This window comes from Dipodomys merriami, unplaced genomic scaffold (genome assembly GCF_024711535.1).
Source record: "Dipodomys merriami isolate MVZ:Mamm:240054 unplaced genomic scaffold, mDipMer1.0.p SCAF_128, whole genome shotgun sequence".
Classification (NCBI taxonomy): Eukaryota; Metazoa; Chordata; class Mammalia; order Rodentia; family Heteromyidae; genus Dipodomys; species Dipodomys merriami.
The window spans coordinates 1,954,861-2,023,162 of NW_027202582.1; the positions used below are offsets into that span (position 1 = coordinate 1,954,861).

At 51.6% G+C, this 68,302-nt stretch overlaps 3 protein-coding genes, 1 long non-coding RNA gene and 1 other non-coding gene across 7 annotated transcripts; 3 read left to right on the forward strand and 2 right to left on the reverse strand.

Annotated features, from left to right (window-relative positions):
* Positions 1–850: 850 nt before the first annotated feature.
* Positions 851–3,427, forward strand: LOC138824209 (tigger transposable element-derived protein 3-like). The gene is made up of 2 exons (XM_070017872.1): positions 851–902; positions 1,675–3,427. The coding sequence occupies exon 2, from the start codon at positions 1,691–1,693 to the stop codon at positions 3,104–3,106; it is 1,416 nt and encodes a 471-aa protein (XP_069873973.1). The 5' UTR covers positions 851–902; positions 1,675–1,690; the 3' UTR covers positions 3,107–3,427.
* A 3,019-nt stretch (positions 3,428–6,446) lies between these two features.
* On the reverse strand, positions 6,447–13,818 carry LOC138824300 (solute carrier family 25 member 45). 3 transcript variants are annotated; one of them, XM_070018087.1, is made up of 6 exons: positions 13,427–13,818; positions 11,738–11,781; positions 11,483–11,554; positions 11,013–11,198; positions 8,277–8,535; positions 6,447–8,153 (listed from the first exon to the last, which is right to left on the reverse strand). In XM_070018087.1, the coding sequence occupies exons 3-6, from the start codon at positions 11,507–11,509 to the stop codon at positions 7,885–7,887; spliced, it is 741 nt and encodes a 246-aa protein (XP_069874188.1). In that variant the 5' UTR covers positions 11,510–11,554; positions 11,738–11,781; positions 13,427–13,818; the 3' UTR covers positions 6,447–7,884. The 3 variants fall into 3 exon arrangements, with proteins under 3 accessions (XP_069874188.1, XP_069874187.1, XP_069874186.1); XM_070018086.1 differs by having other exon boundaries at positions 6,447–8,096; positions 12,857–13,818; XM_070018085.1 differs by having other exon boundaries at positions 12,857–13,818.
* A 4,903-nt stretch (positions 13,819–18,721) lies between these two features.
* LOC138824308 (FERM domain-containing protein 8-like) lies at positions 18,722–38,284 on the forward strand. Its single transcript, XM_070018112.1, has 11 exons — positions 18,722–18,843; positions 19,108–19,192; positions 21,766–21,933; positions 26,487–26,588; positions 26,790–26,848; positions 26,983–27,149; positions 28,117–28,341; positions 29,443–29,566; positions 30,684–30,827; positions 35,716–35,920; positions 36,912–38,284. Exons 2-11 carry the CDS (start codon positions 19,108–19,110, stop codon positions 37,034–37,036), a joined length of 1,404 nt encoding a protein of 467 aa, XP_069874213.1. The 5' UTR covers positions 18,722–18,843; the 3' UTR covers positions 37,037–38,284.
* Positions 25,291–25,411, reverse strand: LOC138824380 (small nucleolar RNA SNORA40). The gene has a single exon (XR_011371071.1). It is a non-coding gene; the product is annotated as a small nucleolar RNA SNORA40 (small nucleolar RNA).
* An 8,030-nt stretch (positions 38,285–46,314) lies between the features above and the next one.
* Positions 46,315–65,655, forward strand: LOC138824312 (uncharacterized). Its single transcript, XR_011371057.1, has 3 exons — positions 46,315–63,171; positions 63,860–63,930; positions 64,476–65,655. It is a non-coding gene; the product is annotated as an uncharacterized lncRNA (long non-coding RNA).
* The last annotated feature ends 2,647 nt before the right edge of the window (positions 65,656–68,302 follow it).

Here is a 68,302-nt window from a genome sequence, read left to right on the forward strand (position 1 = left end):
AGCTCAAGTGGTAGAGCGCTCGCCTTGAGCTGAAGAGCTGAGGGACAGCGCTGAGGCCCAGAGTTCAAGCCCCACGACCGACAAAAAAAAAAAGAGTTTCACAGACTTTCAAGCCTGGGCTGGCTTGCAACTCAGATCTCAAATCTCAGCCTCAGGGGTGGCTAGAATTACATAGGTAGGCCATCGGCACCAAGTTTTGCAGCTTGAATCTTGTCAAAGATTTGGCGCCTTGTCAAAAGTAGCCTGGGTGACAGACTCGAGGCCACCAGCGCTGTCCATGGTAACTAGCTTTTGTATGGCTTGAAGCTTGCATCCATTTTATCTTTTCAGAACAATTCCGTGACGGCCTTTAGCCCTGTTTGGTAGATGAAGGATGACAGTCAGGAAGGCCTTGCGGCGCTGAGCCACCTCCGCTGCCCGCACGCCACTTCTCGGGCTAGCCAGCGCCAGGTCCCGGTCCCCGAGTCCAGCCGCGCCTAGGGGCTCCCGCTGATCCTGGCTCCGCCTCTTCCCCCCCCCCACGCCAGAGGCTCCGCCTCCAGCACGCCTGAGGAACCGCCACTTTCACGGGATCCAATGAGACGTAGCCGGGGGCGGGACGAGTCGCCTCTGAGAGCCAATCTGGTTTATCTGGGGCGGGGCTACAGCCGGTCGAGGGCCCGCACCGCAGTCCTCCCCAGCCCGGAGCGATTCTGGCGCGGGCGGCCCGCACCGGGCCTTGCTGTGCGCGCTCCCGCGGCCCACTGCCCGCAACCTACCGCCCGCTGCCCGCGCGGTTCCTTGATCCGCTCCGCCCTGGGGGTCGTGGCGCCCGTCCCTCCCTGCTCTGCCATCGCCTCCCGAACAGGGATTCAGGAGCCGGGCTGGGGGCAGGGGCGGGAGCCACGGGACGAGCGCCTGAGGTGGGTGCGGAGCGGGAGGCTGGGCGGGCGGGTCGGCGCCTGGGCCCCGCCCACGGGCTTCAGGTCCCGGTGGGGCGAGGCGGGCCAGGGCGCAGCGCCCGTGTCCTGGCCTGCCTGGGTCCGGGGCGCTCGGCCCTGGGTCCGGGTACCCCTTCCAGGCCCCCACCCTTCCTACTGGGGACACTCCACCCTTTCGCCGCCCGCAGCCTCCACCCCGGTCGCCCTTTGTCGCCTGTGCACCTGCACTCTCGCCCTGCCTTCCCACTTCCCCCAGGCTGCACCCCGGCCCAGCCTGAGCCACCCCGGCCCCCAGCACCAACAGACTCCATTCTCACGGCTTTGTCGGCTGTACACCTGTTCACCTCAACTCTGTTCATTTGGTCCACCCCAACATTTTCATCGAAATACAGTCCAGACCATCATCCCCATCTTGTCCTGATTGTCCCCTGTATCTGCACCGCCCCCCCCCCAGGCCCAGGCCCAGGCCCAGACCCTTTCTAGCCATATTCCTTTGTTCCTTCAGCTGTCCCCTGCATTCACTCATCCTGCTGAACCCCAGCCCGCACTCCCCTCCTCAGACCAGACACCCCTCGCTCTGCTAGCACTTCTGAGGCTCGTTTCCAGCCCTAGCCATATCCCTTGCTCTTTCAGCTGGTCCAGTATCTGGCAGCTGCCCACAGTCCAACCACTGCCCTGTCCTCACGGGCTCCACTTTCTCCCATCCCTCCTGGCTTCAGCGCCCGCGAGATCCTCTCCTCTCCTGTCTCCACAGGTGCCCTGCAGGAGCCATGGAGCTGAGTAGCAAGAAGAAACTCCATGCCTTGTCCCTGGCGGAAAAGATTCAGGTGTTGGAACTCCTGGATGAATCCAAAATGTCCCAGTCGGAGGTAGCCCGGCGCTTCCAAGTCTCCCAGCCCCAAATCTCCCGCATCTGCAAGAATAAGGAGAAGCTGTTGGCAGACTGGTGTAGCGGCACTGCCAACCGAGAGCGCAAGCGCAAGCGGGAGTCCAAATATAGCGGGATCGATGAAGCTCTGCTCTGCTGGTACCACATTGCCCGCGCCAAGGCCTGGGATGTGACGGGCCCCATGTTACTCCACAAAGCCAAGGAGTTGGCTGATATCATGGGCCAGGATTTTGTGCCCAGCATTGGCTGGCTGGTCCGCTGGAAACGCCGAAACAATGTAGGCTTCGGGGCTCGCCATGTCCTTCCTCCTCCATTCCCTCCTGAACCACCTCCCTTAGGCCTCACGTCCCAGGCCCAGCCCCCTCTCTCCCTTAAAGACTTCTCTCCAGAGGATGTTTTTGGCTGTGCTGAAGTGCCCTTGCTGTATCGGGCAGTGCCTGGCAGAGCATTTGCGTGTGATCGGATGAAAGTACTCCTGTGTGCCAACAGCAGGGGCACAGAGAAGCGGCGAGTGCTGGTCGGTGGGCTCCAGGCTGCGCCTATGTGCTTCTTTGGGGTGAGCAGTGAGGCACTGCTTGCTTCCTACCACCCGGACCCAAGCATCCCCTGGGCAGAGTGGTTGGCACAGTTTGACCAGGACATGGGGCAGCAGGGTCGACAGGTAGCCTTGCTGTTGGCTGCCCAAGTGGTAGAGGAGTTGGCAGGCCTGCCCGGGCTCCACCACGTGAGACTCTTACCTCTGTCTGCCTCCAGCACGACACCTTCCTTGCCTGGCTCTGTGGTCTGGGCCTTTAAAGCTCATTACCGGCACCGTTTGCTGGGCAAATTGGCCGCTGTGCAGAGCAGGAGAGAGGGTACCTCACTGCCGGAAGCTGGGGAAGGCATCACGGGGTTGGATGCCTTGCACATGGCCTCGGCAGCCTGGACCAAGGTGCCTTCTCAGCTCATTTGGAGCAGCTTCATTCAGGAAGGGTTAGCTCCAGGCAAAACGCCCCTGGCCCTGGACAAAGCCTCTGAGATGCCGCCCGTTGCTGGTGGACTGAGCCAGGAGGAGTTTTCCCACTTCGTGGACTTGGAGGACGAGGAACCAGGCCCCGGAATGTGCAAGGAGGAGACGGGCACTGACGCTAAGGAAGGGTATAGAGAAGATGGCTTGGAGCCCCTGCCTACCAAAGCCGACGCCCTACAGGCCCTGGGCACCTTGAGGAGGTGGCTGGAGGTCAATAGCACCTCCCCAGAGCTCTTTGAGAAGTTCTATGAGTGTGAGGCCGAGGTGGAGCGGCTGTGCTGCCTGTGAGGACCCGTGGCAGCGGCCAGGGCCCCGCCCCTGTTTCCCATGGAAACGCCTCTCCAGACGGGGAGCAGCTCTTTCCTGTGGAAATACCACCTAGGAAAGGTGTAGAAGGGAGGGAAGTTGGCACACCAAGTCTAAGCTTGGAGTCAAAACTTTCCAAGCTTGAGAAGAAGCTCTGAAGATGGAGCCTCAGGCTAGAACTTTAGGAGAGAGGGCTGGAAGCATGGCTCAAGTGGTAGAACATCAGTCTGTGAGTGAAAGCATCAGACCCTGAGTTCAAGTTCCAGTCCCAGAATTAAAAAATAAAACAGAGGGAGTTCATTTGGGAAGGTGGAACTTCGGTTTTCTAGACATTGTTTCCATTGTTTAAATTTCATGTCAAAAGCAGTTCTGCTTCTGGAAATAAAGTTTTGTACTGTTTTATTTTATTTCTGTGGTACTGAGTAATCAGAACTCAGAGCCTCATGCATGGTAGGCAAGCACTCTACCACTAAGCCACATTCCCAGCCCTGGAAATAAAGGTTTAAACAGCAAAGAGACCAGGATGTGATTTTCATGACAGTAGAGGAAATCTTTCCATTCAGATTTGAAAAATCGATTTGTGTGCCTTTGGTAATGACCAGTAGAGACCCTCCTTCAGAGGAGGATCAATGGCCTGGACACTGAAGGGTGGAGGCCCCCGGGGGTCACCTTTGTCAGAAGTAATGCTGGGAGGGGCCAGTGGCTCATACCCATAATCCTAGCTACTCAGGAGGCTGAGTTCTGAGGATCACAGTTCAGAGCCAGCCCAGGCAGGAAAGTCTCTGAGACTCTTTATCTCCACTAAACTATATATATATATATATATATATATATATATATATATATATATATATATATATATATATATTAAAGCCAGAAGTAAAGCTGTGGCTCAAGTGGTAGAGCACTGTCCTCAAGCAAAAGAAGTCCAGGCCCTGAGCCAGCAAAAAGTAAAATTATATATATAGGCTAATTGACCTCAGTCCTTGTGTCCAGCAGAAGAATTCAGACAAGACTTGAACATAGTAAAAGGAATAGAGAAGTTCATTAGGAAAGGAATACATTTGCAATGCTAGAAGTAGGTCATCTTTAGGGAAAGAATGGCCTTTTATTCTTTGTAGCCCAGGCTGGCTTGAAACCCCATCTTCCTGCCGCAAACCCCTACTGCTGGGATTACAGGTATGTGCCACCATGCCTAGCCAACAACTATTTTTTAAGCACCCTGATATGCCAGCTAGAATTTTGACATGAGGGGGAAAAAAAAAGAGTACCTGCTCCATGGAGTTCCTTATTTAAAGGACAGACAGATATGATCGGAGTCACAGAGAGGAGGAGAGTATGTGATTATGGACTGAGGAGGAGATAACGGGAAAGCGTATGCGGGTGGCTGTGCAGTGCCTGCACCTGTAGCATCAGCGCCTCCTGGGAACTTAGTGAAATGCACACCTGCTGAATCAGAAACTTATGGATGGGACTCCGCAATCTGTACTTTTTTTTTTTTTTTTTTTTTTTTTTTGGTCGTGGGGCTTGAACTCTGGGCCTGGGCGCTGTCCCTCAGCTCTTCAGCTCAAGGTGAGCGCTCTACCACTTGAGCTACAGCGCCACTTCCGGTTTTCTGGTGGTTTATTGGAGATAGGAGTCTCACGGTCTTTCCTGCCTGGGCTGGCTTTGAACCGTGATCCTCAGATCTCAGCCTCCTGAGTAGCTAGGATTACAAGCGTGAGCCACCAGCGCCCGGCTTTGCAATCTGTATTTTAGTACACCCTCCTGGTGATTCTGAACCTCAGGAACCTGACCTAGACAGATACTAAGGAAGTTTTCGCTAAGGAAGCAATATAGAACTGAGACTTGAAAGGTAAATGGGAGGCATAAAAGCAACAAGAAGAGCATATGCAAATGTCCTTCTGTAGGAGAGTATTAGATACTTTGTTTGTGTTTGTTTTTGTCCATCTTGGTGCTTGAACTCAGGGCCTGGCTCTGATCCAGCTCAGATATCTTGAAGGAACTAAGAGCAAGTAAAATGCAGGGTAAGGGAAGGAGCTTGCCTTGATCCCTCAGAGTAATGGAAAGTCATTCACTAGGGTGACCTGGTCAGACTTGAGATTCAAGGAGGTAGCCCAGTGGTAGAGTGGTTGCCTAACATGTGCCAGGCATTGGGTTCAATCCTCAGCACTGAAAAAAATTGCCAGGTGCTGGTGGTTCATACCTGTCATCCTAGTGACAGGAGGCTGAACTCTGAGGATCATGGTTCAAAGCCAGATAGGACAGGAACGTCTGTGAGACTCTTATCTCCAATTAACCACCAGAAAACAGGAAGTGGAGCTGTGGCTCAAAGTGGTAGTATGCTAGTGTTCAGCACAAAAGCTCAAACAAATTAACTTATATTTCTATTATTTATAAGTATTCATTTATATTAAATTATATTCCTATTAAAATGAAATTATATTTCCAGATTCAGGATAGGACCCTGGTTATGGTATTAGAATTGGAAAGGAGAGGTAAGATTCCATGAAACCTTGAGAAGGAGGATGAACACAAGTTAGGGGCTCTCATGTAAGAGGAAGGGAGAGAGAGGCGCTCTGAACATCTGGCCTGAGCCAGAGGCTGGGGTGGGGCACCTGTGACTGTCAGCCCTGTGCAGGGCTGCAGCGCTAGGGGGCGCAGGGCTCGGGCTCTGGAGCTGGAACATCAGGCAGCCAGGCAAGTTGTATGACTTCGCACCTATGTGATCTAGGACAAGTTACATAATGCGTCTGAGCCGAAGTCACCTTCCTGTAAACTGATAGACTGCTCTGGGGTCGGGTCTAGGAGAAGCCCCCGGTAAGTTGACAGGGAGTCTAGGTCACCCTGAGGTGAGCTCAGGGTAATGTCAGGACATGGGGCTTGAACTCTTGGCCTGGGCGCTGTCCCTCAGCTCTTCAGCTCAAGGTGAGTGCACTACCACTTAAGCCACAGCACCACTTCCAGTTTTCTGGTGGTTTATTGGAGATAAGAGTCTCACAGATTTCCTGCCCGGGCTGGCCTGGAACCATGACCCTCACATCTCAGCCTCCTGAGTAGCTAGGATTACAGGTGTGAGCCACCGTGCCTGGCTCAAGTCTCACTTAGGATCTGAGATGGGGTGGGGGGGAGAAGAAAAGTGCTATAGGCAGGCACTCCCAACTTCTATCTCCACCAGAGAGGACCTGGAGATGGCTCAGGCGGCAAACAGAGGTTAGGTGCTCAGCAGACAGCTGTAGTGGCTGGAGGGGGGGGGGGGGAGAGGAGGGGGCAGGGAGAAGGACCAGCAATGTACTCAGGATCTCAATAAGTGTTTATTGGAGATGCATGTCCCATCCAGCATTGGGCTTGCGCTGAGACAGATATACAACCTGGAGCACAAAGTGCTCCCAAACGAAAGGGAAAGGCAAGAAACAAGAGTGAGTCAACACAGCAACTCAGAAGCAGCAGAAGCCAAACACAGGGTTCCTGCTTGTCATCCTAGCTACTCAGAAGGCTGAGGTCTGAGAATTGCCATTGCAACGCAGCCCAGGCAGAAAAGTCCGAGAGATTCTTTTTTTTTTTTTTTTTTTTTTTTTGTCGGTCGTGGGGCTTGAACTCTGGGCCTCAGCGCTGTCCCTCAGCTCTTCAGCTCAAGGCGAGCGCTCTACCACTTGAGCTACAGCGCCACTTCCAGTTTTCTGGTGGTTTATTGGAGATAGGAGTCTCACAGTCTTTCCTGCCCGGGCTGGCTTTGAACCGCGATCCTCAGATCTCAGCCTCCTGAGTAGCTAGGATTACAGGCGTGAGCCACCAGCGCCCGGCTAGTCCGAGAGATTCTTATCTCCAATTAACCAGAAAAAAGCTGGAAGTGGAGATGTGGCTCAAATGGTATAACACCAGCCTTGAGGAAAAAAAAAAAAACTAAGGAAGAGTGCCTTAGCTCTGAGTTCAAGGCCTAGTACTAGTGTGTGTGTGTGTGGGGGGGGGGCTCACACACAAAGCAGCCGAGGCAAGGGCTAGCATCAAGGTATGCAGGTTGACCAGAGAGCCTAGGATCCCCAAAGTCAGCCCCAGTGGTCTGGAGATAGTGCTCTGCCTGAGTCTCAAAGAATCATGTGAGCAGCTAGAGGGATGGTAGAGACCTTGCTTTGATTAACCAGGGGCCAAGGACACCCGGCCTGGGCCTTGTGGTACAGCTTGTTTGTTTCAGGATCACAAAGCCACGAAGGGAGAGGAAAAAAAAAAAACCTACGGGGAAAGACCTTGGGGGTAGGGGAGGCTCCTGAAGGTAATGGAAGAGCCTGGAAGACTCTGGATTCTGGACAGGAGGAAGACAAGGGGACTCCCCTGGAGAGGTTTTTTTTTTTTTTTTTTTTTTTTTTTTTTAATTTTTTTATTGTAGAGATACTACCCTGGAGAGGTTTGAAAGGCCAGGTGAGATGATCCAAATGCACTGTCACCGGAAGTGGGAAGGGCGCAGAGGCTGTGGCCAGTGGAGTCCAGCAGCTCCATCAGAGCGGCGGTGCTTGGGCTCTTGCTTCTGGGAAGCCGAAGCGCTTGAGGTGCGAGTCTCGCTGGAGGCTGAGCGCTACCTTGGAGTGTGGGCTGGGCCTCGAGCGCTGGCTCCTCTGCAGATGACTCCCTGCCTGGCTGGACCTTGGGAGGCGCCTGGCCTAGGAAGGGCCGAGCCGCTCGTCTTTGACCTGCAAACAGGTTGGTGGGGCTCGGCCTCCAGTTACTTAGTCAGCAGGGGTCCAGCTGCGGGGTCCCCGCCGGGCTCACTCCCATGCATGCAGGAGATACTCATAGCTGAGGAAGGTGACGGCGTTGACTGGAAAGGCCCGGGCACTGTTGATGGTCAGGCCCCGGAAGAAGACTCCTATCCCCTCCTGCCGGAAGCTGCTGCTCACGCAGTCCAGGATTCCTTTGTACTTTCGCTGCCTCAGCCCATCCATCTGCATCCGGGACTTGATCACGTCAAAGGGCGTGGCTGTAATCCAAGAGGCGATGCCGGCGAAGCCCCCAGCCACCAGCACTGTGGCTGAGCCTGGGGTAGAGCTGGGTCAAAGGGGACCAGAATATTCCCCAGCCCCACCTCTCTCCCTAACCCTGCTGTACCCTTACCCCAGCCCTGTGTCCACCTCCCCGCACCCCTCACCACATCACTTACTGGGGTTCTGGCCATCTGGTGTGTACTGGCGACACAGCCCTTCGTAGGTGAGGAAGTAGAGGCCCAGAGTGGGGGTGTCCCTTAGCACTAGGGCCAAGGATCCCCGGAACAGCCCGCGGGGCCCATCCTCCCGGAAGATGGTGGCTGCACAGTGCACAGGCCCCCGGTACCGTGGCTGGGGGCCGCCTGGCTGTGCCCTGGGCTCTGTCTGGTTTTGTAGACGGACTTTGATGAGATCAAAAGGAGCCAGGCAGTAGGACTGCGAGGAAAGACACACAAGGCCCCGGGTGTCAGGTAGACTGGTAGCTGCTGATGATAACAAGAGAAGCCGGGCACCAGTGGCTTACCCTATAAATCCTAGCTACTCAGGAAGCTGAGATCTGAGGATCACGGTTCAAAGCCAGGCTTGGGCAGAAACATCCATGACACTCTTCTCTCTTAACAAGTCACACACAAAAAGCTGGAAGTGGAGCGAGCTGTAGCTCAAGTAGTAGCAGGCTAACCTTGAGCAAAAGAAACTCAGGGACAGGGCTGGGAGTGTGGCTTCGTGGCAGAGTGCTTGCCTGGCAGGCATGAAGCCCTGGGCTCCAGTCCTCAGTACCATATACACAGACAAAGCTGGCTCAAGTGGTAGAGTGCTAGCCTTGAGCAAAAGAAGCTTAGGAACAGTGCCAGGCCCTGAGTCAAGACACACACACACACACACACACACACACACACACACACAGAGGTGTGTGTACAAAGCCCTGTTAGCACTCAGCACCTTCCTCATACCGCAGCAGCCTCTGGGTCCCCAAAGGTACACCTGATTTATTTTCCCAACAGTGGGAGAGGAGGTTTTAATTTTCAAGCACTGGAACTGAGGGAGTCTGTGACCATCAAGCAAAGACCTGAGTCTCTCCAGGTGGAGGTCATGTCACCGGCCCTGTTCTTACTACCAGGCCAGTCTCCCTCACTGTCCTGCTGTGTGATGGTCCTGGACAGGGCAAAGCAGGGCTGCTCTTTCCTGCCTTTCAAGCCCCTAGCCACTGTTGTTCCAATGAAGAGACAAGTAAGTAAGATGGAAGGTCCTAGAACTCTTAACCTTTGTATTGGGTGGTGAGGACAATAGATTCAGTATAGTTTTTTGTTTTTTTTTTGTCGGTCATGGGACTTGAACTCTGGGCCTGGGCGCTGTCCCTCAGCTCTTCAGCTCAAGGCGAGTGCTCTACCACTTGAGCCACAGCGCCACTTCCAGTTTTCTGGTGGTTTATTGGAGATAAGAGTCCAACGGAGTTTCCTGCCTGGACTGGCTTTGAACTCTTATCCTCAGATCTCAGCCTCCTGAGCAGCTAGGATTACAGGCGTGAGCCACCAGCACCCAGCTAGATTCAGTATAGTATTATAATATATTGGGTTCTAGGGGGTGAGTGGGTGCTGGGGAATAAAGAGGGGGTGAGGTTTGGGTTGAGCAAGAGAAGCTACTGGAACTCAGGTGTTGGGCTCCAAGCTCATGTTGGAATGTCCCTGATGGCTTATGGGGTGTCTGTCTGTCTGTCTGTCTCCTGAGAGGCAGATGAGCTCTGTTTCTCAGGCCTTGATGGGGCTGGTGGCAGGTTCTCAGGCTTTAGAAGGGTCTCAGCAGGCAGGGTTGGGGACCAGGGGTCTCCTTTGCAAGACAGGGGCTCCAACTGAGGATCCAGGGGCTTTGGAGCATGGTGTTCTTGACAGACTTGGGTCCTTGGGTCTTGCTCTCTGCCCCCTGAAGTGTCACGGTCACCAGGGCAGGTGGCTCGGGTGCTTAGCTGGTGTGTAGAATGGAGCAAGGCCCTGAGCCCTCTATCTCTTTAATTTTATTTATGTATTTTTGCCAGTCCTGGGGCTTGAACTCTGAACCTGGGCGCTGTCTTTAAACTTCTTTTGCTCAAGGCTACTGCTCTACTACTTGAGCTATAGTGCCACTTTCAGATTTTGTTTTTTTTGAGTAGTTTATTAGAGATAAAGAGTCTCACAGACTTTCCTGCCTGGGCTGGCTTTGAATCGTGATCCTCAGATCTCAGCTTCTTGAGTAGCTAGGATTACAGGAGTGAGCCACAGGCACCTGGCCTCTGTCCCTTTATGATCAGAGACCTCATTCAACTCAGTGCTCCTCTGGGGCCTGAAAGTCCCTCTTGGCTTCCTCCCTTCCCTCAGAAGCTCAGTACCACTGGACAGAGAACAAAGACCAAAAGCAAAGGACGGGTATGACTTAATGATTAATGATGTGAATCTGTGGCCTGGGCGTGACTTAATGATTAATGATTCAAATCTGTGGCCTGGGTTTCAGGAGAGGCTGGTGACTCAAAGCCACCCCGATAGTGTAGGCAAAGGCCCAGAGCCAGTGTTTGCTGGACAAATGCCAGGACCACCATAAGACCACGAGAGTGGTTGGGCTCTGAGCTCTGTTGGGATGGTCGGTCCTTGAGGTCAAAGCTCACCATGGAGAGTAGTCTTCCTACAGCTTCCAGGCTGGTAGAACCTTCCAGAGGTGGACAAATCCAGTCAGCCAATGGTGGGCACTGGCTGCACTTCCCCCTGCCCAATTCTCTCTGTCTTTGATGTCCATGACCTGAAAGCCTGGCAAGCCAGGGTCCCCCAGCCCCCAGCTAGGCTTGCCCAGCCACAGCCACGGGTCACCAGAGAGGGACAGGAGTGGACAGATCGGTTGGCCAATCACTGGTGCCACCTGGTGTGCGCATGCGCAGGCGTCTCCCTCACCTGCAGGACGCCCGCAGTGCAGCCGGCGATGAAGACGTGGGTGTAATTGAGTGGCTGGCCCCGCCGCTCCTGGTGGGAGGTTGCTGTGAGGGCCACAAGGACATTGCTGTAGACCCCAAACAGGACAGAGTTGACCACGGCTATGCTGAACATGGGGAAACTCATTCCTTTGAAGAAGCCCAGGACCTGCGGAGTGGCACAGGGGCCGAGTGGCACAGTGGACTGGCACGATGAGGCTCCCCTTGGCTCTTCCAGCCCAGTCCTTCCATGACTGGACCCCACTCTGACCAGAGCCCCGCCCCCAGGAGGCGGGCAAGTGAGGCTGGTAAGGCCTGCAACTCCATGTGTGGCGGCTGAGCTACCACCTGGTACCCCAAAGGACTCTACCCTTGGGTCTTATTTCTTCCAAGAGCAGAGCCCGGCTAGCAAGAAAAGAAGCTGGTATCACCCAGCCCACAGCAGGCACCCACCGACTCATGGCGGTAAGTCTTGACCATGCAGTCCACGATGCCCTGATACGTGTTCTGGGTCTGCAGCCGCACCTAGGCAGGAAGGACAAGGCAGGTTGGGCAGGTAGGCAGGCCAAGGCAGCCAGCTCTCCCCCGCCATGGATGCCATCCAGCAGGCGGGGCAGGAGCGAGCCCCCCTCCCCTGCAAGGCAGACCTGATCTTACTCTGGACCCCTGATTTTCGTTTGGTTCCTCTGGTGCCTTTCCTAGACTCACCTTCACCGTGTCAAAGGGGTGTCCCAGGACCAGGCCCAGAGCTCCTGTGGTGACAAAGGTGCCAGTGAGTGAATGCCAGTCTGTGCCAGAGGACAAGGGGATTCAGGTAGGAGGAAGGCCCACACTTCAGGCTCGGCTCCAGCTGTCCTCCCCCACCCCCACCCCCACACCCCAGGCCTGGAAGGTGCTGTGACAAAGGACGAGACCCTGGGCTCTGCCAAGCATGCGTGAGCAGAAAACACTTGCTCGTCAGCGCTGATTAAGGAAAGCATCTCCATCATTCATCCTCCTTGCCAGCGGTGCCCAGCCTTCCTTCAGCCAGAAGACTATGGCCTTGATTTCAGGCAGTGCTGGAAGCCCTTTCCAGAGTCCTACTGGCTCCACTCCTGGTCTTATCCCTGGGGGAACCTCATCCCCAGAAGGCCCCTCTTTTTCTTCTGGGCAGCCTGCTGTCACCAGAAGCTGCTGCTGGGTACACACCCATAGTAGGCCTGAGGCCAGGAGCGCCACCCACAACCAGGTAGGGCAAAGGCCCAAAGGGGAACTTGGGTCAGCAGGTAAAGGTCAAAGGTGAACCTCCTTCTGAGTCCGTCCTGCAAGGTGGCCTGTGACAGGGGGTTTGTGGTTTGGGGTATCTTGGTGGTCAGCCAGCAAGAACTTAGAATACAGACATAGCTTCACCTGCCTGTGCCTCCTCTTTTTCCCCTCCCCAAGGAAAGGTAGACGTTTGGACTATAGAAAGGTTTGTGTATCTGTCTGCAATGCTGCTGTCAGTCAAAATCAAACTCCTTTCTCTCTCTCTCTCTCTCTCTCTCTCTCTCTCTCTCTCTCTCTCTCTCTCTGTCTCTCTCTCTCTGTCTTTCTCTCTCTCTCACCCTGTCTCCTGCTGCCATAGGATGACACAGGGAGAAGGCCCCTGCCAGAGGCCAGTGCCTAGATATTGGACATTGCAGCCTCCCTTCTCACTCTGGCTGGCCTCTCTCTGGAGACTCAGGACACCTGGCTCCATGGCCCTGCAGGAGCATGGTGACTTTGGCCTTTCCTCCTCCTGTCACTCATCCTCCCCAGGAAGTGATCCGCTCTTGGGGAAGATGTGCCAGAGCAAGCAAAATGACTCACCAGAGATCCAACCAGCTGCAAACTCCTCCACAGGCATTGTCTGGGCTCCCGCAGGAACTAGCAGCTTGGACTCCGTAACAAGAGACTGTTTGAAAGCGTAATCCGCTCCCTCCACAGACCCGATCACTTCCCACTAATGTTTAACCACGACTGTAAGGTGAGAAGTGGCTGACTGCCCGGACTTCAGGTAACCAGGAGTGAGGCTGAGCCGACTTTGGCTTAGTGGCCCTGAGCCTGGAGGCCGTCTGTACCGTAGAGGATCTCACAGGACAGGGCGACAGCCATCGCTGGTGCCTGAGCTCCCTGCCTAGGCAGTGTCAGCGTTGCCTCAAAGCTGGGGATGACAATTGGGCCCCAGACTGGTGCACCCCTTCAGGGCTGACTCAGTGGGCAAGGAATAAGACCCAAACTTCATTCATCCCACAGTAGAAAAGGCCCCTGGCCCGCCTTACCAGGCAGCAAGGACATGCAGTGGCAGAGTTTGGACACCAGGGGGCAGCCTGGGCCCGCAGTGGGCTCACGGCAGCCAGCACAACTCAGGAGAAAGAAACCACTCTAGCAAGAACTCACCGGGTCCTGAGGGCTGGCTGTCTGCTTCTCTCCAGAATTGTTTAGAAACACAGCCTCCCAAGGCCTCCTCTTTCCCCTACCCCAAGGAAGGATGTGGCTTTGAACTATAGAAAGGTTCATGTATCTGTCTGCAATGGCTCCAGGCTGCTCTCAGTCAAAATCAAAATCCTCTCTTTCTCAGTCTCTCTCTCTCTCTCTCTCTCTTTCTCTGGCTCTTTCTCACCCTCTCTCCTTCCGCCATAGGATAACGCAGGCAGAGGGCCCCTGGCAGAGGCCAGCATCTAGATACTGGACTTCACAGCCTCCAAACTGTGAGAAGGAAATGCGTTTTCTCTATGAAATTTAAAAAAAAAAAATGAAGGAAAGGGAAGTCAGCTCCTTGCAAGGCTGAACTTGCAGGGTGCCACCCATTCTCCTCTGACCTCACTTCCTACTTCTTGCCCAGGAAACTCCCCGCCTCCAGGACTTTGCCCAGACTCTTCTTCCAGACACTCTCTCTTTGGGCTCCTTCAAGCTGGGGGCTCAAATGTCACCTCAGGGAGGCCTTCCTGAATCAGCTCATTTACCCTGTACTCTGCTCTCCTGTCCAGCAGTAGACGCCCTCCTCACTTCAGCCTCTCCTTCCCTCCATTGTGCTAATCATCTACATGCTCTGTGGAGAAGCAGTTGGTTATCTGTGCACTCAAGGATGTCTGGTGGTTTTAGCCACTAAATAGTCCTGGCACAGAGTAGGCTTACCATGAGCCTTGGAAGAATGGATGGATGGGGTTGGGAATGTGGCTTAGTGGTAGAGTGCTTGCCTAGCAGGCATGAAGCCCTGGGTTCGATTCCTCAGTACCACATGCACAGAAAAAGCTGGAAGTGGCACTGTGGCTCAAGTGGTAGAGTGCTAGCCTTGAGCACAAAGAGGCTCAGGGACAGAGCCCAGGCCCTGAGTTCAAGCCCCAGGACTGGCAAAAAAAAAAAAAAATTATGAATGGATGAAAAAGCCAGGAAGTCGTACCAACGGTCAGAATTGAGGCTTTCTTTCTCTCCATTACCAAAAGGCCCCAAAATGTAAAGGCTGGTGGGCCATCTGGTGCAGTCACTGAAGCCTGTAATCCTATTTGAGAGGTGGAGATCCAGGATCAAAGTTTGAAGGCCAGCCTGGGGGAAAAAGTTTGGAAGACTCCATCTTAATTAATGGCAATAACATGCACCTGCCACCAGAAATGAGGATCACAGTCCAGGCATAAAATGAGACTAAAAAATAACCAACTGGGCTGGGAAGGTGGCTCAGTGGTAGAGTGCTTGCCTTGCATGCCTGAGGCCCTGGGTTCCGATTCCTCAGCACCACATAAGCAAAGAGAAAAAAGCTGGAAGTGGCGCTGTGGCTCAAGTGGTAGAGCGCTAGCCTTGAGCTGAAGAGCTGAGGGACAGCGCCCAGGCCCAGAGTTTAGGCCCCACGACCGGACCCAAAAAAAAAAAACAAAAACAACCAACTTCGCAGGGCACCAGTGGCTCACACCAGTAACCCTAGCTACTCAGGAGGCTGAGATCTGAGAATCACAATTCAGAGCCAGCCGGGACAGGACAGTCTGTGAGACTCTTATCTCCAATAAACCACTGGAAAACTGGAAGTGGTGCCGTGGCTCAAGTGGTAGAGCACTCACCTTGAACTGACAAGCTCAGGGACAGTGCCCAGGCCCATGACTGACTAAAAAAGAAGAGCTGGGATGGAGGCATGGTTCAAGTAATAAATGCCAGGGCTGGGAAGGTGGCTCAGTGGTAGAGTGCTTGCCTTGCATGCATGAGGCCCTGGGTTCGATTCCTCAGCACCACATAAGCAAAAAGAAAAAAGCCAGAAGTGGCACTGTGACTTAAGTGGTAGAGCGCTCGCCTTGAGCTGAAGAGCTGAAGGACAGCGCCCAGGCCCAGAGTTCAAGCCCCACGACCGACAAAAAAAAAAAAAAAAGTGGGGGGTAGGAGGAAGGAGAGCGATGGGGAGGGGTGAGATGGATGAGGATACATTGTAAGCATGCGTGGATGGGCTGGGAAGGTGGCTCAGTGGTAGAGCACTTGCCTTGCATGCATGAGGCCCTGGGTTTGATTCCTCAGCACCACATAAGAAAAAAGCCGGAAGTGGCACTGTGTCTCAAGTGGTAGAGCACTATAGAGCACTAGCCTTGAGCTGAAGAGCTGAGGGACAGCGCCCAGGCCCAGAGTTCAGGCCCCACGACCGGACCAAAAAAAAAAAAAGCATGTGTGGAAATGTCAAATGAAACACCTTGTGCAAATAGTATTCAAATTTTAAAAAGTGAATAATAATAATAATAGATTCCCCAGAGTTCTGTACCCTGGCTTCTTCTCCAGTCTTCCAGCAATTCTACTAGGTTCCTCTTCCTCCTGGCAGAGTACAGTGCTCCTTTTGTCACTGTCTAGCTCATAACTTCTTCACTGCCTGACAACCCCCCATAACGCCCCCTTTCCCCCCATCTCTGTTGGCTCTGACAGATCAAGGGTGATGCATGTGTATATACATTTTTTTAATTTTAATTTTATTTTACTTGTTTGGTCCTGGGGCTTGAACTCAGGGCCCGGGCACTGTCTTTGGGCTCTTTCGCTTAAGGCTAGCGCTCTACCACTAGAGCCACAGCGCCACTTCCCCTTTTCTGTTGGTTAATTGGAAATAAGAGTTTCAGGGACTTTCTTGCATGGTCTGGCAGGAAACCACAATCCTCAGATCTCAGAGTCCTGAGTAGCTAAGATTACAGGCCTGAGCCACTAGTGCCAAGTTTGACTGTAATATTTTGTAGCTGTAGGGTTTTGTTTGATGCTAGTACCAGGGCGTGAACTGTTATCCTTAGCCTTTTTGGTCAAGGCTGTCACTCTACCACTTGAGCCACAGCTCCACTTCCAACCTTTATCTGGTTAATTGGAGACTAGAGTCTTATGGATTTTTCTGCCCAGGGTGGTTTCAAACCATAATCTTCAAATCTCAATTTTCCAAATATTCTGAGTAGAATTAGAGATGTAAGCCACCAGCACTCAATGTTACGTGTGCGTGTCTGTATATTATATATATAATGTATTATATGTTATGTGATATATTGCTACATACATTATATACATTATGTATAATGTATATACATTGTGTATATACACTATGTATATAACATATATAGCAACATATCATATAATATATACATTATATAATGCACATAATGTATATAGCAATATATTATATAATATATATTATATAATACACATAGTATATAATTTTTTTTGTCATGGGCCTTGAACTCAGGGCCTGGGTACTGCTTCTGAGCTTCTTTGCTCAAGGCTACAGCTATACCACTTAAGCCATGGCTTCATTTCTGGCTTTTTGGTGGTTAACTAGGGATAAGAGCCTCATGGGCTTTCCTGCCTAGGGTGGCTTTGAACCACAATCCTCAGGTCTTAGCCTCCTGAGTAGCTAGGATTACTGGTATGAGCCACTGGTGCCATTCTCCTGGCTTTTCTTTTTCTTCCCCCCCTCCCCTCACTCCTCAGTTAAACCACAATGGACACTTCCTGAGGCAGGGCCATGCGTCCCTTGGGTCTCCATTTCCTGATCTAGCACAGACCCCACAGCTACTCAGTCCACTGTGTCCTGGTGTGTCCCAGTGCTGAGAACAGGAAGGAGTCACGTGTTCCCTCGGTGCCCTTCTCTGTACTCACACATGAGCTTCCCTGAGTCACTGGGTCACTCCGATCTGGGGGCCACATTACTGCCCCATGGGTTCCAATGGGGCACGGGGGTGGGGTATGAGGGAACAGGCAAAGACGCCTCAAATATTGAAGTACCCACCAGGTGCTGGTGGCTCAAGCCTGTAATCCTAGCTATTCAGGAGGCTGAGATCTGAGGGTTGTAGTTCAAAGCCAGCCTGGGCAGGAAAGTCAGTGACACTCATTTCCAATAAACTACTCAGGAAAAGCTGGAAGTAGCGCTGTGGCTCAAGTGGTAGAGCACTAGCCTTGAGCAAAAGGAGCTCAGGGGCAGTGCCCAGGCTGAAAGTTCAAGCCCCAGGACTGGCAAAAAAAAATAAAAAAATATTAAAGAACCGTAGGCGGGTCAGGAGCTGCTTTCCTAGCGGGGAATTAGGGCCATGTGACCCCACATCCCAGTAGCCTCACTTCCAAGCCCATTATTGCTCCTGGAGCACTCTCTAGTTCCCCTGGCTTGGGAAGACAGTCTATGAGCTTGTTTTTCTCTCCCTTTTTGCACCTCAGGCACAAGGATGCTGGCACTGCCAGGACTTGTTGGTGACGTGACTGGGGGTGGGGGTGGGTTCATGGCCGCTTGTCTAGGCCCCAAGGCCTCTCCTCAGCCTGGGAATACCTCAAGCTGGCTTTGTGTCTGAAGTTGCCAGGGCTCAAGTGACTACATCCTGGAAAAACAGCGTTCCTGACCTGAGGGGGTTTTTGTTCAGTTGGTTGTGGTTTGAGACAGCATCACTGTATAGCCTCGGCTGACGTGGAACTTGAAATCTTCTACCTCACAGCCCAATTTTGGGCCTTAAATGTGTGTACTACCCTGCCCAGTCATCTGATCAACATTTCTTTCTTTCCTTCCTTTTGTCTGTTGTGGGGCTTGAACTCGGCTTGGGTGCTGTCCCTGCGCTCTTCAGCTCAAGGCGAGTGCTCTACCACTTGAACCTCAGCGCCACTTCGATTTTCTAGTGGTTCATTGGAGATAAGAATCTCACGGACTTTCCTGCCGGGGCTGGCTTTGAGCCATGATCCTCAGATCTCAGCCTCCTGAGTAGCTAGGATGACAGGCGTGAACCCCGGCACTGGGCCCACATTTCTTGTTTTTGTTTTGTTTTTTGTGCCACTTGTAGGGCTTGAACTCAGGGACTGGGCGCTGGCACCGAGCTGTGTGGCTCAAAGCTCGCCCTACACCACTTAAGCCACAGCTCCACTTCTGGTTGTTGTAGTTTGTATTTAATTGGAGATAGTCTCGTGGACTTTCCTGCCCGGGCTGGCTTCGAACCGTGACCCTCAGAGCTCAGTCTTCTGATAAGAATTACAGGCGTGAGCCACCAGCGCCTGGCTCCGCCACTTCTTCTTATAGGTCAAGGGTCGTGTGGTTGGTGGGGTTGGGTCGTGACGCGTCCAGCGCAGAGGCGGACTCCGGGGATCCGGGCATGCGCAACCGCGAGGGGGCGCGGACGCCGGCAGGGCGCGGGCGCGGCGGCCTCGGGCTCCGATTGGCTCCCGCGCTGGGGGAGGCGGGGCCTAGCGTGCCCGGCTTCCTCCTGCGGAGACTTCGGCGGCGGAGCCCCGGCGGGGACTGGGAGTCCGCGGGAGTCTGGGCAGCGGCGGGCGCGAGCTGGGGGCGGCAGCAGTCCCGGCGGGGTCCCGGCCCGAGGCGACGGGCTCTGCGACCCTGCGAGGTGAGGACGCCATCCCTCCCTGCCGGACAGGGGCGCGGTGCCCCGCCCGGCCACCCCGGCCGGCAGCCTCGGACCCCCCCCCCCGCCCTGTGACCCCCGCGCCAGGCCCGACCCGGCCGGAAGTGGGGCGCGTGGCTTCTCCCGACCGGGTGTCAGCCGCGGGACCCTTTTCCTCCTTGGATGAAAGCTTGAGGATACCCGACCCCCGACCCCCGTCCTCACCCCAGGACCCCCAGTAACTGCTGTTTTTCTCTCCCTGTACAGATGGAGGGGGCAGAAGGTAATGCCGGGCAGCCCGGCTCCGCCGAGCGGTCCCACCGAAGCAGTGTGTCCTCCGTGGGAGCTCGAGGTGGGTCCTGCCCTCCTTTGTGTCTCCTCTCACTCTCCCGAGACTCCCAGCCCTGCGGATGTGCCTCAGACTTGTCTTCTTTTTCATTAAATATAACATGACTAAGAATAAGGTAATCTGGACACGGGTGGCTCCCACCTGTCATCCTAGCTCCTCAGGAAACTGACATCTGGAGGTTTGTAGTGCTAGGCCAACCCTCGATCAAAAAAAAGTACCCTAGACTGCGTCTACCAAAAATAAAACAGCAAAAAGCAGGGCTAGAGGCATGGCTCAAGTGGTAAGAATATATAAACTGAGCAAGTGTGAGGTCCGAATTCAAAATTCAGTACCCCAAACAAAGGAAAAGAAAGAATGTGTGTTCCATGCAGGACAAGCTTAGGAAGAGGACCTGGGCTCTATCACTAGCTTAGTGACCAAGTCGGTATTATTTGTTTCGGGGAGGGGGGCTTGTACTTGGCTTTGAACTCAGGGCCCTGTGCTCTGGCTTTGGCTTTTTGTTCAAGGGTGGTATTTCCAGCTTTTTGGTGGTTAATTGGAGATAAGAGTCTCACAAACTTTTCTACCTGGGCTGGCTTGGAATTTCAGATCCTCAGATCTCAGCCTCCAGTAGCTAGGTTTATAGGCATAATGGGCACCAGTGCCTGGTGAAGTGCATGTTCTTGGATGGACATGTCTCAGCTGTGAAGTTAAATGAGAGCACATGAATGAAAAATGACATCTTCACTTTCTTTGTTCCATTTCATTCTCCCAAACAACCCCTTGGCACCTGGGATCCTCATTACCTTCATTTTATTGGAAGGCAATTGGGTCCTAGAGAGGTTAACTCACAGGCAGCTGAGCCCTGCGGTGATTATGAACTTGAGCCTTTAGTGCTTGTTTTCCCTGTCTGTAAAGTTAGTCTGAACCTGTCTCCCTCTCCCTCCCTCCCCCTCCCTCTCCCTTTCCTTCTCCCTCCCTGCCTCCCCCTCCCTCTCCCTCCCTTTCTCTTCTCCCTTTCTCCCCCTCTCTTCCCCCTCTATCCCCCTCTCTTTTTTTTTTTTTTTTTTTGCCAGTCCTAGGGCTTGAACTCAGGAACTGGGCTCTGTCCCTGAGCTTCTTTTTTTTTTGGTCAGTAGTGGGGTTTGAACTCTGGGCTTGGGCGCTGTCCCTCAGCTCTTCAGCTCAAGGCAAGCGCTCTACCACTTGAGCCACAGCGCCACTTTCGGTTTTCTAGTGGTTTATTGGAGATAAGAGTCTCACGGACTTTCCTTGGCCAGGCAGGCTTTGAACTGTGATCCTCAGATCTCAGCCTCCTGAGTAGGTAGGATTACAGGCATGAGCCACCAGCGCCCAGCTCCTGAGCTTCTTTTGCTCAAGGCTAGCACTCTACCACTTGATCCACAGTGCCATTTCTGGCTTTTTCTGTTTACGTGGTACTGAGGAGTCAAACCCTCAAGTCAAGCGCTCTACCACTAAGCCATATTCCCAGTCCCTGAACCTGTCTCTTAGAGATGATGCTTTCATCTAAGTAGCTGTTGGAGCAGAAAAGACTAGGAGTCTAAAACCCACATTTAGTTATGTTAACTATATACTGTGCCCTGCCCTTTCATAGGCCTCACTGAATCCACAGCTACTTTTTTCCCCCTTGTGCTGGTCATGGGAGAACTTAGGGCCTGGGCACTGTACTTGAGCTGTTTTTCTTTCTACCACTTTGAGCCACTGCTCCATCTCATGGCCTTTCTTTCCTGGGCTGGCTTTGACCCATGATCCTCAGATCTCAGCTTCCTGAGTAGCTAGGATGACAGGCATGAGCATCAGCATGCAGCTTTCCCTGAGCTCAAGGCTACTGGTCTACCACTTTTGTCACAGCTCCACTTCTGTCTTTTTTTGGCTAGTTAACTGGAGATAAGAGTCTCACAGACTTTCTTGCTTAGACTAGGTTCAAATCTCAATCCTCAGATCTCAGCCCCCCTGATTAGTTAGGATTATAGACATCAGCCCCCAGTCACAGCTACTTTTTTTTTTTTTTTTGCCAGTCCTGGGGCTTGAACTGAGGGCCTGGGCACTGTCCCTGAGCCTCTGTGCTCAAGGCTAGCACTCTACCATTTGAACCACAGTGCCACATCTGGCCTTTTCTGTGTATGTGGTACTGAGGAATTGAATCCAGGGTTCATGCATGCTAGACAAACACTCTACTACTAAGCCACTTTCCCAGCCCACGCGTACTTTTTTTTTTAACTGTTATCATAAAGGTAATATACAGAGGGATGACAGTTGCAGAAGTCAGTATATTTCTTTTTGAACAGTGTCACCTCTTCTCTTGCTCTCCCAGTTTTTCCTTCCCACCCCCAACCACAAGTTGTACAGTTCATTTCCAACATAATGTCTAGTGAGTACCACTGCTGCATTGGTTCATTCTTTGTCCCTCATTTCTGTGTCTAATAGCATTCCTAACAGGGTCTTTGGGGATGTCAGTTTTTCCTCAGTGTAGCCTGCGATTCCTCCAGGGCTAGACAGACAGGGGTGGTGGATGGCTGCTCAGCCTGGCTGTGCCTGCCAGCGGCCCCGGCTGAGCTGCCCGCCCTCCCTTGTAGCTGCTGATGTGCTGGTGTATCTAGCTGACGACACAGTGGTGCCCCTGGCGGTGGAGAACCTTCCTGCGCTCAGTGCCCACGAGCTGCATCGCGCAGTCCGAGAGGTCCTGCAGCTCCCAGACAGCGCCCTGGAGGCCTTCGCACTCTGGCTCGTCTCCCCTCTGCTGGGTAAGCCGTGGCAGTGAGAGGCCCAGCTTGAGGGAGGTATTAGAAGGGTGCTGACCAACCAGGCCAAAGGGAAGGGCAGCTTCGGAACCTCTGGCGGGAAGTGGCATGTGTGTCCTAGAGTCCTGAGGCAATCTGGCTCCTGTGGCTGAAGACCCAGCCTGCCCATCACCTCAGTGATGCTTGGGCCTGGGGCATCCATCAGGAGACGCAGGGGCAAGAGGGCTCACCACACCGCCCGGGCCACGCTTGATGAGCATAACTTCACTGTGTCCCCTGAAGACTGCAGCCCTGAGACCAACCCATGTTAGCACCAAGCTAGAACCATCATAACAGCCATCGGGCTGAGGTGGGAATAAGATGGTGGCTCATCAGACGTCAGGCAGGGCTACTGGGGTGAATGAGGTCCGTAAACTGCCGCAGGCAGGAAAGGAAGCAAAGAAAGAAATGCCTATGTTGTCATCTGGAGAAGTAACTTGGCCCTGGGCCCAGGCATGTTTTCTGAGCACCAATATTCCCTTTGTTATGGAGGAATGGGGACAAGGACAGGTGACCAGAGGCATTAAGAGGGTGAACAGCCCTGGGCACCCATGGCTCACGCCTGTACTCCTAGCTACTCAGGAGGCTGAGATCTGAGGATCATGGTTCAAAGCCAGCCCGGGCAGGAAACTCCGTGAGACTCTTACCTCCAGTAAACCACCAGAAAATCAGAAGTGGGGCTGTGGCTCAAGTGGTAGAGCACCCAGGCCCAGAGTTCAAGCCCCACAACTAACCAAAAGAAAAGAGGGTGGGAAGGTGGCCCAGTGGTAGAGCGCTTGCCTTGCATGCCTGAGGCCCTGGGTTTGATTCCTCAGCGCCACATAAACAAAAAGAAAAAAGCCGGAAGTGGCTCTGTGGCTCAAGTGGTAGAGCGCTAGCCTTGAGCTGAAGAGCTGAGGGACAGTGCCAGGCCCCACGACCAGACCCCCCCCCCAAAAAAAAAAAAGGGTTAACAGGATGGCAGAGTTAGGGCTCCAGTCCCTAGTGACTCCCCCTTCTCCTGAGTCCAGGAGGGACTGGACGTCTACGCTGGAGGCTCTGTCCTCTGGGTAGAAGAGGGGAGCTCCCAGCATCCTCCACCCCCCCTCCTCCCCACCTCACCCAGCTTCCGGTGCAGCTGCCACCCCAGGCTCTCACCCACCCTTTTCCTGCTCATCCAGCTTCCCTGGCCCCCTATCTCTGGCCCCCAGTTCTTCCTTTGTGCTGCTACTCAGGCCTGTGGGTGTGACCAGCTGTGTCTTTAGAAAGCCAGGGGCGGTGGGGTCTAGTGGGTGGCCCTTGCCCTGTCCTTGGGAGGCTCCCAGGGCCAGCAGGAGCCTCCTCTCCCCTCCGCTTCTTCCACTCCCTTCCCACATTCCTGTCCCCCACAGCTGACAACTGAATGGGCTGCTTGTGTGGCTGAGCCCATCCCAGAGGAGGCTAGGCCCAAGCCTCCTGGTTAACACCATGTTGTTCCAGGCTGGCGTGGGAGGTTGCAAGTCCACGCCAGCTTTCCTTGGGGCCCCAGCTCCCCTTGTCTCCTCCCCCGCCCCCTGCAGACAGGGTGAAGCAGAGGCAGAGGTCCCCCGCCGTGGGTGTCCACAAGGCAGGGATGAGGCAGTCAGCACAACTGGCCCTTTGTGCCCCACATTTGGGTAGTATTTGGCCTTCTCCATGGAACAGGGGCTCCAGGCACTGTCCTTGTCAGGTGACAAGTGGCAGAGTCCTATCTGGAAGTCAAGGATGGTGGAGTCAGCTTAGTCCCGTGAGCTGCTGGGTCTGAGAGTCAAGGCAAGAGACAGGCTGTCCCTGTTCCCAGGCCGGCCTTTCCCCGCTCAGGCTGTGACTGCAGCAGCAAGGAGGTGACGGCCCCTCCCCCAGCACTCCAGCTCTGTACTTTCCAGCCCAGAGTGCTCGCGGGAAGCAGAGCGTGTGGCCTCCCACAGTCCCTGTCCCTCTGCGGCCTCGGGTTCTCACTGCGAATGATCTTCATGCCCTCCGAAGTCCGAGGAGGGGGCCAAGTTGTCAGGATGACAGGGAAGCCCTTTCTGGAGGAGAGGAAGGCTGGCTGGCTGGCCAAAGGGTGGGGCCTGGGATCTAGGTGAGAGACGAACGCCACGGCACCCCTAGGAGATCTGGATCAGAAATGATGGGGCTTTAAGAAAGGCCTGCAGAAGCCGGGCGCCGGTGGCTTACACCTGTAATTCTAGCTACTCAGGAGGCTGAGATCTGAGGATCACAGTTCAAGGCCACCCTGGGCACGAAAGCCTGTGAGCTTCTTATCTCCAATAAACCACCAGAAAACCGGTAGTGGCGTTGTAGCTCAAGTGGTAGAGCGCTAGTTGAAGAGCTGAGGGACAGCACTCAGGCCCAGAGTTCAAGCCCCATGACCGACCAAAAAAAGAAAAAAAAAGAAAGGACTGTAGATGCCAGGCCTGCAGGGCAGAGACTGGAGGCCAGGAGGTCCATGCAGAGGCCGTGGCTGCTGTCTGAGGTCAAGGGATCCTAAAGCAAGGTCCAGAGAACAGAGATGAGGACCTTTAGCGTCAGGCTGGTAGGACAAGGCAGTTGGTCATCAGTAGGGAGGCGAAGGGCAGGGGAGGAGATCCAGGGCAGAAGCCTGTTGGCAGGCATGGCAGGCATCCTCAGCACACACCTCAGTGCCTTTCTGGGTGAGCTTGGAAACTGCCACCGCCTCTGCAGGGCAGCGCCGCAGTGGGTACGGTCCCCTCATAGGTCAGAGCTGCTGCGGGAGCCCCTGTTGCTGTGTTCTTCCGGCATGACAGCCTGAGCTCGAGGGCCGTGTGTGGAGCACTCCACCATGTGCTGATCAGTGGCGGGGCCATGTCTCAGGATGAGGTGCCATCAGCAGGAGCTGCCCTTTATGCAGTGTTTGGCCTTGTGTGTGCCACTCGGCCCAGAGGAGACACCGCTAGCTCCTGCCACATGGTGAGAAAGAATGTCAGGTAGAGGAAAGCCCCAAAAGGAAGCAATTACAGCCAAGCGTTGGTGGCTCACGCCTGTAATCCTAGCTACACAGGAGGCTGAGATCTGAGGATCGCGGTTCAAAGCCAGCCTGGGCAGGAAAGTCCGATAGACTGTCTCCAATTAACCACCAGAAAACAGGAAATGGTGCTGTGGCTCAAGTGATAGAGCACTAGCCTTGAGCTGAAGAGCCGAGGGACGGTGCCCAGGCCCAGAGTTCAGGCCCCACAACCAAAAAAAAAAAAAAATGCAATTATGGGATAGAAAATGATTATTTTTTAGCTTTTATATCACCTTTATTCCCAGAGTCAACCTGTGTGAGTTAACAAGCCCCACATTGCCAACTGTTGTAGGAATCATATTCCTTCTTACATTTACCAGAGTCTCATATTCAGCAATGAGTTCTGGGTTGCAAAAGAGGGTTTACTGCTTGCACCCATCTGTAAGGTATGATAGAAAATCCTCAGGAGGGAGGGCTGGGAATGTGGCTTAGTGGTAGAGTGTTTGCCTAGTATGCATGAAGCTCTGGGTTCAATTCCTCAGTACCACCTAAAACAGAAAAAGCTGGAAGTGGCACTGTGGCTCAAATGGTAGAATGCTAGCCTTGAACAAAAGAAGATCAGGCCCTGAGTTCAAGCCCCAGGACTGGCAAAAGAAAAAGAAAAACAGAAAATCCTGTGGAGGGACTGCTTTAGTAACAGGGCCAGGGTGAATGACCCTGAACTGAGATTTTTTTTTTTTCTTTTTTGGGTCCGGTCATGGGGCCTGAACTCTGGGCCTAGGTGCTGTCCCTCAGCTCTTCAGCTCAAGGCTAGCGCTCTACCACTCTTGAGCCACAGAGCCACTTCCGGCTTTTTTCAGTTTGCTTTTTGTGGTGCTGAGGAATTGAACCCAGGGCCTCAGGCATGCAAGGCAAGAGCTCTACCACTGAGCCACCTTCCCAGCCCCACCTGAACTGAGATTTAAGCCAGCTAGCCATGTGAAGATCTGTGACCAAGGCAGGAGGAACAGCATGGGCAAAGGTCCTGAGGTATAGACTCCCTGAGATTACTTGTGCCACTTGAGACAGTGTGAGCGGAGCAGGATGGGATGGAGAGAGGGTAGTGAGGTGGTGGTGTTTGTGGAGTGAGAGGGTCACTGGAGATGGACATGGGAAGCCCAGGCTCTGCCCCGGCGAGCTACAGCATTCCCCTGAGCCTTCAGGCCCTAGTCACCAGCAGATGGCGACTGGAGGCGGCCAGTGCTGGGTCTTTTGGCTACTTTCCCTCGGCCCCCTTGGGCCGTTCCCCTCTCAGATCCAGCTGGCCCTGGGGAACAAGCTGTAGTGAGCAGGCCCATCCACCTGCTCGGGGCAGCAGCCTACTTGCTCTGAGCGTCGTTTTCTCTGTGGAGAGGTGGAGGGTGGAGTGTGGCCAGGAGCACGCGTGTGAGCCGCTAGTCGCTGAGGACACTCCATTCTACTCCGCTGCTACTGGCCACGACACTGTAGCTTGCGGGGGTGGGCAGGGTGGCAGCCCGTTAAAGGTTGCATGATACTTCCTTTCTGCCCACAGAGGTGCAGCTGAAGCCCAGGCATCAGCCGTACAAGCTGGGCCGCCAGTGGCCGGAGCTGCTGCTGCGATTCACCGACGCCCCAGACGACGACGTGGCCACAGGTGCGTGCGGCCGCAGGCCCCAAGCGGGGCTGTGTGTCCCCTCCTGCCTCAGGGGGAGGAGAGAAGGGTGGGCCGGGAGGGGCAGCTGCAGAGATGGGCCCTGCGCCCCTGCCTGGGGTCTTTCCAGTCCCGGCAGGCGAGCTGGGGAGCGGGGTGCGGGCCGTGCCCGGGCGCGCGGCGTGATCGCAGCCTCTCCCCCAGATGAGCCATCCCTGCAGTTCCGGAGGAACGTGTTCTTCCCGAAGCGGCGGGAGCTCCAGGTGAGGCCGCGAGTGCAGGGGTGCTGCTACCCATGTCCTGTGTGCCCTCTGCCCCATCTCCCCTTCCCCGAGACCCCTCATCAGGCCTGGCCCTCACCCAGCTGAGCGTTCCTTCCTTGCATACCGGCCGACAGATGCAGGACGAGGAGGTCCTGCGGCTGCTCTACGAGGAGGCCAAGGGCAATGTGCTGACCGCCCGGTACCCGTGTGACGTCGAGGACTGCGAAGCACTCGGGGCCCTGGTGTGCCGGGTGCAGCTTGGGCCCTACCAGCCTGGCCAGCCCACGGCCTGTGCCCTGAGGTGAGGGCGGGACATCCGGTGGGGAAGGTTGCCCCTGCCCATCCTGCTTACCAAGGGTCCTAGGTTGCGGGAGGTGGGCGCAGTCCTGGAGTCACCATGCGGCGCTGGGTGAGTTGCTCCAGCTCTCACAGCCTCCTTTCCCTCTTGTGCGCTGGGCAGCGGGAGCCGGAGATGAGTGAGGGTGAAGTGAGATCTGAGATGCATCGCAGCCAGAGGGGTCCCATGGCGCCCACAGGTGCAGAGCCTGGGTCCAGCCTCTAGCCAGGGTCCGGAGGGAGCTGGCCTTGTTCTTTGAACTCAAAGTCAGGATTTTCCAGTGCCCAGTAAAAGGCTGGCTGAGTGTGGTGTCTCTCACCGGTACTACAGTGTCAGGCCACTTGAACTAGGCTGTTCTTGTAGCTCAAAACCCAGCTGTTCTGGCCTCCTGGCCTTTTAGGCCTCTCCTGGGCACTTTCTAGCCCTGATGTCAGATGGGGCCAGAAGCCTCTCCACGGTGGGTGGACACCGGGGTGCACAGGCTGGTTTGTCTTCTGTCCTGGGCCTGGCAGCCCCTGTGTCTGTCACTTCTGCCAGTTCGAAGAAAGTGGCATTTCACAGTGAGTCCAGGCAGACAAAGTGGGCACAGAGCAGGAAAGGTGGGTCACACAGTTGGTTGTGACAGAGCCTGCTTGTCTCCTTCTCCTGGGGACCCACATCCTCTTAATGTTCAGGTCCTCCCTTGGCACTGGCCCCTAAACCCCACAGCCAGAGTGGAGACCGTGGGATCCCTGTGGGAGTATCCTGGGCAGGTGCCACTGCCTTGCCCCTTGTGGCCACTGGAGGGCCCTGGTGCCTTCGGATGTAGTGGACATTCCTGTGCCAGGCCACCTGTGGGGCTTTTCCCTCCCCTGCTTGTGTGGCACCCACAGCAGGAGCACCTACCTGCACCCTCTGCCCAGGCCCCCAGCACCTCCTTGCTTCCCCTCAGGGAGAAATTGGACTCCTTCCTCCCGTCTCACCTCTGCAAGCGGGGCCGAGGCCTCTTCGCTGTCCTCCGGGGCCGGGAGGCCAAGGCCGGGACGGGCGAGCAAGGCCTGCTGAACGCCTACCGCCAGCTGAAGGAAGCGGACGGCAGCCACAGTGAGCACGCCGCCTCGCTGGGCTCCCACTACCGCGCCTACCTCCTCAAGTGCCACGAGCTGCCCTTCTACGGGTGAGCGCACAGTCCTGCGCCACTGCCCCAGCGGGCTGCCAGCCCTGGCCTGAGCTCCTCCCAGTCTTCCCTCTCAGCCTGCACACCTCCACTGCCACCTGGTCACCACAGCAGCTGACAGTCCCTTCAGCCGGCTCTCATGTGCTGGCTGAGTGCCAGTCCATGCACACTTGGGGCCCCTGAGCCTGCCTTGTGAAGCTGGCATTGGTGGGAGGGCCCCGGGGACACCCATGCAGCAGGATTGCCGAGGGAGGTGCGAGTAATGCAGAGGATGGTTCAGGCCAGAAACCAGTGAAGCTGCCTGGTCAGGTTCTGAGCCTCTCTGAGGAGCCGCTAGGTAGTGCACAGTATAAGGAGGGAGAAGAGTCTAGTCTGTGCCCTGCCAGAGAAAGTTGCTTTCAAGCTGATTTCCAGTGGCTCACGCCTGTAATCCTAGATACTCAGGAGACTGAGATCTGACGATCATAGTTCGAAGCCAGCCTAGACAGGAAACTCTGTGAGACTCTGATCTTCAATTAACCACCAGATGACCGGAAGTGGCTCTATGGCTCAAGTGGTAGAGCGCTGGCCTTGAGCTGAAGAGCTGAGGGACAGCGCCCAGACCCAGAGTTCAGACCCACGACGGGACCCAAAAAAAAAAAAAAATGTAGGGAACGGTGGAGGAAGTGCCACAGGAAAGGAGAGGATATGGCCAGCAGAAAAGAAGGCAGTGACTGAGTCACATGGCACCCAACCATCACATCTAGAAGAAGGCGGCAGGGCTCCGTGGCCTGGCCACCTCCAGCAGCCTCACCTGCCCAAGGCCCAGGCTCCTTGCCAGCCCCGAATGCCACTTGCTTTGCCCCCCTGCCTGGTCCCTGCTCTTCCCCTCTGCCTGCAGGGCCTGCCCTGCTCTGTGCCATCCTGTTCCCGTCATACGCCACGAGTCACATGGCACTGACCTGCAGAGCTGCTGCTTCCTCCTCAGACTTTCCCTTCCCTGGAGCAGGTTTCTGTCCAACCTTCAGTTGTCCAAACAGCTTCAATTTCTGGGGGCCCCAGAGCAGGCCCCCTGACCGTGCCACGTGCCGGAGGGGTGGCTCACCCTAGTCCCCTCCCCAGGTGTGCCTTCTTCCACGGTGAGATCGACAAGCCGGCCCAGGGCTTTCTGCACCGGGGTGGACGCAAGCCAGTGACGGTGGCCATCAGCCTGGAGGGGGTGCACGTCATCGACAGCAGGGAGAAGGTACCACTGCAGCTCCGCCGCCAGGGCGGGGCCTGAGGCGCCCTTGGCAGGGCGGGGAGGGAGGGCAGACAAGTAGACTGTCTCTGAGTGCCCCTGGGGTCCCGCTGTACACCCTGAGGACTTCCTGCGGTCTGCTCTGTGTCGTCTTTGCTGCCTGGCTGGTGGGTAGACTGGTGTTGGGCAAGGTGTGGAGGCTGCACTTGGGAACCCCGCTGCTGAGTGGAGGGAGTCTGGCAGTACCCGGCTGCTTTGCATGGCTGGGAGCCTCCCCGGAGGGTCTAAAGGAGCTGGGCGCCTCTCCTTAACAATACATGAAGGAAGAGCTGGAAGCTGGTGGCTCACGCCTGTAATCCTGTCTAATCAGGAGGCTGAGATCTGAGGGTCACAGTTCTAGTCAGCCCAGGCAGGAAAGTCCATGAGACTTTTTTTTTTTTTTTTTGGTTGGTCGTGGGGCCTGAACTTGGCCTGGGCTCTGTTCTTCAGCTCAAGGCTAGCGCTCTACCAATTGAGCCACAGCGCCACTTCCGGCTTTTTCTGCTTATGTGGTGCTGAGGAATCGAACCCAGGGCCTCACGCGTGCAAGGCAAGCACTCTACCACTGAGCCACCTTCCCAGCCCCAAGACTCTTATCTCCAATTAATTACCAAAAAACTGGGAGTGGAGCTGTGGCTCAAAGTGGTAGAACACTAGCCTTGAGTACAAAAAGCTCAGGGACAGGGGCTGGGAAGGTGGCTCAGTGGTAGAGTGCTTGTCTTGCATGTAGGAGACCCTGGTTCGATTCCTCAGCACCACATAAGCAGAAAAAGCCAGAAGTGGTGCTGTGGCTCAACTGATAGAGTGTGAGCCTTGAGCTGAAAAGCTCAGGGACAGCGCCCAGGCCCAGAGTTCAGGCCCCATGACCAGCAAAAAAAAAAAAAAAAAAAAAAAAAAAATATATATATATATATATATATATATATATATATATATATATATATATATATATATATATATGAAGGAATTTAGATTCAGTCTAGAGAGGCAAAGACCCAGATGGTCCCATCCTAGTTGAGCCCTAATTGGACAGGGAACAGCCCTGGCCAGGGGCCCACGCCTTGCTCTGTCCTCTGCTGGCCAGCATGTCCTGCTGGGCCTGCGCTTCCAGGAGCTGTCGTGGGACCACACTTCCCCTGAGGAGGAAGAGCCCATCCTGTGGCTGGAGTTCGATGGCGACAGTGAGGGCATGCCTGTCAACAAGCTGCTCAGGATCTACTCCAAGCAGGTAATGGCCGTGTCACCTGTTCCTGGAGAGGGCGGCTCTGGCCCAGCGCCCTGGCAGGCTCCAGACTGTCTAGGAGGGCAGTGTGCTGCCCAGGGCTGCGTGGGCAGTGGCACTGTCTTCTCAGATGCGGGGCAGGTAGAGAAGGGTAGAAGCCCTCAGGGTCTGTGTTTGGATCCATTCATTCCACCCTTCCCCATGCCCTTCCCTTCTGCTATAGTCATATCCAAGCCATCCCTACAGCAAGTCCTCACCCTTTCTTCTCCCTGCACAAAGACTAGTTCCAGACAGGCCTATCTCCAAAACCACATTGCTGAGGCTCAAGTGGTCGAGCACCAGGCTTGAGTTGTACTGGCACAAAATACCCCTCATTCCTTCTGTGGTCGTTCAAAAATTTGGAAATAACACAGATGTTCACTACTTGGTAACTAGACACACAAATTGTAAGCCAAGCCAGTGATAGTTCACATCTGTAATCCTAGCTATTCAGGAAGCTGAGATCTGAGGATCCAAGTTGGAAGCCAACCCAGGCAGGAAAAGTGTATGAGACCATTCCCTCTAATTATCCAGCTGGAAGTGGAGCTATGTTTCAAGTAGTACAGCGCCAATCTTGAGTGAAAAAGCTAAGGGACAGCACTGATGCCCTGAGTCAAGACCCAGTACCAACACACCAACACACATACACACACACACATGTTCAACCTTTGAGTGTGCACAATGTATGCATCCTTCGAAACTGGCTTTTCAGTAAACAACATGCTTTTTGAGATTCATCTATATCTTATGGTAAATCTATTCGTTCCCATTTTTCTTGTTTCTCGGTTTTGGGAACCAAATCCAGGGCCTCAACCAATGCTAACCCTATGGTCCACTTCTAGGCCATACTCAGCCCCAGTTCCTTCCCTTTTTATGTCCATACACAAAAATAGTACAGCCATTCACCTGCAGGAAAGAGCTGGGAATAGAACCAGGGCCTTGCAGCCCTGACTTCTTCACCCACTGAAGAGTATTTGGGTTGTTTTGATGTTTACCAGTAAAGCTGTTTTGGGCACATAAATCTTTGGCCTCACATAAAAACAGGCGTGAGCACCTGGCTCACGGCTGTAATTCTGGCTATTCAAAACACTGCTGGGGCTGGGAAGGTGGCTCAGTGGTAGAGCGCTTGCCTCGCATGCATGAGGCCCTGGGTCCAATTCCTCAGCACCACATAAACAGAAAAAACAGGAAGTGGCGCTGTGGCTCAAGTGGTAGAGCACTTGCCTTGAGCTGAAGAGCTGAGGGATAGTGGCTGGGCCCAGAGTTCAAGGCCCCTGACCAACAAAAACAAAAACTAGATACTAGCCGGGCGCCAGTGGCTCATGCCTGTAATCCTAGCTACTCAGGAGGCTGAGATCTGAGAATCACAGTTCAAAGCCAGACTGGGCAAGAAAGTCCGTGAAACTCTTATCTCCAGTAAACTACTAGAAGACTGGAAGTCGTGCTGTAGCTCAAGTGGTAGAGTGCTATCCTTGAGCTGAAGAGCTGAGGGACAGTGCTCAGGCCCAGAGTTCAAGCCCCACAACCGACAAGAAAAAAAAAAAAAACAAGATACTGCTATCCAGAGGATTATGATTGGAAGCTAGCCTGAACAGAAAATAGGATCCATAAGACTCTTATCTCTAAAATTAGGCAAAAAAACAGGGCTGCAGCATGGCTCAGGTGGTAGAGCAGAAACAAGCACTGATACAACAGCGGCTACACAGCACAGATAGCTGGTTGTAGGAGCACTGGCGCGCTCTTGGGGCTGCTCCACAGTGGCCGGCATGTTGGCGGCATCCCTCAGTCATGTTAGTGTTGTTTGACATTTTAGTAATGTATGGTAGAATGTTACTGCAATTTTAATTTATATTTTCGTAATGAGTAATGATGTGAATTATTTTTTCATGTGCTTATTAATTGCTATCCTCTGATCTCTTTGTGCAGCTTGGGTTCAAATCATTTACCTGTCCATTTTTTAAACTGGATTTCTTTTCTTTTCTTTTCTTTTTTTTTTTGGTGGAGGTCAGTCCTGGGGTTTGAAATCAGGGCCTTGAGCTCTGGTTTGGTTTGCTTGCTCACAGCTGGTGCTTTCCCACTGAGCCACACCACAGTCCCAAGTTTTTGCTGGTTACTGGGGCATGGAGTCTTAACATTTTTACTGGCCTGGGTCAGCTTCAGACTTTGATCTTCTGCTCCTCAGTAGCTAGGATTATAGTTTTGGTTTATTTTTGTTGTTTGTTTTTTGTTTTTGTGCCAGTCCTGGAGCTTGAACTCAGGTCCTGGGCACTGTCCCTGAGCTTTTTTTGCTCTAGGCTAGAACTCTACCACTTGAGCCATAGCACCACTTCCAGGTTTTTCCATATATGTGGTACTGAGGAACTGAACCCAGAGCTTGATGCATTCTAGGCAAGCACTCTACCACTAAGCCATATACCCAGCCCTTAGGATGATAGGTGTGAGCCACTGGTACCCAGCTCCAAGTTATAGGGCTTGAATTCAGGGCCTGGGCACTATCCCTGAGCTCTTTTTGCTCAAGGCTTGTGCTCCACCACTTTGACCCACAGCTCCCCTTCCAGTTTTTAGATGGTTAATTAGAGATGGTGGTCAAGTGGCACTGTGGCTACTTTGAGCCACAACTCTACTCCTGGTTTTCTAGTGGTTAATTGGAGATAAGAGTCTCATGGACTTTACTACCCTGGCTGGCTTTGAACCGAGATCCTCAGAGCTCAGCCTCCTGAGTAGCTAGGTGTGAGCTAGCACCCAGCCTCCAAGTTTGTTTGTTTTGGTTTTTTTGCCAGTCTTGGGGCTTGAACTCAGGGTCTGGGCACTCTCCCTAAGCTTCTTTTGCTCAAGGCTTGTGCTCCACCACTTTGACCCACAGCTCCCCTTCCAGTTTTTAGATGGTTAATTAGAGATGGTGGTCAAGTGGCACTGTGGCTTCAGGTGGTAGATCCCTACCATTAAGAACCCAATCGAGGGCTGGGAAGGTGGCTCAGTGGTAGAGCACTTGCCTTGCATGCATGAGGCCCTGGGTTCGATTCCTCAGCACCACATAAGCAGAAAAAGCTGGAAGTGGCGCTGTGGCTCAAGTGCTAGAGCACTAACCTTAAGCTGAAGAGCTGAGGGACAGTGCCCAGGCCCAGAGTTCAGGCCCCACACCAGCAAAAAAAAAAAAAGAATCCGGTCAAGGGGTTGGGAAGTTGGCTCAGTGGTAGAGCGTCAGTGGTAGAGCGCTTGCCTTGCATGCCTGAGGCCCTGGGTTCGATTCCTCAGCACCACATAAGCAAAAAGAAAAAAACTGGAAGTAATGCTGTGGCTCAAGTGGTAGAGTGCTAGAGCTGAGGGACAGTGCCCAGGCCCAGAGTTCAGGCCCCACGACTGGACCCCCCCCCCAAAAAAAAAAAAAAAAAAAAAAAAAAGAACCCAGGTCGGGCTGGGAAAGTGTCTTAGTGGTAGAGTGCTTGCCTAGCATGCATGCATTAGGCCCTGGGTTCAATTCCTCAGCACCACATAAGCAGAAAAAGATGGGAGGGGTGGCTCAAGTGGTAAAGCGCTATCCTTGAGCTGAAGAGCTGAGGGATGGCGCCCAGGCCCAGAGTTCAGGCCCCACGACTGACAAAAAAAAAAAGAACCCAGGTCATGAATGCAAGCCTAGTGCCCTCCCCCCACACAAAAAATAATAATTAAAAGGCCTGTAATTCCAGTATTTTGGAAGCAGACATCAGAAGGATTGTGGTTTGAGACTAGCTGGGCAAAAGTTAGGGAAACTCCATCTCACAATAAAAAAACAAGGGACTGGAGAGCATCACTCGAGTGGTAGAGTGCTTTAAGTTCCATCCTTACTACCTCACACACCAAAAGGGAGGGAAGGAGGGAGAAGGCGTTGCTCTGTCCTGTGGCAGGACATGTTGAGGAGGAGGGGCTGAGCAGATGCTCCCAATCTGCCCGCGCCCCTAGGAAAGCTGGGGCAGAAGTGTAGATCTGTCCTTGGTCGGGTTGAGAAAATTCCTCTGGCAATCCTAGCTAGCAATCCTGCAGTTTTGTGAATGTCTCACCGCCGGCTTCTCAGTGGGGTTTTGTGAATGGGTTTTGTGAATGGAAGCTGCAGTGTGTTGATCTTCCTGGAAAGCAGCGGGCTGTGCTCAGGCCTGCTGGGGGGGGGGGGGGGCTCTGAGGGCTTTCCCACTCTGCGCTTGCTGCCTCTGGTCACCAGCCAGGGACATGGAATAGGAGGGGGCAGAAGACCTCGCTAGCTCATTTCCTTCAGGCCAAATACATTCCCAGCCCACCTCCTCCTCCCCTCTCTCCTCCTCCCCTTCCCCCGCCCCCCGGCTGCTGCCTAGGCATCGGGCCACAGGATGAGCTGGGACTGGAGCAATGTCCATAGAGCCACCACCACCAGGCAATGACAGTTCTGCCGCTCAGTGAGCAGGAGTGTGTGCGGGCCTGACGGTCCCGGCATTTCTACCTCTCTGCTCCTGACAAAGGACACCACCCTGGAGAGCTTCCCTGACTCCTTCCATGCTCTCGGCCCTTGTCACCATGCCAGCTGTGCCCCCAGACATCCGGCCACTTCACCCGTTAAGTCAATATGAGTCCACCGTGCTGGAGTGTCATGTTAGAGGAATGTGTGCACAGGAGCCCCACCCCCGCTGATGACGTCACTCTCCTCAGACCCCCACCCCCACCTCTCCCTCCCCTACCTCTGTAACAGCTCGGCTTCCCTGTCCACCCCAGCCTTTCCCAGGCTGTGCCTTCTGACTACTAGAATGTTCTTTCCTTCCTTGGGAACCATGGGCACCAGAAGGCGGGGCCAGAGCCACGGCTCATCCCGTGGCCTCCTCCCCTCTCCCCCCCCCCCCCCGCCCCCCAGGCTGAGCTGATGAGCGGCCTCATCGAGTACTGCATCGAGCTGAGCCAGGCCGCAGAGCCCGCTGCTCCCCAGGACAGTGTGTGTGGCCCCCACTCGGCCTCCAGCCCTGCCCCGCCGGCCGCCCAGCGCCCCAAGCTACGGAGGCAGGGCAGTGTGGTGTGCAGCCGGATCCAGCATCTCTCCACCATTGACTACGTGGAAGAGGGTGAGCCACCATGCATGGGTATACATGGCAGGTCCAGACCGGGTCAGCTTCCTCTGAGCCCAGCCGGCCTTTCCCAGCCCCCTCTCTCTCTGCTGCCTCCACAAGCATGCGCCTTGCAGCACCTCTCAGAATGTGACAGACTGGAGCCATGCAATGCTTTTTATTTAAGGTGTAGGTAGACATAGAAGTTTAGAATCCTCTAAATTTTACCAAAGGGTTTGGCTTTTTCACTGTAGGCTGACACTGCCACTTGAACCACAGTGCCACTTCCAGCTTTTTGTTTATGTGGTGTTGAGGAATCGAACCCAGGGCCTCATGCATGCAAGGCAAGCACTCTACCACTGAGCCACCTTCCCAGCCCGCTTTTAGGTTTTTGTGCGTGCTCAGGTTTGAACTCAGGGTTCTGTTTGCTTGGCCATCACCCTGTCACGAGCTACACCTCCAGTCTAGCTTTCTGCTGGTTTGAGATAGAGTTTTCTGTGATCCTTGCTGGGCACTGGTGGCTTATGCCTGCAATCCTAGCTCCTCAGGAGGCTGAGATCTGAGGACTGGGATTTGAAGCCAACTTAGGCAGGAAAGAGAAAAGACTCATCTCCAATTAACCACCAAAAAAGGTGGAAGGGGAGCTCTGGTTCAAGTGGTAGAACGCTAACCTAGAATGAAAAAATCTAAGGGACTCCCTGAGATTAAGCCTCAGGACCAGCACAAAAAAGAAAAGAATCCTGTGTCCCGCTGGATCTATCTCCTGAGTAGCTGCAATTAGAGGCGTGAGCCACTGGTGCTATATCTAAAGTTCCTCTGCTGCCCTACAGCCCCATGGTACACTGGTAGGAGTCTGGTGGGAGACAGGCGGGAAGGCAACCAGGTCTGAAGTGAGCACTGGGTCCAAATAGGCCCTGAAAGGACCTCCCACCTGAGCCAGAGCCCCGCCTCCTGGGGTCTTGCAGCCCCACTCGGGCCTCTCCTCAGCGTGTTTCTCTCTGCCTCGCAGGCAAGGGGATCAAGCGGGTGAAGCCGAAGCGCACCACGTCCTTCTTCAGCCGGCAGCTGTCCCTGGGCCAGGGCAGCTACACCGTGGTGCAGCCCTCCGACAGCCTGGAGCAGAGCTCAGGATGACTGCACTTCTGCACCTGGCCCGCCGTCCTCCCAGGCAGGGCTGTGCACATGGTCCGTGAGTACTTGAGAACATGGAGCGGTGGGCACGGGCCCCTCTGCAGCCCGTCCTCCTGTCCCCGCTGCCCCTACTGACCAACACGATGCCCATCTGGAGGTGATCGCCCCTGCCGCCGGTGGCAGGGGCCTGGGTCACATCTCGGGCTGTGGGGTCCTGTGTGCCTTTGCTCTTCTGGACTCTGGTCAGCATGTCTCGCATTCCTTCTGCCGGCATTCCACCTACCTTGCTCTCAGGAGGACTGGCCCCTGGCCTGAGCTATGCGGAAACAGCACTGTCCCCCCGGATTGTCTAGGACTCCACGCCGTTCTGCAGGCCAGACACACTGAGCAGACAAAGTGCCTTTTGTCTACCTTGGTGTCCTGCCCATGTTGGGAGGTGGCTGTCTTGGGGACCAGTAGACACCCCCCCCCATTCACACTGGATGATCCTGAAAAGCCCGTTACTGCCCAAGAGGCTCCCCTCAGTCTGTGCACCCCCAAATGACCCTTGCCCCACATGTTGGGTCTGGTTTGGGTTTGTGCATCTGCTTTTGCTTGGTGAGTTCTGTGACCTCTGGCCACTCAAGGACAGACTTGTTTAACTTAGAGGCACAGAAACTCCTTCGGTGACACTGGGGTCAGCTGTGTGGTGACAGGAGCTCGTCCCTTCCCTCCAAGGACACGAGCAAGGCGGCTTGGATGTGGTGCCCAGCCTTGACTGTCCCCAGCTGCTGGGTCCGAGAGGAGGGCCTTCCAGGCCCTGGGCCTCTCATCCTCCCCTGGCCTTGGTACCTGGTCAGGTGGGTTTGCCTTCTGGTGGCAGGGCCTGTTTGTCCCAGTGTGAGTGGGAAGAAGTGGCCAGGGCGTGTCCTCTAGAAGAGTCTGGGCTTCTTAACTCCCCACGTGGAGTTGCTGGGACCTCTCTCAGCTGCCAGCCCCCGCTCCTGGCTCCTTCTAGACTTCTTGGGCCCACTGATTGTTGACTTGGTGCATTCCTATCTGATGGGCCCACAGCATGTGGGGTGTGGTTGATGTGTGTATGTGTGCACAAATGACGTGTTTCCACTCTCCAGCCCCTTCGGGGGTTTTCTATGCACCCACTGTGCCTTAACCTTCTCTGTTTGCTCTTTGGGACAAGGCAGTATTTTACTAAATGTCCTTGAATGTTCTTTTGTATCATGTGACTTATTAATAAAATCCATTTCAGATAAACTTTGGCATGGTTTATTCTAAATAACCAAGGATGTGCTAATCCCAGCTGCTGAGGATTTCATTGTAGGTGAGTGTGTATGTGGGTGTATGCACACACACACACACACATGCCAGTCCTGTGGCTTGAACTCAGTTCTGGGTGCTGTCCTTGAACTTTTTTTGCTCAAGGCTAGTGCTGTACCACCTGAGCCACAGCTTCATTTCCAGCTTTTTGGGGTCATTAATTGAAGATAATCTCACAGTTTACTGCCTAGGCTAGCTGTGAACCACAATCTTCAGCCTTCGGAGATTCCAGGGATAAGCCAGGGGCACCCAGCGTGTGTGTGTGTGTGTGTGTGTGTGTGTGTGTGTGTGTGTGTGTGTGTGTGTGTGTGTGTGTGTGTGTGTGTGTGTGTGTGTGTGTGTGTGTGTGTGTGTGTGTGTGTGTGTGTGTGTGTGTGTGTGTGTACACTGCTCTTGCTCTACCTTGATCTTTTCACTCAAGGTTGACCACTTGAGCTACTGCTCTACTTCCAGCTTTTTGCTGGTAGTCTTGCCTGCCTGGGCCAGCTTTGAACTGCACTCCTCAGACCTCAGCCCCTTGATTAGCTAGGATTGCAGGCGTGAGCCATCTGCACTCACTCGGCAACTTTGTTTATCAACATGTGGCCTCCAGAGCGCGCCCTGCTGGCACTAGTAAAGTGCTGCAGCCCTGGTGATGCGTCCCAGCAGAGCTCTTGGCCCTGCAGGAAATGGTGGTAGCAACCATGACATGGGCTATTGGCTGTTGTCCAATGTCCCAACCCGCAGGACTTCAACAAGGGCAATGAACCTAAGCGAGAAGGAATGAAGGGACAAGAGACATGAAGAATGACAGCAAGACAAGGATTCTGATCAAGCTGCCAATTTTTATTTTTCACACAGGGGTATTTATATGCTTAGAATAAGGAAGCTTTTTCATTGGCCGTAGCAGCTGTAGGATGCTTGCTTAGGGCAGTGTGAAAAGGTGGTCGTTAGCAGCTACCGAGTATTTGTTTGGGGCAGGATGAAAACACCCGATTCTGTAAACAGCCTCCAAATGTTCCATTGAGATAGTCAAGCCTATCATGCAGATAGATTCCCTGTTGGGCTCCCTACAGTCCAAAGGCTGTTTGGGGCTCACAATGAACATTTCCAGAGATGTAGGGAGTGGCCACATGTCCCCATGGCGATCTGTGACAGTCCCACTGTCTCTCCTGTCCCCTCCCCATATTGTTCTAAGACAAACACTCTGCTCTTTGTCCTCCCTGCCCTGCTGTCCTGTTGGACCAAGTCTTGCCATCACTCCCTAAACTGGCTTGTGCTGGCCGTCTGGCACTGGGGCATATGGCCAGGGCAGAGGAGCCCTGGCTGACTTGGGGCCCCTCACAGAGCCATGGAGGTGCTTCAGCTCCAGCCCATGCTCTGGATTTCTGCTTCCAGGCTGCCCAGGACTCTACCTGTTTCATGGCGTAAAGCACAGAATATGTCTCCACACACTACACCATTGCAGTTGTCAGTAGGTGCCCCCCAAAGGACCTTGGGGCTCTCTCTGCCCACCTACTGCTGAATCCTGGCCAGGAGGACCTTCAGAAACACCTAGTTCTTTCTCCTTGTCCAAAATGATCTCCTATGTCAGAGAAGGCAAGCAAGCTGCCCAACTTTACCCAGAATGTGTGTACAGGGTTGGGCTTCAGTTTGTGGTTTTCTTGTTGTTTTGTTAGTCATGGGGCTTGACCTTAGGGCCTCAGCACTGTCCCTGAGCTCTTTTGCTCAAGGCTAGTGCTTTACCATTTTGAGCCACAGCTCAACTTCTGGTTTTCTAGTGGTTAATTGGCGATAAGAGTCCCATGGACTTTCCTGCCCTTGAGCTGCAGTCCTCAGATCTTAGCCTCCTCAGTAGCTAAGATTACAAGTGTGAGTACCCAGCACCCAGCAAGGTTTGGTTTTAAGCAGCAGACGAACTGGAGCTGTGGGGATCAGTATACCCAATGGTGTGCAAGTGAAGATCCAACTGCCACCAGCAGGGGGCAGCTGAACCCATCCTTTCCTTACTACTGTGCTGCAGCGCCATGATCCAGTATCACCCGCCCAGCAGTGCTGGGCAGTGCTGCTTCCTACCATTTATGTCTTTCATGGAGGATTCTCAACCTCCAAGAGCACCAGATTTAGGAGTTCCCCAACTTGGTAATGGGACTTGAGCATTCTAGAAACAGATTCTACTTTGGAATTTTTTTTTTCTGTAAAATAACTTTTTCAAAATACTTAAAGCTACAGCCTCCTGTTCCTCTTGGTATCCACAACAAGACCTGCTGTCTCTGGACCCCACTAATGGGCCTTTCCTCGCTTGGCAGCTGCCCTCAGCCAGTCCATCAGCGCATCTCATCCCCAACACATACCGAGTCCTCTAGCTTCTTGTTATTTGTGTTTATTTATTTTGTGCTGGTCCTGGGGCTTGAACTCTGGGCCTGGGCTCTGTCTTTGGTGCTCAAAGCTAGTGTTCTACCGCTTGAGCCCCAGTTCTACTTCTTGCTTTTTGGTATTTAATCGGAGATAAGTGTCTGGTGGACTTTCTTGCCCTGGCTGGTTTTGTACCTTGATACTCAGATCTCAGCTTCCTGAGTTAGGAGCTAGGATTCTAGACAGGAGCACCAGCACCTAGTTTCATGGTTTATTTTGAGATAGGGTCCTGCTATGTACATACCCTAGGTGGGCCTCCGACTCCTCCTGCCTCTTCATATATCAGCAGCAGCAGCAGCAGCTGTTTAAACTGCTCTGCTTTCTTTCTTTCCCTTTACCGATGAGTTGTGTGTGTGTGTGTGTGTGTGTGTGTGTGTGTATACAATTGCTCTAAAACTGAACCACAACTCCAGCCCGTTTTAAACTGTTGGAAAAATATAATTTGCACCAGGGAGAATAACAGCTCCCAGCTTCCTGAAAGAGTTCTTGTGTTCCCCTGTCATCTGAACCTTGGTACTTGGTATTTTGAGGTGGATGACCATGACCACTGACACCCTCAGCCAATGAACACAGGCTTCAAGGTCGGCAGCCTCCAGAGTTTCCACTCCACCCACCTGGCTCCATGCGTGGATTTGCACACAGTTGGTGCTAAGGCAGACCAAAGAAGCCTTGGAGCTGTGGACTCCCTGTAGGGGCAGGCGAGTCCTAGGCTGAGGACATTCCTGTAGCCACGTCCAGAAACAGGGCCTCTAGCAATGTGTGGGGATGGGGGCGGGGTCCTGATGGTTCTGGAGAAGGAAGAAGACTGAGGGCTTTGCAAACCTAGACAGGGAGATGGCAGGATGTCAGCACAGGGCCAGAAGAGCTGCCAGGATTCCCTGCAGGTGAGCCTGAAGCTAAGAATCAGGGTACAGGCCAGTGTGTGGGCTCTAAGACATTGGGAATTGGTAGTATGGAGGGAGAAGTCTGGGGGCTGCTGGAGTCACAGGGCAGTGGAGGCAGGCGAGCCCCCCCACTCCTTCACTCTTCCCTCTACTGGCCAAGGCCTATGGCAGAGAGAGGCCCTGCAATGGGATCTGTGGCTGCAGCAGATGGAGGTGACCCTGGAGCCAGAGGAGGGGTTAGGAGGAAGAGGACAGGCAGGTTCTCCAGTAGGAGGCCGGCTTGGGCAAGGTCCAAGAAGGGGGGTGATTAGGACTGGGGCCCAAGGACCTCGGACATAGGGCAGTGGGCCAGGTGTTCCCTGGGGGGGAGGGGGACAGGAGTGGAGAGGTTCCTGTCAGGAAACTGAGTTCTGGCACATCTGGGTCTGGGATAAATCAAGGTTGCTTCCTGCGGCAGCCCCCAGGGGAATCTGCCCAGACTTTGGTCAGGGAAGACAAAGCATCTCCATCAAAGGCCTGAGCAGCCTCGGGGCTGAGGGCCCCCTCCCCGCCCCCCCCCCCGCCAGGCCCGCCCCCAACCCTTTTGTCTCCTGTGGGCTAAGCAAAAAGAGCATAAAGGAAAATGGAAAAGATGGAAGGTTGGCTAAGCAAAAAGAGCATAAAGGAAGATGGAAAAGAAAAGATGGAAGGTTGGCTTTCAAAGCTGTGAGGACAAAGGCAACACACATTCTCTCTCTCTCTCTCTCCTCTCTCTCTCTCTCTCTCTCTCTCTCTCTCTCTCTCTCTCTCTCTCTCTCTCTCTCTCTCTCTCTCTCTCTCTCTCTCTCTCTCTCTCTCTCTCTCTCTCTCTCTCTCCAACGTTCTCTCTTCCCTGAACGAAAGGGCAGCTGCTGAACAAGCTGGACTGGGAGGGGCTCACCGAGAAGCGGCCCTGGAGCTGAGGGGAGGGGAGGCCAGGAAGAGACTGGGTGCAGGGAGTGCCAGGAAAAGCAATCAACATCAGAATTATGAAATGTCCAGCCCAGGAGGGGCCCCAGGATGGGGGGGGCAAGCTGAGGGAAGCTCAAAAGCTTGTCCTAGTAACTGGAGAGGTGGGGGCAAGGCAGGCTTGAGCCTGCGGGAAGAGGCGGTTGGGGCTGGGGTGGAGTGGGGTGCAGGAAGTCTGGTTGTTTATCTGCTCTGGCTCTCACCACGCCCAGCAACTGGAGCTGGAGGCGAGGCGCCCAGCCAGCCGGCAGTGACTGTGCAGTTTCTCAGATGGCGGCTACCGCTTCAGGGCTTCAAGGGCACCACAAGAAGCCCACGGTGGCCTAAGAAATCATGGCTCCCAAAGTGGACTTTTGGAGGAAGTGGCGCTGTAGCTCAAGTGGTAGAGCGTTTGCCTTGAGCTGAGCTCTGCGCCCAGGCCCAGAGTTCAAGCCCCACGACCGACAAAAAAAAAAAAAAAAAGAGAACCAAAGTGGACTTTTGGAGTGGGGGGAGGGGGCGGCTCAATTTCTGGCACATTCTCAAGTGATAGCAATAATGATGTCGTCGTCTGATTTTTTTTAAACCAATTTTTATTAACATGTATTACTTGTACAAGGGGTAAGGGGCTCATACGATGTTTCCATATTGGAGCCAAACACCCCACACCCCCTTTGTAGGAAAACCTCAGTAGGTTTCATGACTTGTTCACCCTCTCTGATCACCACCCAGCAGTCTGCTTTATTTTTTCTGTCATTTTTTTTTGGTTTGTATTAATTGAACCAAGGTGTTTTTCACAATGGCATTTAACCAGAATAGTGCTTTAGCTTCTCTAGTGTGGGTCTTGACCTTGGGGTAACCTGGTACACTTTTCCTGGGGTGCCAATGTGTGTTTGGAAACAAAGCTGACTTCTGAACAAGATGAAGAGGCCAGTCGTACCATGGATTCTTGCCTCCGTGGCTGGAACAAAGGACACTGGAGAGAGAGAGGACCCTGACTCTGGAATCAAAGTCCTGGTCCTTTCCCCAGCGGGCGACTAGTGAAGGAGTGAGCCAGCCCCGCCCTGGACCCAAAGTTCTGTTTACCACAGTTGTCAGGAACAGCTTGTTTTGATCTGCAGATATTTGCTGACGCACTAGCCACCAGGCCTTCTTCCTCAGTTGGGCTGGAGGTTATTTTTTTGCCTTATTTGAAGCAGCCACCAGGATCAGGGTGAAGCGGGCACAGCCCTGCCTTCAAAGTGGGACAGAACAGCCCTGTGTGGTTTTAACCTCTCCATAAATACATTCCTTTGCTGGAGAAAACCAGCTGTGTGGAACTTGGAGGCCAGGAGAGTTTCCAAACACAGACATTTATTCTTGAGTACTGAGGGGGTGGACGGGGCAGCTTGTGATACAAGGACACAAAGGCCTTTATTAAGTTGTGATGGAGTAGCCTGTGCTTTATAGAATGCTACCCTGTAGTGACAACCAATCCAACAGCTATTCTTATTAGTGCCGGTACTGGGGGTTGAACTCAGGGATTGGGTCCTGTCCCTAAGCTTTTATGCCCAAAACTAGTGCTCTAGCACTCTATCCACAGCTCCACTTACTGTTTTTTGCTGCTTAACTGGAGATAAAGAGTCTCACAGATTTTCCTGTCCAGGCTGGCTTCCAACCACAGATACCAGTCTCCTGCGTAGCTAGGATTGTGAGCCACCAGCACCTGGCTTCAACTTCTACTTTTTGGAAAAACAAAATCTAAGTTTGTTTCTGGGATGTAGGACTATTACATGTGAATGAGGACGATCAGTGTAGCGTGGGCTCAGGAGGCAAGGAACAGTAACAGCTACGCATCTCTCTGACATTATATCAAAGGGCCGACTCCACAGCAGGAAAACTTGCTTGGTTTCTGACCCAGGCCTCCGAACTTTCTAGAACATTCTGAGAGCCAAGTCCCTCTTTCCTCACTGTCTTTGCAGGCCAAGTCACCCCACCCCTGCCAGGATAAGACAGGGTAGATTGGTAGATGGGGGGGAGGCGGGGCGGGGGAGGAATAAGAAGAATTTTAGGTGACAGAACCTTAAGCAGCCACCAGTGAACAAGACCAGGCTTGAAAAGTAGTCACAAGAGAGTCAGCAGATTTTTTTGGGGGGAGGGGGAGGGTGTGAGTCCATCCCTGCCTGCTGATGCCACCTTGCAGAGGCAAAGGAAAAAACCCTCCCCCCACGTGCCCCCCCCCCCTCCTGGTTGCCCAGGGAGCGTGTTGTCCCTAGGAGGTTTTGTTTAGGGTGTGGAAGGTCAGCCAGGAAGGAGACTTCTTGTTGTGCCAGACTACTGTTCCAGTAACTTGCCTGGTACAGTTTCCATCCGTCCCATGGTAGGTGGACACAGGTCTCATGGGGGTCTCAGGCTGCATCTTCTCCTCCTGTCGCCACACAGGACAGACCCCTCACTAAACATTCAGGACCCCTCACTAAACATTCAGGTCTTGCTCAGCCTTGAGTGAGGACACAAGAATGTACTGTTTATTTGGACCCTCCCGGAGCGGGCAGCCCGGCTGGCACCCTGAGTAGTCATTAAACCCATTTCCCGAGGCTCATCACAAGCCACAAGCCACCTCCAGACAACTTTGGCTTAAAATTGTTTTTTTTTAATTTAAGTTCACTCTTGGCCGGCCTCGGGTAGCTCACCACCGCAATCCTCCCTACTTGGGAGGCTGAGACAGAGGATGGCTGTTCAAAGCCAGCCTAGGCGGAGGCCGGCAGTGCAGCTGTGGCTCAAAGGAGTACAGGGCCAACCCTGGGCTAGAAAGGCTCAGAGCCAGTGCCCACACCCTGAGTTCGAGTCCCAGGACTGGTATTAAAAAATGCCAATATTCCTTTCACCACTGTGCGCTGGCAAGGACAATGAGCTGAAAGATGGAATCCACCAGCTGGTGTCCCCGAAATTACATCAAATCCTTGTGTCTTATCCCAGACACAGCCTGATCTGTTGTTACTTCCAATCCCAGTTCCCAGGGGGACAAACAGGACCCCCCCCCCCACCGTCCCCTGGCTCACGCACAGCCACTGACCGAATAACCGCAGAACCGTCACTGGCTGACTTTAAAACAAAAACAAAACGACAAAGCCAGAGTGAAGGTCCCGGGCTGACCTGACCCCTGGAGCCGCCCCCCGCCCCCACCGCGGCCCGCGCGCCCGGGCGCTGACGTCACCCGCGGAGCACGAGGCGGCGCCGCCCTGAGTCACGCGCGCGCCCCGCCCCCGCCCCGCCGCCCCCGCAGTGATGCGCCGCCGCAGAGATCCCTCCGCCGCCGCCTGGAATTTTCCAGACGTTGCGCCGGCACTTCTTTCGGATCTCGGCGCGGAACCGGGTGACCTGAGGTGACCCTGGCAGTTGCCCGGATTCATTCCTGACCCCACCCTGCCCCTGGGCCCCGCACCCCGGCTTTCCGTCCAGGGGCCGTGCCCCGCCCCCACGTGCGCCCCGTGGCACCTGGGGGGGGTCTGTCCTCGGCACCCCCCTCCCCGGCCCCGAAACCCCGCCGGGGACGGGAGGGGAGGGAGCGGCCCGCGGTGGGGGCGGGCAGGCCCAAAGTCCCCGGGGCGGCCCGCCCTGGGCCGGGCCGGGGAGGGACTTTTTTCACCCCTAGTGTCGTGGAGGAGTCGCCCCGTGGAGGAAGGTCCTGGTGACGCGACCCGGGGCTATAAAAGCCGAAGTGGTGGCCCGCCGGGGCCCAGTTAGGCACAGGCAGGGCCGGCGTCCCGGCCGGGGCCAGCGGTGGGGGGGAAAGACAGAGTTAGGCGAGGCCGGTGGGGACGTGGGCAGCACGGGGCTGGGGAGGACAAGTGCGGGGGGATGGCGACGGGGATGGCGGCCTGCAGCCCTCGGGCCAGGCTGTGCCTTCTGCCTGCTGGGCCGAGGGCACCTGACCGCCCGGGCGGGGGTGGGGGCCTCACTGGGCCCCGAGTCCTGGCATTGGGGATCAGGAGGAAAGCAGACAGGCGGGAAAAACTGGAGGCAGGTGGGGTTGGGCCTTCGAGGCCCTGGAGACGAGCTTGTCCGGCCGTGGGTGCCGTAGCCGGGGGGCAGGGAGGGGGCTGACTCTGAACTTGGCAATGCCAGCACCCCCTTTTTTTTCCAGACAAAGGGGATGAGGCCTGGTCTTGTGGAGACTGGACTTAGCTTCGCCGGGCTGACCGCTCTGGCCCAGGGTGGTATGTAATTTGGGTCTCAGCCTGGAGGAGTCCAGGGCTGAGTGTGAGTCAAGGCCGGGGTCGGAGGTGAGGGGTGGCCCGAGGAGCGGTTTCCTCACCGGGCACTGGTGTGGCGCCTCGTGTCATCAGGCCTGGGGCAGCAGAGGCAGGATGTTGTGTCTGGGGCAACATTGACCAACGCTTTATTTTCCAGGTGTCAGTGTCCCCACCCTGGACTTTGCTAGATTTGGTGCTAACCTCTCCTGTGAGCTCACTCTGCCCTCTCTCCTCCCTCTTAACTCTGAGGTTATCCATCCCTTAAAACCTTTCTGGTCATCTGGTAAGCTTGGGGAAGTCAGGAGTCGTTGGAGGCGGTATTGGTATTGGTAACGAAGTTGTGAAGGAAACGCCCTGCTGAGTGGGCTTGGGGGTGGGGTGGGGTTGCTTTGGCTGAGGGTGGAAACTGAACCTTGCCACTCTTGGATGGGCTTCTACAGCAGTGGTTTCCACCGGAGGTCACCGGCCGTGGTATGTTACTGTAGTGTTCATCATGGCGAACAGATGGCACCCGGAGAAATGGAGCCCTCCCCCCCTGCAGGTGTGCGTGGTAGCTGTGCAGGAGGGGAGGCCTGGAGGATGCAGCCCGCTTAAATTGACGCCTGCAGATTGAATTCCAGAGTCTTAGGAGGAGGAGGAGGAGGAGGAGGTGCTCCAGTGCCAAGTGTCCAGCTAAGCCTGGCTCAGGAAGCCCTCCCTGTATTCAGGCAGCCACCAGCCATTTTAAGTTCATGAGCTTGGCGGAGGGAGTGGGGGGCGAGAAGGGAGGCAACCAAAAAGGCCAAAGCAGATACATCGCTTCTGAGGGGCCATCAGCTTTGAATGAATGTTCTGGGAGCACCGTTCTCCAGGCGCAGGAATGGCAGCAGGCATCCCCTTCTTTCCTGGGGAAGAGAGGTTTTCACGTGCTTCGAGAAGATTCTTAAGCAGTAGAACAGTGTAAACGTTGATGCCACAGCGCAGAAAGACACGTCCTGTAGAGACAGTTGCATATGGAGCCCAGAGGGACCTCACCACGTGCCTGTTTTGGCTGGAGAAATTCTTAATGTGCCTATAGAACTTTTGGGTGGTGGGGAAAGCTGTTCAATTTTAAATGCCTTAGGCAGAGGGAACTTTATTAAACATTGTCAAATGGGGGGGGCCGTGCGGGGTGTCATGTTGTGCTAAATTATTAATTTTTGTTGGTTGTGGGGCTTGAACTCTGGGCCTGCGCACTGTCCCTGAGCTCTTCGGCTCAAGGCAAGCTCACTACAAATTGAGCCACAGCGTCACTCCAGTTTTCTGGTGGTTTATTGGAGATAAGAATCTCATGGACATTTCTACTCAAGCTGCTTTGAATCACCATCCTCAGATCTCAAGCCTCCTGAGTAGCTAGGATTACAGGCATGAGCCACCAGCACCCAGAATGTGCTAAATTCTGGGGTGGTGCTATCTGGTCATTCTCATTCTATATGGGTGGTGGCAAGTCTCATCTAGAGTGTTGAAGGTATTGCACATTGCTAAGATGAGAATGATTCGTGGGCTGATAATCCACCCTTGGGAATTTGGTCTGAGTGTGCTAGGCAAGTGCTCTGCCACTGAGCTACAACACCACTAGCTCAGAGTTTATGTTCTTGCTACATTTTCTTTATTCAGGTGGGCATGGGTTGCCTCATTCAGTTCTTAAATTCTGCACTTTACTGGAATAAGTTTGAAGTTTTCTTGGTAATCCAATGGGGACCAGATGTTTGAGTTGTAGTAGGGTGAGGGCTCTTCTGGCAGTCATGTTTGGGAGTTGGGGGGGTGAATGAAGTGGGGGAGAGAGGGTTGGTGGATTCAGCAAAGGGGATGGGAGGTGGTGTGGTGGTAATGAGTGGGTTGAAGGCTGGTTTGGGAATGTGGGTTGAAGGGAATTTTCTGGAGGGAAACAGTAAATAGAGCCTGGGAAAAATGAAAATGGTGGAAATGTGTTACGCTGAATTGCTGCATAGAAAACAATGAAAGTTGCTGGCAAGATTTCTAAAAATGCTTCGAACATTTAAAGGAAAAAGGCAGAATTGTTCTGCTTTGTGCAGATTGGGAGACTGCAGGGTTTGAACTGAGTCACAAGGTCTACCTGCTATGTAGGTAGCCACATGTGTTTACTGAAATTGGGGCAGAGGGAGTTCTCAGGAGCAGAATGCCTTGGAAAGATATCTAAATGCTTAATTTGTGGGGTTGTACAGTGTGCACTTGAATCATGAGATGAGCATTTCTGGGTTGTTAATTCGCGTTTTATCAAACTGATCAAATTCTGAACAAAGCGAAGATGGTTTCTAAAGGAATTTAAGATGCCTTGAACACATACCTGCCCTTCTGTGGTTGATCAGTAATTATAACAGCAAAAGTTTTGCTTACTTGCTAAACTGTTTTTCAAATGATAGTCATTGTAACAGAGAACCAAGAGGTTTTTTCCTGTGAAATTTGGTAACAATTTCTTCTCCTTTGCGAAGAGGAGCATGAATAGTTGTATCTGTTTGTATGTTTGGTTTTTAAATGCTCTGGGAGTAGGAGGAAAATAGCACTCACAAGCAGTTTAGCAAATCAAAAGGTAATACCAGTGCAGTGGTCTTTTAGAAATCATCTCTGCCCTTGATAACTTTTAAAAATCTGAAATCCTTAATAATTACCCTTGTGATTTTTCTGTCTTCTGGGTTCCTTTTTAATGCTTGTATATTGGTGTGGGAATTCAGTTCTTAACCAGTGATTTGGGAGTCATAGTTACTGCTCTGGAACATGAGTGTTAGTCATATTTGTATGGGGAAGTATTTTGGGCTATGCTATTGTGAAATGGAAGCTGGAAAAACAGGTGGCTGAAAAAAAAATACTTGTAAGGCAAGAATTGTTGCTGGATCATGTACGTAGTTACTAACCAAGTTTTCTTCCTCATTACAGCACAAATAAAGGTTCAAGTTCTAAACTCTTTAGAATCTGTTGTTTACTATGTTGCTTGGCCCCTATCATTCTGCCTTTATAATGAAGTTTGGATCTATCATTGTATGTGGGCTTAGGCCAAGATTCATGGTTCACTAGAATCTAGACTAGCATCCACTAGACTTATTTATTCAGCTACAACTGATGGGTCCTGATGGACCTGCAAACTGGTGTTGGGGAGGGGCCCTTCCCTGTTGGGAATTGGTAATAGTTGTTCAAAATGTGGTGCCATATGGCCAGTAAAGGTAAGTGTAGGTGGGGGAGTATGTTTGGTAATCTGGAACATTTCCTGCTAAGAGCTGGGCTTCGTTTTTCTTGACTGAAGGCTTTGTTCTCTATTTGATGAAGGTTGTGTAAGGGTGGAGGTAAATGGAGGGTTCAGAAGCCTGTAAACTGAGTCATTGGGAGGGGAGGGTTGAGTAACAACAGTGATTCATCCTGGTTGCTGAGAATGCGCATGATTCTGTGGCTGAGTCATCCGTCACACGGTGTTCATGGTGTTATAGGAGACAATTCTGGATCCCAAATAGAAACTGTGAAAGAGGGTGGTGGTGGTGTGCAAGGAAGTTGGGGGGAGACTGGGCTCTACTGCTGGCTGTTGACCCAGCTCTCTGCTGAGTGTGTCTCCTCTGCTTCCTGCTCATTCCTTGGTGAGTCCTTCCTTATACACTGTAGTGCCAGATGGCAAGAGGAAGGCAGCCACATGGCCTGGCAAGCCTATCTGGACTCCTGGCACTGCGTAGGACAGAGGCCCTGCTTTGTGCAGGTCACCTGTCCCAGGCCTGTCTCACCCGATCACTTGGCTTCTTACCCCTTTTCTTTGTCTTTTGAGAACGGGTCTTGTTTCTTTATACAATGATGATAAACTTGGCTTCCATCCTGAGGAAAACTGTATAAACACCTATGTATATAGCAGTCTTTCCCAGCAGCTGCTGGCAAAGGAATTTACCCACAGGGGTGTAGATGTTTGGTATTGGAAGTGGTTGTGGAATGGGACTTGTTAATAAGAGCAGAGATGAGGTGGCAGCTGAAGGCGAGGAAAGAACTCTTGTCCTTGTGGGAGCTTATTACGACAAGCATTGCTTAGCATCCTTACACATGGGTCTAAATTAAGTCTTTGATTTGAGCAACCAGACGCTGTGGGTGCACCAATGGAGTTCATTACTGAACTTAGTTATCTTCTGCACACTTAAATAAGAACAACAAAAGTGGGATTTGAGAAAAAAGAATAGCCTGAGAACAAGTTGAGACCCCTCCAGGTTGGAAGACAACTTGATATAGCCTGAATTACAAAAAGGGATTGACAGTAACTTCCCCCACTTCCCAATGGCCTCCAGTTTACCTTGTGGACATGACCATTGAAGAACTGCAAAGACCTTATGTGCTGGCTAACCTTATGTGTAGCTAAGTTTCTGGAGGAAACTCTGGCTCTGGTGTAGTACTTGTGGTTTGGTGCTGATATTGAAGGGAGAAATATTAAAATATTGTTTTTAAGTAGTTGTATGAGTTAGTCTTCAACAAATAACTTTATAATGCATCTTTTTTTTTGGTCCATCTTGGGGCTTGAACTCAAGGTCTGGGCACTGTCCCTGAGCTCTTTTGCTCAAGACTAGTACTCTACCACTTTGAACCACAGCTCAAACTACTACTGGTTTTCAGGTAGTCAGTTGGATATAAGAGTCTCATGGACTTTCCTGCCTAGGCTGGCTTCAAACTACGATCCTCAGATCTCAGCCTCCTGAGTAGCTAGGATTAGAGGCATGAGCCATCAGGGCCCAGCTTTTATACTGTATCTTGATCAATGGTTATCCTTTTCATCATTCTCCTGAATTACTCCCAATCCAATGTTGTTTTGTTATTGTGTTCATACGTGCTTATTATATACTTTGACCATTGCTCCTCGCCTGCCTTCTTTGAGCTAACTCCTTATTGGGTCTCGTGCATAAAAGGGTTTGCCATGAAGTTTGTAATAAGCAATTGGAGGGGACCTCAGTAATCTCCCAGTAGCCAGCATAAATGGCATACTTCACGTCCTGATGGTTTTTGCTTTTCCTATACATCGGCTATGTATGCATTTTTAAACACATAAATGATGTTCTTAAATTCTGTGTTGTGATTCTTTTTCCACTATATAGTGAATGTGTTATTTGAAGCATTTTTCGTGATGACATGAAGTTCCATTGCATGGTTGAATTGATTTAAACAGTCAAATTTAGAGGAACGTATGGGTTGTTCTATTGGGTGGTTTTTCCTTTTAGGAATTTTAAAAAATAATTTTGTAGCTCATCTGATATTTCTTTGAGATATACAAATAGGTTTCTAGAAGGAACAACATGTCAGACTTGAAACATCAGGTTCATGTTGCTATGATGCTCTCCAAGGAGGGCAATTTCTAAATTGTCTTCTCACTAGTGAACAGAATGGGTTTGTTGATATTAAAAATCTTTCCTAATTGACAGGTGCAGCCTACATTCCCTGTGTGTGTCTTGCTTTGGCTGCTGGTGAAACTGAACATCTCGTGTTTGGTCATTGCAGTTTGTGATTTTTCCATTCTTGAGCGCCTAGTTTTATCCATTGGTTGTATTGTAAAAAGCTATTTACATACTAAGGATTTTAATTTCCTTTGCTATATTTGCTGCAGATATTTTTCTGGATTGTAGAGTCTACAGTTTATTTTGTTTTAAAATCCTTGGACAAAATGTTTCTTTTCTTTTTTTTTTTTTTTTTTTGTCAGTCATGGGGCCTGAACTCTGGGCTTGGGTGCTATTCCTCAGCTCTTCAGCTCAAGGTTAGCGCTCTACCACTTGAGCCACAGCGCCACTTCCGGCTTTTTCTGCTTATGTGGTGCTGAGGAATTGAACCCAGGGCCTTGTGCGTGCAAGGCAAGCACTCTGCCACTGACCCACCTTCTTAAATCAAGAGTTTCTGCACCCTGAGCACCTCACTATTTTCTCCTGGCACTTGTATGGTTTCCTTTTTTTATATTTAACCCTGGATCCCCACTGGAGTTTACTGTGTACTCTGTTGATGTGGGGTGAGCCCCTTCCCAGCTTGCTCTTCCCCTGTGATCAGAAGGAATGGGAGTAGTGTCATCCTGTCTGCATGAAGTTGTCACAGTGGAATACTCTGGAGAATGCGTGTGCGTCTTCTGATTAGATCCTGGTCTATAGATTTGTGTGACACCTTATCCCCCAGCTCAACTTGTTTAGACTTGTCAAAGTAGATCTAATTGTAATCCTGACCTCACTTGGCAATTTAGGACTCAGAGCATCTACTAGTTTTATGACTCTTCATACTTGTCCCTTGTGAGAATGTGGTTTCAATTTTACTTACTTGATTGTTCCATTGCATGCAATTTGTTATCTTTATTAAACGTATGTCACTGGAGTTCATATATAACCACCAGAAATTTTTTATCTTGTGAAAAATACATGTTAAATAATAAGGTCAGCAGTTGCTCCCCCCCTAAGTTTTTAAATTTTTTTCTCATTTTTTTTCCATAGCTAATGGTATGGTGCCGGTAAAATTGAATAGTAAACTTCAAGTCGATACTCTGCTTTTTTACTCCAGGCTTGCCAGTACTAGCCTCACATAATTATGTGTCTGGATCAACATAGGGAAATTTCAGCCTTTGGTTTTTGTTGTTTTGAATAAAACACAACGATCTTAAATCGCCATCACTGAGGTAAGAATACTGTCTTTCCCTTGTTAGAACTTGAGTAAACAGAACTGGGTTAATCTTTATCCTTGGTTCATAACATGACTTTGCTTCCTTGTTTATGTTTAATAATGTAACATTTCTGATTGCCTGGTCAGTAGAGAAGTAGCATGTGTGACCCACGCCCCTCCTCCCGCTGTAACCAGGCAACGTCACCCTGAACTTGGGTCTCTCTTTCATTTGCTTTCTTTTCGTACAGCTTAATATCAAAATGTTTCTCAGTTATATATTTTAGTTTTTATCTTAATGCAAAAAACCTTGTTTGCACTGAATTCATGGATTCTTCCATGGATGGTGATGGGTTGACTCTTGTGATGTATCAGCAGCGAATACGCGTGCTCCCTCATGATATAGACTAAAGCATGCAGTAGAGCTGGCACTACCTGTGCCCTCCCTGTCCACAGGTAACCAGTGTTACCTATGCGTGTGCTTCCTGCCGGAGCTCTTTCTGTTCCTACTTCCGTCCTCAGAGGATGTCACATAGTTTTCCTTTTCTAAGGCAGTGGCAAGGTTGGATTGCATACCGTGTATCATTACTGACTTCTTATATGTCACAGTAGGGGAAATTATTTTAGTTAGGATACAACTGCTTTTGTTCTTTGAAACTACTGAGTGGTATTCCTAACCTGGCCATATCATGAGTTATTTTGTTGTTCTGCCATTGGTGGAAAGTTATGCTCTTCCTGGTCTTCTGGTGTCGCAAATAATGCGGTGTGATGATTTTCACATACAGTCCCTGGCACACAGGCGTGAGGTTCACAGGGAGGCGCGGAGATGTGGAGTGGCTGGCACACAGGATGGCACACACGCTGCCCTCTTGCCTCCCGAGAGACAGTTGCAAACCTGACTATGAGAGTATCTGGGTTTCATAACTTCTTAGATACTTGGCATATGCAATTAAAATTTGCCAACTCTGAAAGAATTTCAATATTTCACTGCTAATAAAATCTTTTATGCTATGGGTTATATATGCTTTTTGCGAAAAGGAAAAAAAATCCCAGAAGTTGTTGGTAAATTACATCACTTATTTATGTGTACCTATGGTCATAGTGACATGAATTTAATCCTTTGCTTGTCAGGACTGTTTGATAGGAAAGGTTAAGCCAAAAATTATTCTTTTATTAAATCCAGTTCAGTTGTAGTTATTATTTGAATTGTTTTTTTCAATTCTGTTTATCAATTCAATTTAATGTTCTAATTCAATTTAAATGTTTTGAATTTTAAAATCTAACATTACAGAAAGGCCTAAGATGTGATACCTAAGTCCCTTCCCCCAAGGTAATTTTTAATGACTTCATTATCTTCCTTCATCTCCCCTCTGACAGTGTACTCAAATGTATCCTGGTTTTAGCATCTGCTCTAATAATAAGGTGTACTCTGATTCTCCTGGCTTTATATAATACTTGTGTCAGCACAATTATTTTAAGCCTTTTCCTACTGATTGCTTTAAGCCCGCTTCTAGGGTTTTCTGGCCAATATAAGCCGCACCGCAGTTAGTGCCTTGAATTCCTTGTGCCCTCAGGGCAGCACTGGTGGAGGCCCGGCTGGGCAGCTCCAGGCATCCACCCCTGCTCCACTCATCCCCTCTTCTAGGACTCCAGTTCTGTGAGTGGGTTAGAGCTGCTGCCGCCAAAGTTGGATGATAATTGGTCTTCTCCTCACATGCTATCGTGAAATTCAGTTAAGATCAGCTGGGAGCTCCCACCTACCAAGGCTGGTGTCCAGTGGTATCTGAGTAGGCATGGAGTAAGAATGGATGCTTCCAACCCAGTGACTGCTTCCTGGTGTTCTTCTTTCAAATAGGGTGCAGATGAAACAACATCTATAATAATATCTGCCCAAAGTAATATTCAGTGGTCTTGTTTGTTTCTAGGCTATGCTTAGCATAGCCAGGGCTGTGGCTCTTCTCTTCTTGAGCTGACCCCTGGCTCAACCTCTTATCTCCATAAGGAAAGGCTGGGGTTCCTCTAGTAACCAGCACAATGTCCCCTTTGCTCTTCTGTAATGCAACAGCTGTGTGATCCACCACTTGGGTGTGACAGCACAACCTGCCAGCCTCTGCTCCATGCTGCTGCGTCCTCTCCCCTACCTGTGTAGAAATGCTCCAAGAAACAATTCCAAACTAGGTAACAGTGACATCCTCTAATGTACATCCTCCCTTCTGATGGAGGCAGCTGTGGTTGCCAGTTGCTGGAGCTTGCTTTTCAGAGAATTCTTTGCCTGCACAAAGCTGTATATTTGTGTACCAGTTCCAATGGTTTTAAATATTACACTCTAATATACTCGTATGCTGTTGCTCCTCTCTAGAGAGGTTCCAAGTGACAGACATAATGTGTCTTTAAACTTGATTGTGTGAGAGGTGAAAATAATGTTTAGTTATAGTTGGGATTCGGATTTCTATTGGGTCATATACTTAGTGATTTACAAGAGGTCTTTATATATAAAAGAAATGCTTTGCCATTCTCACTGATCTTTGATTTGATAATATTTTTCTATTTAGAGTTTTAAGCATATATATACACATATACTCACCATATTTTAATAGCTTCTGGATTTTGAGTAGTTCAGAAACGCTATACAGCTCAAGATTTTTTCTGTTAAGTCTCATGTTTGCCCTAGTACTTTTAAGGTTTTACTTTTTGATTGGATCTGAGTTAGTCTGGCATGCTAGGTGAGTGAAGGGTGCTTAGGCTACCGTCTATACCATTTGCTGATCAAGCCACTGACCCGTCTATTCATGTGCCAGTCCCACATGGTTGTAAATACACTCCATGCTGATATACGCCACATGGTACCTATGGTTGTAGTTCATTATCCAATTTTTCCACGATTTTTCTCTGTTCTTATATAATTAGCTTTCTCCATGATGTCTTCATGTTTTGTCTTCCTAGGCAAAAGTAAGTCTTTCCATTTTCTCCCATCAGTTTAACTGACTTAAACAAGGCTGCAGTCTGTCGGCTCGCCTGCCTCTGGGTCTAGATTCTAACCTGCCTTCTGTCAGACTTCCCCATCAAAATAGCTGCCCCAGCACAGAGACTTTTATGTATTTATTCTTGCCTAATGGTTGCTTGTTGCTGTCACCCTATTTTGCCAAGTGACCTTTGTGGTTGAAATGTGCCTATATGCATTATCCTGCCAGAAATGCTGAAGAATTTGTGCAAACTTAGCAAACTGCACCCAAGGTCACAAGGAGAATGGCTGGGAGGGCTGACTCCTCTTCCTGGAAGTTCTGTGCACCTGAGATGTTTCAGTGGGTTTTGTTCTGTGACTAGCACCTTCCCCCTGTGCTCCACCGCCATCTGCCTTTCCCTCCTGCCACAGACCGCGAAACTGAAAAAATGGATGACTTTCTGACTCAAGAGATTTTACAGGCCAGAATTTGCCCTTTCTTTGGTGTCTCAGTGCTGCCATTTTGATGGCTTGGTTTTAGGGGCTGCTTTGGGCCTGCTGGCTCCTCCCTAAAGGCTGGTGGTGGTCAGGGGTCTGTTGTTGCTTCAGCTTTTCTCTGGGATTCCATGTGGCTTAATGGAGGCATTGAGGGGCTTATGAGTACAGAGCCACATGCAAGTCTGTGGCCTGCATCTGCTTCAGAAAGATGGCTATGTTTTTTCTTACTTAAGGCAAATCCTTACAGTTTCTAATTAGATTTTTTTTTCTGACTTAACTACTGATAGAGTATCTTTCTCTACCAGTAGTGAAAGACCTTTGACTTCCGTTGCCAAGCGCGCCCCCTACAGGTGAGATTTCTTCCCTGTTCTCTCACAGAAGTAAGCTACTCCCATGGTGGCCAGCCCCATCTTTGGTTTTACCTTCCCTGTTTTGTCTTTTTAATCTTCAAGTCGTTGTACAAAGAGGCTCCAGTTCATGTCCATTTGTAAGTACAAACTATCTCAGTGTTTTGTTTTTTTTTTACTTTGTTTTGTTTTATGGTGCTGGGGCAGAACCAGGGCCTTGCATATTGTTTTAATCTGCTCTTTTTGGTTCTGAGAAGCAGAATGAAAGCTTGCTGTGTATCAGCTGATGTGCTTCACCTGTGTTCTCATTGCTACGTGAAAACCCCTTATGTGAGGACATACAGCTTATATGTTGCCAAGTGTTTTTGCAAGTGGGTAATTTGCCTTCAAGTGTAGGTATAAGGTCTTGTCACTGCTAGTTGTAAATTTGTAATCAAATCTATCCATTTTCATTACTAGGGTTGACTACATCACATTTATTCTAGCTCCTTTTTGACATTAAACTCTAATCCATGTAGAAGTTGCTTTGCTGAACAGTATAAGGTAAGAATCTAATTTGGTTGTTTAAAAATGGCTGATTTCCTCAATACTATTTACTGAATAATTCTACTTTCTCTACTGATTTGAAATGCCAGTTAGACAAATGCAACTAAATCTGTTTTTGGACTTTAATTTGTTTCATAAGATAACTATCTTTTCTTCTACCAATTCAATATTTTTATTTTCTTAGCTTGGTACTGTTAGGTCCTTGTCATTTATTTATGAATATTAGGTATTATATTGAATTTTATATTTATTAGCATATTGAACTTGTTATTAAGAACTAGCCTTCCTGTTCATTGGGTTTCATTATGGATTATGCACATTTATTATGAAATTTGTTCCTTGAAGCTTGTTTTGTACTGTGGTCAGACTGTTTTTCTATTAAAATGTCTGACTATGATTGTGTTGTAAGTAAATGGCTGGACTTCTGCTAGCTGTGTAGGCTGTGGAGTCAGGCTATTATTACTGGCTGTCACCTTGAAGCCACCTCTTATTTATTTCCTCTCTGCCTCAGTTTCCCCCCTGTAAGGAAAGATAAACATATCTCAGACATGGGTGCTGGGCTGGTGAAATAATATGTCTTATTATTTGCACTCTTTTTGACATAGACCAGGCACTGTCCCCTTGAGTTTTTAAATAAGTAATGATGAACAAGTGTTTGGCATGAGAGTTGTTCTGTTTTGTTTTTTCCATACTTTAAAAACAATCTTATTCACATTTTTGTGATTTTATTTTTTGGGGGGGTGTCAGTCATGGGGCTTGAACACGGGGAGCTTCAGCCCTGTCCTTGAGCTTTTTCGCTCAAGGCTAGCGCTCTACCACTTTGATACTCAGCTCCACTTCTGGTCTTCTGGTGGTTAATTAAAGAGTCTCATGGACTTTCCTGCCTGGGCTGGCTTCAAACTGCAATCTCAGGCTCCTGAGGAGCTAGGATTACAGGCGTGAGCTGCCAGCATTCAGCTGGGCTGTGAACATATTAAGGAGGCTATGAACATCATGGTTCACACTTAACTCAGCAGTGGGTCTGTCAGCAAACGGTGGAGAAGGCGAGGAGCTGTATCCCAATCTCTAGCAGCCCTGTTCCAGGTGCCCAAAAGGCACTTAAAATTTAATTATCTGGCCGGGTGCTGGTGGCTCATGCCTGTAATCCTAGCTACTCAGGAGGCTGAGATCTGAGGATTGCGGTTCAAAGCCAGCCCGGGCAAGAGAGACCGTGAGACTCCTATCTCCAATAAACCACCAGAAAACCGGAAGTGGCGCTGTAGCTCAAGTGGTAGAGTGCTCGCCTTGAGCTGAAGAGCTGAGGGACAGCGCCCAGGCCCAGAGTTCAAAGCCCCACGACCGACAAAAAAAAAAAAAAATTAATTAATTATCTGTCATTTAATAGTACTATTTTGTGGTAGCAATAATGAACTTTCCTTTTCAAATAAGTTTGTTTTTCCTTCTGACAACTGAATGATGATTTATATGCTATAAAAATTCTTGCCTTTTAAGTATGCGATTTTTCTTTCCTTCTTCTTGAGATAGGGTCTCACTATGTAACCAAGGTTGGCATAAAATTTTCTTCATAGCCCAAACTTGCCTTGAACCCATGATCCTCCTACCTCTGGTCCTGAGAACTGGGAATATAAGCATGTACCACTACTCTTAGCCTGCAGGTGTACAATTCTGAGATTTCTGAGTGTATAATTCTGATTTTAATTTAAATTTAATTGTAAAGGTGAAGTGTTACTCTCCTCCCTCATCTCCTCCCACTTCCCCCCCAGCCCTCCAATTCTGACTTTTCATGATCCCAAATAGAAGCTTGGTAGTCATAAAACAGCATCCTGTCCCTCATCACCTTCATTGTACTTTGAGCTTGTGAGTTTGCCTAATTTATGGAACTCATATGTGCAATTGTACAATATGTATCTTTCTATGTCTGACTTTAATTTTTTAAGGTTCATTCTCATTGTAGTATGTAACAATACCTCATCGTATGGCTGAATAATACTCTATTGTATCGATAACTATATTTTGTTTATATATTTATCAGTTGGACTGGGCTTTTTCTGCTTTTGAGCTATTCAGAATAATCATGCTATGGAAATTGGTGTATAAGGTTTTGTGTGAACATATTTTCAGTTCTCCGTTATATTCCTGAGTCATATAACTAACTTGGTATTTAAAATTCTTTTAGGCATTGCTCAAATAATTTCCAATGCCATTGAACCATTTTACATGCCACCAGGAATGTGTAAGTGTTCTAATTTTTACACACCACCAGGAATGTGTAAGTGTTCTAATTTTTGTGAGATTTGTGAGCATTCTAGTGAATATGAAGTAATATCTTGTGATTTAATGTGCATTTCTTTGATATCAAACAACCTTTCATGTGCTGCTGGCCATTGTATATGTCTATACTGATCTTTCATTCACTTTCTTTTTCTTGTAGTTCTAGGGATGGAATCTAGGGTCTCACAAACCTCACAAGTGTTGGGCAAGTATCTCCTGTTTATTTAGATGTCTCATTATGTATCTCAAACTGGCCTTGAACTCTAGATCCTCTCTCCAGAGTGCTGGGATTATAGGCATGCACTACTACATCTGGCTTCTTTGCCCATTTTTAAAGTAGGTATTTGTCTTTATTATTGAATTACAAGAAATCTTTAGATATTTTGGATTATAGTCCCCTTATCAAATGCATATAGTTTGAAAATATTTCCTGCATTTTATGGGTTGTGCTTTTACCTTCTTGCTAATGTTCTTTGATTTAGCTTGGTGGTAGAGTACTTGCCTAGGACTCCTACCCAGCACTGAAGGGAAAAAAGTCACTTAATTGAAGGGAAAGATATACCTCCCACCACCAAAAAACCCCCACAAAAAACCTTAAGGTGTTCTGTGAATGAGCAGTCAAAGTCTGGGGGTTTAGTGGCAGAGAATAGGGGTGGTCCTTACGGCCTGCAGCATGCTTGGTGCTGTGCTGGGTAGCTTCATGCAGATCAGCCAGCGCCACCGCTGTCCGCACCCAGCTGCGAAAGGCTGGCCCTTGAGTCCTGAGTAGGCAGTCCTCCATGTGTTTTAAAATGAATAGACTGTCTGCTCGTTTTAAGATAAGCATCAGGCTTTTCTGCTTTAATTCTATTTTTGCTACTGGACGAGTAATGGTTCCATTAATACAAATGGAATATTGAGCCCTGTGACAGCTGAGCCCATACTGCCCCTCAACCTCAGGTTTTACAAAAGTGAATTAGAAGTTTCCACCTGGACTTGAGGCTGCAGCTGGGATCCGATGTCAGAGGAGACAGACACAGCCAAGACAGCGGGGGCCAATGGCTCCCACCTGGAATCCTAGCTACTTTTTCAAAAGGCTGAGAGCTGAGGATGGTAGTTCAAAGCCACCCAGGGAAGAAAAGTCCCCGAGACTCTGATCTCCAGCAAAAAGCTGAAACTGCTGACGTGGCTCAACTGATTAAGCGTCAGCTGCAAGCAGAAAAACCAAGTGAGAACGGAGCCTTGAGTTCAGCCCTGGTACTGGCACCAAGAAAAGAAAAGGCATTAGAGAGTTGCAGTTGTGCGCGTGGCTTGCTTTGAGCTACACAGCTCAGTCTCTAGTTCCCCCCTCATTTTTTTTTTTTTTAATGTTGGCCAACTTGGTCTTGAACTCATGAGCTGAAGTAATACATCTCAACCTCTCAAGTATCTGGGCCTACAAGTATGTGGCACTGGGTATCTCCTTGTCTTTCCGTTTTGGCATGGGCACGCGGGTTTGCTGAGGGGCAGTTTCGCTGTGATGTGTGCACACGTGTATGCGTGGCTGCTGATCCCCAGGCCCATGACATTCCTCCCAGTCCAGGTTCTCAGCGATAGAACTGCGGGCCTGTGAGCATGGCTGCCTCTAGGTGACAGCAGATGTAGGCAAGGCCGCCTTCTCTGGTTTGTCTTGATAGACATCTGTCTTCTTGGCCTATAGATCAGCTCTAGATCAAGCACCAGTTCTACTTCCTGGTGATAGTTTAGCTCTGTTTGTTCATTCCTCTCAAATTCTTTGGATTTGGTTTGGTTGTTTTTCTTCTCTCAAATGGTGCACTGCACACTTGATCATTCTTGTCTATACTCCCACATTTCTGATGGTGGGAAGAGGTGCAGACCGCATGACGGGACCCACCCTGTCCTCTGCCCCAGGGCCGCAGCAGGGTCGGCAGACGCTAAGCACGGGGCATCTCTGAGGAGGCCACTGAAGCCACTGGGCGACAGTGGCGGGTGAGGCTGACTGAGGGCCTTACAAGCAAATGGAGCACCCGGCGGCGGCGTTCACCTTCCAGTGGTCCCTCCATCGCGTCCTCCCTGCTCAGATAATCAGCTGGTTGCTTACGTGTGGGCAGGCAGCATCAGTGGCCCCCACTCACAATCCTGGTGTCACAAGGGCACAAACCAGGAGTAGCAGGTGACAGCCACCCACCAGCTACAGAAGAGCTGCACATGCACTGAGAACAGCCTCCCCACAGACGGGGACTTTGAGCTTATACCAAAGGAAAAGCATCTGGGAAGAGGGAAGGGCCTGAGTACAGTCTGTGGTCACTGTTGGCATTCAGGACATGGCCCCCAGGGTCCCTAACCCGCCTCCCTTGATCTTCTCTGCTTTGTTTGCAGCTCCAGGTCTGATGTGTAATTTACCTTAGTTATTTAAGTGGATGATTTAAAACTTGTAAATGTTGAGTAATTTTTACTTTCCAAATAATGTCCATTTTTGGTTGAAAGGAAGTAGTCTGTGTAAATCCACTGCCGTTGAATGAATGTATGCTTTCTGACATTGTTTATTTTAAATTGTGTGTTTTTAGACAGGGTCTCTGTAAGCCACGGTGGCCTCACACTCAAAATTCTGCTTCAACCTCTCTAGTGCTGGGATTACAGGCATGAACCATCACATCCAGATAGGTACGGCTGTTTCTATGAATCTCTCATGGGAGTAGAAAGGTATTCTCTGTCATATTCCTCACCTGGATCCGATCCTCTCCAGATGTATTACGTCCTGTGTCACAGGAGTGTGCATCAGCCCGCTGGGCATCCTCTCATATGACTAATTTGCTCCACATCCACCGCTATTGCTCCATCAAGATTCTCAACAGCACAAACGGCCCTCATGTGCTTAGTGCTTGAGATTCATCATCTGCTGACTTGCACACCACACACATGTATACATGCACATGTACATATGAACATTCACTCCAGTTTCATTGGACTGAAATACCTATGCAGGTTTTGTTCTGTTTTTAACTTTTTTTAGTTCCAGTCCTGGGATTTGAACTCAGGTCCTGGATGCTGTCTCTGAGCTTTTTGCTACCACTTGAGCCACAACTCCACTTCTGGATTTTGGTGGAAAATTGCAGATAAGAGTTTCACGGACTTTTCTGCCAAGGTTGGTTTAAACCACAATCTTCAGATCTCAGCCTCTTGAGTAGCTAGGATTACAGGCATGAGCCACCAGTGCCCAGCTAGTATTATTATTTTTGCCAGTCCTGGTGCTTAAACTCAGCGCCTGGGCACTGTTCCTGAGCTTCTTTTTGCAGAAGACTAGCTTAGCACTCTACCACTTGAGCCCACCGCACCACTTCCGGCTTTTTCTGTTTATATGGCATATGAGGAATCAAACCCAAGGCTTCCTGCATGCTAGGCAAGCACTCTACCATTAAGCCACATTCCCAGTCCTATTTTTTATTTTTTAAATTTTATTTCACATAGCTATTAACGTAAGAAATAATTAAGTAGAAATTAAGTTTAAAGGGTTTGATTTCATGGGTATAATCTAGATCAGTGTCACCACTTCTGTTTGCCCCCATTTCTCCCATCCATCCCCATCCTCGTTACATAGTTCAGTTTTTACATAATGTACACTGAATATAGTAGCTACATTTGCTCTCCATTCATGTGCCCACTTTTAATTCTGAGGTTTGAACATAGGTCTCAGCTTGCTAGGGTTTGCTAGGCACACTGTTCTACCTACCTCAGGGCCTTGGCACTGTCTCTGAGATTTTTGCTCAAGACTAGCTAGCACTCTACCACTTGAGCCACAGCTCTGCTTTCTGGCTTTTTTTTTTTTTTGGTAGTGACTTGTCTGCTGAGCTGGCTTTGAACCACAATCCTCAGATCTCAGTCTCCTGTGCAGTTAGGATTACAGGTATGAGCCATTAGCACCAGGCTTGTGTGGTTATTTTCAACTGCTGAATTTTGCAAGTGTAACAATTTAAAATATTCCTGTTTTCAGCCCTTGTAACGTGATTTTACATGTCCTGGTAGTTATGATTGGTAATTATTTTGCCTCTTTCTGGGAATATGTGTCCTTCCAATTGAGGAAGTTGCAGGGCGTGGGTCGAGCCAGCATTTTGTCATTACAAATGAGGCAATGACATCTTCTGTATACCCAAGGCAGCTTTTGCTCTGCCCAGTGCCCTCTGGAAAGTTCTAAGGGACTGTGATAAGACTGGTGCTCTCTGTCTGACCCTGCTGATACCACTGTCTACTTTTTTGCCATTTGCTGGGTGTGTGGAGGCTCCCGGAAGCCACGGACCCTGTGGGTCCTTGCGTGGGCATGTGGGCTCCCAGCGCACACCTGAGTGGCGTCACTAACGTGGGGAATTAATCTTTTGCTCATCTTACAGAGTGTATTTGGCTTCCTCATTTCCAAGGCCTTGTAAGGCCCGGGCTTTGTGTCTTTGTCTTCAGGTTGGGACTTAGATGGCCATGATGTTTCCCTCTGCCGCTGCAGTAAGTAAGGGTCTGCTTCTCGCTGGGGGCTGGAGAGAGAAGCTGACGGGAGGATGGAGGGATATGGGGTGGAGGCAGTGTGGTCTGTGGGCCCTGAGCTAACCTAGCAGTGCACAGAACTCAGGCTGTGTGTGTGTGTGAGAGAGAGAGAGAGACAGAGAGAGAGAGACCAGAGTCTGCTTGGATCCCCGGGGAGGTGGAGGAGACTGACTTCTCAGCAGGTGACAGCCCACATATGGAAGCCTGCTTCTCACCTGGACTGTGCTTCTGAGTTCCCTGGTACTCACGGGAGGAAACCCAGGGCCCTCCTCTCCCCCCACGGCTCAGGGGGTGCTCCCGGAACCTGCCTTGGGCCTGGAAGAGGCAGAGGCTGAGCTGCAGCCGTGGGTGCAGCGGGCGGTGTGCGCCCCGGGCTCTGGCCCTGGCCATGCGGTCTGGTCCTCCCCAGAGCTTGGGCTTCAGGGCAGACAGTGTGAGGAGCCGGCGTGAGAGGAGCCCGCGTGCGCACACGTGTGTGGTGGGTGTGCGCTTTGACTGGGATTTCACACCGTGGCAATTCCCGGCGAGGACACAGCTGCCGGTGCAGCGCCCAGAGGAGGAAGGCAGGTGGCCATGTCTGTGTGATGGTCTGCATCCCAGCGAAGCCGGTGCTCCCAGTTTCTCCTAGTTCTGAGAGCACAAGGTGCTTTGCCGCATTTAAAGTGGGGGCCTGCAGGGGCTGGGAGTGTGGCTTAGTGGTAGAGTGCTTACCTAGCATGCATGGAGCCCTGAGTTGGATTCCTTGGTACCACACACACAGAAAAAGCTGGAGTAAAGCGGGAGCCTGGAGAAGGTGTGCGCTGCATAGCCCTCTCCCCGCCCCTCCTCACCCCTCCCCTCTTCTCCCTGCCCCTCCTCACCCCTCCTCTCCCCTCCCTATGCATCTTAGAACCTTTCTGGACATGTCTGTCAGCAGTGAGTGTCTCAGGACACCCAGGACTCTGGCCTGTAGTTGAGTTTTCTGGTGTGGGGCACGCAGGCTGCGGGGCTGGGGGACCCGGGTCCCCTGGCGGCAGCTGCGGAGGGGGTCAGGGCAGCCGGCACCCGGGCTGGGCCGAGCACGGAGCCTCACAGGTGTTTCTTTTCCTGGGCGCGGCTCATGGCCGCGCTCAGGTTTTGCTTTTCACCTTTCAGTCTGTGAGAGCGTGAGCAGGAAAAAAGCAAAAGGTGCTGGTGGTGGCACGCACACACTGCTGGGCCGGGGTTCGAGTCCCCGCAGCACCCTGCTTCCTTCCTACTCCGGCTCCAGGCTTCCTTCCCCCCTCCCGCCCCCAGGAGGTGGCGCAGGCCATGTCCCAGTGTCTGCCAGGCCCCTCGTCCCTGGTCCACCTGCTCTCACTGCTGCCGCTCTCCTTCCCCGGACCCCATCCTTGGGTGGCCTGCAGCCTGCTAGCTCCCGCAGCAGCTCCCAGAACTTGTGCAAGCGCTTTGCCCAGATGGACAAATGGGCATCTGGAAAAGATGCTTGGTGGAGGACACAGCGTCCCTGCCTCTGTGCTTGCTCAAACTGCAGGACCTCCCATGTGCTCAGCTAACCAGCAGCCCTCGGAGCTCAGTCCTCAGTCCCTCAGCCCGTGGATGTGACTCAGTGGTAGATTCTAGCACATGCACAAACCTGGGTTGCCAGGACTGACAAAAAGAACCCAGTCTTTCTGGTTGTATGGCAGCTTCGTTATTCTGGCATCACTGATGAGATCACTGGCCAATGGACTACCAACTCAACTTCACTTTCCTTTCTCTTGTCCCCAAAGGTTGGGTGGGTGGGACTAAAATCCCAGCCTTCTAACCATATAGTTGATTGTGCTGGCAACTTGAAGTTCTTTGAAGTTCTCTAGCTTTCTACTTCCCAGCAACTAGTCACAGCATGTCATCATGAAGCCATAGTAATAATTTTGACTGGCATTCAGAATAATGTGTGATAAAGTAACTAGAGGGGGAGCACATGCTTGTAATACCACCGCTAGGAAAGAAAGAGGCAGGAGGACTCGGAGTTCCAGGCAAACTTGGGTTACATAGAAAGACACTAGCTCAAAAATTTCCAGCTGGGGGGGCTAGGAAAGTGGCTCCGTGGTAAAGTGCTTACCTCACATGCATGAGGCCCTGGGTTTGATTCCTCAGCACCACATAGAAATAGCCAGAAGTGGTGTTGCCTTGAGCTGAAGAGCTGAGGGACAGTGCCCAGGCCAGTGCCCATGACCGACAAAAAAAAAAAAAATTTAGCTAGGCGCTGGTGGCTCACGCCTATAATCCTAGCTACTCAGGAGGCTGAGATCTCAGGATTGCAATTCAATGCCAGCCCAGGCAGGAAAAGTCTGAGACTCTGATCTCCAATAAACCACTCAAAACCGGAAGTGGCGCTGTGGCTCAAGTAGTAGAGCGCTCACCTTGAGCTGAAGAGCTGAGGGACAGCGCCCAGGCCCAGAGTTCAATTCCGACGACTGACAAAAATAAAGACCAAGCAATAGCTGGCTTCCTGTTGCTCTCAGAAGCCCCTGAGTTCAAGTGCCAAACAGTACCAACACAACAGCAACAACACAAAGAACTAAATAACGAAATAAATGACAAATACAGATGCTAGGCACCAGTGGCTCCTGCCTTCCTTCCATCCTAGCTACTTGGGAGATCAGGAAGGTCAACATTTGAGGCCAGCTCTGAGCATATACACAAAACCTCCTTTCTCAACTAATAGTTGAGGCTAGTGGCACAGGCCTGTCATACTAGCTTTGTGGGAAGTTGATAAGAAGGATCACAGTTGGCGGTAAGATTTTTTTTTTTTGGTCGGCCGTGGGGCTTGAACTCGGGGCCTGGGCGCTGTCCCTCAGCTCTTCAGCTCAAGGCGAGCACTCTACCACTTGAGCTACAGCGCCACTTCTAGAAGGATCACAGTTAAAGGCTAGCCTAGGCAGAAAACTCTTAAGAGACTTCTTGTCAACAGAAGAAGCTAAGCATGGTGGCTCATGCTTGTCATCTCAGCTACTTTGGGAAGCATAAAATAAGATGATCATGGTCCAAGCACGCATCTGGACAGGAATGGAGATCCCATCTCAAAAACCACCTTGTGAAAGCCAGGCACGCGTGTCTCATGCCTATAATGCTAGCCACTGACTGGGGAGGGTGAGGTTTGAGAGACACCATCTTGACTAGTGGCTAGGTGCCGTTTTCATCAGTGACACAAGGAAACACAAAGAGGCGGATCACAGGCAAGGCCGGCCCAAGTGTAGAGCAAGACTGCATCTCCAAAACAGAACAAAAAGGCAAAAAGGGTTAGCAGAGTGGTCCAGGCGGTAGAGGGCCTGTTTCTGCCTTGCCTCACACGCCTGAGAGGTGCCGCCCACAGCCCAGCTGCACCACTGCATTGCTTCCACAGGGGGCAGTATGCGCTCCTGAAAGGGCTGTAGGGGGGCGGAAATGGGACCTGCAGCCTGGGATAGCCCAGCTTCACTTGCCAGTTGATGAGCTGGGAGAGAGGCCTGGGAGGGCGCCGGCTCCCAGTGGCTGGCCCAGGGCTCTGGACTCCCTGCCTGGCAGTGGTGAGAGTCCAGACATGAACTGCACAGCAGGCCCCAGCCTCGTGGGTGCCTGAGCGATCGCCCCTCTGCAGCCAAGAGGCGCTCCCCAGTGAGCTCTACCCTGCTAAGGCCAGAGGTGCACCTCGGGGCTTCCTGCTGCCTGTGGCAGGGCCGGCTCTCCCTCGGGCCTCTCCACTCAGCCCCACACCTGGTTTCTGAGCCCCCGTCTGTCTTGCC

What these genes read in the sequence shown, in the direction of transcription:
- LOC138824308 (XM_070018112.1), top strand. Translation starts at nt 19,108, where the DNA reads ATGGAGGGGGCAGAAGGTAATGCCGGGCAGCCCGGCTCCGCCGAGCGG. An exon ending in TCATCGACAGCAGGGAGAAG is followed by an intron (nt 29,567 to 30,683) that starts GTACCACTGCAG and finishes TCTGCTGGCCAG; the next exon opens with CATGTCCTGCTGGGCCTGCG. An exon ending in TCAGGATCTACTCCAAGCAG is followed by an intron (nt 30,828 to 35,715) that starts GTAATGGCCGTG and finishes CCCGCCCCCCAG; the next exon opens with GCTGAGCTGATGAGCGGCCT.
- LOC138824209 (XM_070017872.1), top strand. Translation starts at nt 1,691, where the DNA reads ATGGAGCTGAGTAGCAAGAAGAAACTCCATGCCTTGTCCCTGGCGGAA.
- LOC138824300 (XM_070018085.1), bottom strand. Translation starts at nt 12,893, where the DNA reads ATGCCTGTGGAGGAGTTTGCAGCTGGTTGGATCTCTG. An exon ending in TGCAGCTGGTTGGATCTCTG is followed by an intron (nt 11,782 to 12,856) that starts GTGAGTCATTTT and finishes TTGTCACCACAG; the next exon opens with GAGCTCTGGGCCTGGTCCTG. An exon ending in GCACTGCGGGCGTCCTGCAG is followed by an intron (nt 8,536 to 11,012) that starts GTGAGGGAGACG and finishes CTTTCCTCGCAG; the next exon opens with TCCTACTGCCTGGCTCCTTT.